General features: G+C 44.9%; 2 protein-coding genes across 2 annotated transcripts; one reads left to right on the top strand and one right to left on the bottom strand.

The window, feature by feature from the left end:
* Positions 1-15,960: 15,960 nt before the first annotated feature.
* Positions 15,961-27,741, bottom strand: slc3a2b (solute carrier family 3 member 2b). The gene is made up of 8 exons (XM_080871339.1): positions 27,345-27,741; positions 23,271-23,461; positions 22,843-23,016; positions 22,538-22,635; positions 22,201-22,343; positions 21,253-21,568; positions 21,019-21,078; positions 15,961-16,960 (listed from the first exon to the last, which is right to left on the bottom strand). Exons 1-8 carry the CDS (start codon positions 27,653-27,655, stop codon positions 16,610-16,612), a joined length of 1,644 nt encoding a protein of 547 aa, XP_080727465.1. The 5' UTR covers positions 27,656-27,741; the 3' UTR covers positions 15,961-16,609.
* Positions 27,742-29,321: 1,580 nt separating this feature from the next.
* On the top strand, positions 29,322-53,480 carry LOC308389808 (uncharacterized protein). Its single transcript, XM_080871340.1, has 8 exons — positions 29,322-29,703; positions 30,004-30,128; positions 32,818-32,956; positions 40,004-40,125; positions 40,435-40,545; positions 40,615-40,721; positions 49,916-50,006; positions 50,173-53,480. Exons 1-8 carry the CDS (start codon positions 29,607-29,609, stop codon positions 50,284-50,286), a joined length of 906 nt encoding a protein of 301 aa, XP_080727466.1. The 5' UTR covers positions 29,322-29,606; the 3' UTR covers positions 50,287-53,480.
* The last annotated feature ends 18,609 nt before the right edge of the window (positions 53,481-72,089 follow it).

Consider the following 72,089-nt stretch of genomic DNA (forward strand, 5'->3'; position numbering starts at 1 on the left):
GAAAGGTGACTAACGGACTGGCGTGGAGCAGCTGGCTGAGCTGGGTTAAATAGTCCACCTGATGATCGCCTGGGATGGGATGCAGGTGTGGAGTCGACAGCCACACCCGTGGGCGTGGGCATCCCATCAGCTCCTTGGACACCGGGCTGCGGACCATGACAGTTTCTGTTCACAGTGTTGGGGAGTAATGGAATACATGTACCGGTGTTGTGTATTTAAAATACAAAATATGAGTAACCATATTCTGTTACAGTTACCATTTAAAAAGGTGGTATTTAGAATACAGTTACTTTGTTGAAATACATGGATTACACGGCGGTATTTTCCTGTTTCATATGTTCAGCTATGCCCTCTCTGTTTTTGGTGATTCCAAAACATTTGGTGGAAACCCAAACAGAAAACGCATTAAGAGGCTCTAATGTCTGTGTCTCAGTCTCGCGGCCCATGTCACCTCTACTTGCAGCCCACATAATGACATGAAGAAATATTTTTAAAAATTAATATTCAAAAAATTATTTAATATGAAGGCAATAGCAGAGTGTTACAGGCATAGCCCTAAAGCATGTAGCCTGATGGGCAGTGTAGTCCGTGCTGCAGGGAGGATGGACTGCTGTACCCGTGATGTGTCTGTGAGCGAGGGAGGAAAAGGAAAAGTACGAGCTGTCACCGAGCAGAAACGGGAGCTGGAAGCATGTAAATAGAATCAAATAGAATCAAAATTTATTTATATAGCACATATTAAAAACAGTGTTGACCATGGTGCTTCACAGTCAGTAAAAGCATGAGACAATTAAGACAAAACAATAAAACAGGACAACAAACAATAGGTAACAACACAACAAGCTAGAACAGCCAACTAGTTAGAAACAAAGGCCAAAGTAAAAAGAGGTTTTAAGACGTGATTTGAAAGACTGGTTAGACTCGGCAGTACGAATATAAACAGGGAGGTTATTCCAGAGTCTGGGTGCCACGGATGCAAAGGCCCAGTCACCTCTCGACTTCAGTCGAGACCTAGGTTGTGCAAGGAGCCTGTGATTGGACGATCTGCTCTGTTGGGATTGTATAAGTGGAGGAGTTCAGAAAGATAGCTGGGCGCTAAATTATTCAGAATTTTAAAACAAAAGAATTTTAAAATCTATGCAATATTTAACAGGGAGCCAATGTAGTTTGGCTAAAATTGGAGTTATGCGTTCATAGATTCTCGTACCTGTTAAAAGACGCGCAGCTGCATTTTGAATTAACTGAAGCCGGTAAAGAGAGGAGTGTTGGAGGCCCGAGTAGAGGGAGTTACAGTAGTCCAGTCTGGATGTAATAAATGCGTGGATAAGCTTTTCAAGGTCCTTTAAAGGAAGAAATGGCTTTGCTTTAGATATCTGACGCAACTGGCAAAAGCTGTTTTTTACCACAGTGGAGACGTGTTTCTGAAGTTTAAAAGAGCCATCCAGGAACACTCCGAGGTTTCTTACAGTGAGCGAGAGATGGCTAGCAAGAGGGCCTAGGACATCAGCTAACTGGTCTAGCGGAGTGTGACTACCAAAGACTATCAATGTAAGAAAATTATGTGATAACCAAATTTTAACTTCATGCAAACAGTTGACAGTTGAACAGAGGTTGCAAAGAAGCAGACACATCGGATTTCAGAGGTGAATAAATCTGGATATCGTCGGCATAACAGTGAAAGGAGATGTTGTATTTTTTAAAAATTAATCCCAACGTCAACATGTACAAAGAGAAGAGAGCAGGACCGAGCGCGGACCCTTGAGGCACACCACAGTAAATAGGGGCAGAAGCCGAGGAGTGTTGCCCCATAGCAACAGAGAACGACCTCTCTGAGAGGTAGGATTTAAACCAGGATAAAACCGTACCTTTGAGACCAACAACATGTTCCAGTCTTGATAGAAGAATGTTGTGGTTAACCAAAGCAGCAGTCAAGTCAAGTAAAACTAAAACCACGGAATAGCCAGAGTCAACAGTTAAAAGAAGATCATTAAAAACTCTAAGTAAGGCTGTCTCTGTGCTGTGGCGAGGTTTCAAACCAGACTGAAACTTGTCATTAATACCATTTGCATCTAAAAAGGCCTGAAGTTGTTTTAGAACTACCTTTTCCAATATTTTGGAAATAAAAGGGAGTTTGGAGATCGGCCTGTAGTTAGTGAGACCATTAGGGTCAAGATTTTTCTTTTTCATAATAGGTTGCACAACTGGGTCTAAAACTAACGATGAATGAGATGGATGAGAAGCCCTTAGAGCTGAGATTTTTTCAGAGAAATACTTTAAGAACTTATCACAAAGAGCAGAGGAGGCGTCCCTATAAGTGGTAGTGCGAGGGTTTATCATAATAACCACTGCAGCCAAGAAGAGAGCCTGACGAGCCCAGCTGTAAGTAAGCTATTAAGACTCGACTGTACGCTGTGTTCATGTTTTCCTCCCAAACAATAAGTTTTGTTGCAGCAGCCTTTCAACGCCTCGCTCTGTCTCTCGCTAGCAAAGTTGACCCAGACAACAAAGTAAAGCTATTTTTCGGCTACGAGCCGACACGAACCCGACGTATTAGCCAGAGGTCCCTTTACTACAGTTCGGAGCTGCGGACCTGTTTTATATACGCGAGGAATAGTTTTCTATACGAGATCACTGCAAAAAGTGCAGCCTTACCTAATGTCTGTGGTGTATTCATAATTGTCTCTGGTACATTTGGTGTATGGGCAGTATGTGTTCATTGTTTGATTGTGTAATTACGTGTTACGCACTGGCAATGCATGCCGGGAGATGGTAATACAGGAAGTAAAGAGATGGTCTTACCGCACACAGTGGTCCCGCGTACTTATTCAGATCAGAGTAAGAATCTCACATGGTGTCAGAAGTGCTGTGTGACTTGTAAGACTCCATACATCTGCCGAGTGTGAGGAGAAGGGGAAGGTGGAAACGAAATGCCGAATGACGACGTAGACGATCGTCCGAGGGCAGGAGTTAGCACCGCGGCTAGCACCCCCAGCGCTACGTTTAGAATCCAACCACCGGAGCCCTTTGATTTTTCCAAACCACACAAATGGACAAGATGGGTCCGTCGCTTCGAGAGATTCCGTCAGGCAAGTAATCTGTCTGCGAGCTCGGAGGAAAATCAAGTGAACACTCTCATATATTGTATGGGAGATGAAGCGGATGACGTCCTGAGAGGACTAAAGTTAAGTGATGTAGACCAACGGGACTATGCTAAAGTGAGAGATAGCTTCCACAACTTTTTCATTGTCAGGAGAAATGTTGTTTATGAGCGCGCACGTTTTAATATGTGCAAACAAGAGCCGAATGAGACTGTTGATGCATTCGTGACTGCCTTGCATGCATTAGCAGAGCACTGTAACTACGGGCCGCTCCACGATGAGCTGATAAGAGACAGAATAGTAGTGGGCTTGGCCGACACGAGGCTGTCTGAGCGCATGCAGATGGAAAAAGACTTGGACTTGGATAAAGCTATACATATGGCCAGGCAGTCAGAAGAAATCAAAAAGCAACAGTCAGCTTTGAGAAGTGAAACAAATGTAATGCAAGTAAATGCGAAAACAGTTGACAGAGTGATACAAAAGCACGACAAAACAAAGTTCAACATGTTCAAAAGTAAAACTGTCAAAACACAACAGCAATATAGCAAGAGACAAAGTAACAAATGCTACAAGTGCGGAGGCTCTCCACATCCGAAACCCGAGTGCCCAGCAAATGATGCAAAATGTCATTTATGTGGAAAAAAAGGTCACTACCAGCCAGTGTTGGTCAAGTTACTTGAAAAAAGTAATCAGTAACTAATTACTCATTACTTCCCCCAAAAAGTAATCCTGTTACTTTACTGATTACTTATTTTCAAAAGTAATTAATTACTTAGTTACTTAGTTACTTTTTAAAAACCCGATTTACAACCTGAAGAGGTGATAAAGCGATAGATCTTTCAGCCCAATTCTACTTTTTCTGCATAATCCATCATACAAAATGTAATCAAATGGAAAAGTCTCTTTTTAAAACTTGTTTTATTAGTTTTAATCTTTTAACTTTATGCATCAAGCAAACATTTTATTATATGCACCATTCTCTGACTGGAAGAAATTTGTTTAATATTTAAACCTATTTTCTGCACATTCCAGCACATAAAATAATTTTTTTGTGTGTGTTTACACTCAGTCTTTCAAATAGATGCAAGTAAAACACAGCAGAAAATAAATAAAGTCAAAGACTCAGCGGTCCTGTTGCTCTATTTTCACCTGTAAAGCAGGAGTGGGGTAGGCGGAGGGTTACCCTGGTGCAGGTGTGCCGCGGTCAGTGGAAGAATCCGTGAGTTTCTCTGTGAGTTTCCCATTACGTCGTAGCTACTCGGTGCTTGTTGGAAGTTTAGGGGTTTTTTCGGTGTAAAAAGAAGTTTTCTTCCCACGCACAGCGGACACTAATGTTTTTGTCACTTTTTATGGAATCAAACTCAAAGTAAGGTCAGTACTTCCACGCTTTAAACGCTGCACGCTCATACTCTCTCTGCACTCGATATATTATCCATTGTTGATCTGCACACAGCTGTTGTCACGAACGTCGCACTTGCTTACGTCACTGTCGTGAGACATTCTCGCAAAAAATCACGGTTTTAGTAACACAGTAACGCAGCGTTCCTACGGGAAAGTAACGGTAATCTAATTACCGTTTTTGCAATAGTAATCCCTTACTTTACTCGTTACTTGAAAAAGGTAATCGGATTACAGTAATGCGTTACTGCCCATCTCTGCTACCAGCGCGTCTGCAGACAAAGCAAGACAGTACAAAGTATTGAGGAGGAAGAGGAGCACGGTTTCTTCCTAGGCTCAGTTTCCAGTGACGGCCAGGCGTGGACAGCCATCATACAAGTGAAAGATGCAAAAATCAGAATCAGAATCAGAATCAGAATACTTTATTGATCCCTGGGGGAAATTATTTCAAACTGGATACTGGAGCAGATGTGACTGTAATAGCTGACTCGGACTTATCAAAGATTTTTGCCAACGAACACAGACCAGTTCTCCAGCAGCCAGAAAAACCTTTGTTAGGCCCTGGAGAAACACCACTGGACGTTGCAGGTTTTACAAAGCTACAGCTCAACTACGGAGCAAAACAGACAACAGAGAAGGTCTATGTTGTAAGAAACCTGAGCACTCCACTGCTAGGCCTGCCCGCCATTACAGCTCTTGGCCTGCTGGTGCGAGTTGACGCGGTTTCAATGGACACTCTGAAGACTACTTACCCTAAACTTTGCAATGGTCTAGGGAAAGTGCAGCGGGCCTATCACATAAACTCAAACCGAACGCTGTGCCGTACTCGCTCAAAACTCTGCGAAGGCTTCCTCTGCCTCTAATGGGAAGGGTAAAGGAGGAACTCCAACAAATGGAAGAGCTTGGTGTCATTACCCGAGTTGAGGAACCTACAGATTGGCATGGTTGTTGTTCCAAAGAAAAACAGCCCTAGGCTGAGACTTTGCGTAGACTTTACCGGACTAAATGAGTATGTGTGCAGGGAAAAATATGTGCTGCCATCGGTTGAACAAAGTCTCGGAATGCTCGCAGGAGCCAAAGTGTTTAGCAAACTGGATGCCAACATGGGCTTCTGGCAGATTCCCCTGTCCGATGAGTCTGCCAAACTCACCACCTTCATCACACCCTTTGGGCGGTTCCACTTTAACCGCCTACCGTTTGGGATCAACTCAGCACTCATCAACACTTTCAGCGCATGATGGCGGAGGTCATCGAGGATCTCGAAGGAGTGGTGTGTCACATTGATGATGTGTTGGTGTGGGGACGTAACCATCAGGAGCATGATTCAAAATGCGAGCTCTCCCAGAGCAAGGTTGCTTTCTTGGGTCACATCATAGCGGATACAGGAATCAGTCCCGACCCAAAGAAAGCGGAGGCGATTACAGAAATGACAGAGCCAACTAATGTGTCAGAGTTGCGCAGTTTTCTGGGCATGGTGAATCAAGTGGGCAAGTTCTCCCCCCATTTAGCCGAAAAAGACAAAGCCCTGCGAGATCTTCTTTCCAAAAACAACGCATGGTATTGGGGAACTGACCAAGCGAAGGCTTTCAAAACATTACGAGATGCCCTGACCTCACCCCCAGTGCTCGCAATGTATGACCCCAACAGAGACATTAAAGTATCAGCAGATGCTTCATCCTATGGTCTCGGAGGTGTTCTTTTGCAGCTGTGGGAAGAAGGATGGCGACCAGTGGCGTATTCGTCGAGGTTCCTTTCTCTTGCAGAACAACGATACGCACAAGTGGAAAAAGAGGCACTGGCGTCTACATGGGCGTGTGAGCGTTTTCATGATTTCCTGATTGGTAAACATTTTTGTCTTGAAACGGACCACAAACCTCTCGTTTCCTTACTGGGAGGACAAGCTCTGGATCTCTTGCCACCCAGGATCCAGCGATTCAGAATGAGACTCATGCGTTACTCGTAAACTGTGCAGTACGCCCCAGGGAAATCGCTCTGGACAGCAGATACTTTGTCCCGCTCACCTCTGAAAAAACCAATGAACCTGTCAGACAAAGAGCTGATGGAAAGCACAGACATATATGTCGACAGTATTGTAGCAAACATGCCTGTCAGTTCCTCATATATGCAAACACTGAAGGAACAACTGAAAAACGACAGTGTGTTTGCTCGCGTCATGGACATGTGCACCAAAGGCTGGCCGGAACATGCAAAACAAGAGCCTTTACTGCGAAATTACTGGCCTGACCGAGCCACGCTCACTGTTGAAGACGGCCTTTTGCTAAAAGACACACGGCTTGTCATTCCTTCAGCGATGAGAAACGAGGTGCTGGAAAAACTACACGAAGGACACCGAGGTGTTGTAAAATGTAAAGCTCATGCACGCCAAACAGTGTGGGGCCCGGGCTGAGTCAACAAATCTCTGAGATGGTGCTCAAGTGCAAAACGTGTATTCAAGAAAGACACAATAACAGTGAGCCACTCATGCCAACAGAATACCCTGCCCGCCCATGGCTGACAGTGGGCACAGATCTTTTCGAGCTGGGAGGGAAAACTTACCTTCTCGCTGTTGACTATCACTCTAGATTTGTTGAGATTGCTTTGTTAAACAGGACAAAATCAAACGATGTCATTACTCACCTGAAATCTTTCTTTGCCCGTCACGGCATCCCAGAGGTCCTCATGTCTGATAATGGGCCGCAGTATTCAGGTCAAATCTTTACAGACTTTGCAGCAGCATACGGCTTTAAACACATCACAAGCAGCCCCAAGTTTCCACAAAGTAATGGAGAAGCAGAACGTGCTGTGCAGACTGTAAAAAATCTTCTGAAAAAAGCAGCTGATCCTTATCTAGCTCTTCTTGCCTATAGAGCTACACCACTGCAGTCCGGATACAGCCCTGCAGAGCTTTTAATGGGCAGACGTCTGCGAACCACACTGCCGATACTTCCATCGCAGCTGGAGCCTACACTGCCGGACGACGCACTGCTCGCTCAAAAGGAAAGGGAGAAGAGGATGATGGACGTGGCAAACTTCAACAGGCGCCACCGCGCAAAACCTTTATGCAGCCTGTCCCCAGGAGAGCGAGTTTGGGTGACTGATGTCAAAACTACAGGCACTGTTATCCAAAATCACTCTACACCCTGATCATGCACAGTGGAGTTACCACAAGGGACTGTGAGGCGTAATCGCGTGCATTTGATTCCTTTAAGTTCACCAGTGCATGAACCTGCTAATGTGCCTGTGTTGCAGAAGCCTCAAACACCCAGTGTGATCGCTGCTACACCTGTTAACACTGATGTCAGAACCAAGTCAGGGAGGCCAATAGTTAAACCTAAAAAGTTAGATCTGTAAGAGAGAGCCCCCTGGCTTCTGCTCCGCGGCTGCTGAGTGAGCCCTCATCTGGGACTCTCCTCAGCTCTTTCTGGGACAGTGGCACGGCTGCCCCTCTGTTGGTCTTCCTTGGTCTCTTGTGTTCTGGGGGCCTCTGGATGTCTGGAGTTTTGATCTCCTCCACACCTGCTTCACGCCCTGGAGGACGGGGCTGTGGCCCCCCCACACCCTCTAGCAGATTATTACATGAAGGAACCTTTTAAAAAAACAAAAAACAAGCGCGTCCATGCTCACAGGTGTACACACGGGTGATCACACCCACAAACTACACCCTTTTTGGCTCCTACCTCAAAGCACACTGTGTTCTGTTGATCTTATGTGCTGCACAATAATGTTTAACATTTAGTATTTACTGTCATATTCCCATATATCATTGTGATGTTGTTTATTCTATTACTCTTGTTCTCTTCTGCTTGCTTTCTTTTTTCTTTCTCAGCAGGTGATCCAGGTGATTGATATATGCATTTTTTTTTCTCTGCCCGTTCTGTTGGTTTTTGTCTTTTGCCCTTCTCCCCCGTCCCTCTTCTCAGCTGTTTCTCTTTCCCTCTTTCTTTCTCCTCTTTCTTTCCCCCAGTCAAGTCTGTCCCGTATTCAGTAAGTGAAAATAAAATAAACAATAAAAGGTGAATCAAATGGACCATTACGGCAAGGCTGGGATGGTCAGTTTGGTAAAGTAAATCCGTTGGGCATCTTTCTTTGCCTTTAGACAACAATTCTGAGGGCAAAAGAGCCAAACGGGACAGGCCAAAAAAAAAAAAAAAAAAAAAAGAGAGAAAAAAAAAAGGTTGTTGTTATATAACTGTGTTATAATGGTTTTGTAGAGCACAGTAAAATAAATCTAAAAAGAGTTGTTAAGAAAAGAAAAGAACAAGAAAACAAAAACAAAAACAAAAGGTTAAAAATGTAATGCAGATTGTTTGCCAGATGTTCTTGTATGGCTTTGAAAAAGAGAAAAAAAAGAATCAAAAGGTAGGCTGGTAGAAAGTTCTGTCCTGAGAAAAGTAATATTCTGTTTTTGTTTAAAAGGGGAGATGTGGTGTATTCATATTTGTCTCTGGTACATTTGTTGTATGGGCTGTATGTGTTCATTGTTTGATTGTGTAATTACGTGTTACGCACTGGCAATGCATGCCGGGAGATGGTAATACAGTGAGTAAAGAGATGGTCTTACCGCACACAGTGGTCCCGCGTACTTATTCAGATCAGAGTAAGAATCACACAATGTCCACCTACTGTTGCTCATTTATATTAAGATTTAAACATCTAGTTGGTGTTGGTATGGAGAGTAAACTTCAGTAATAAATCACAGCAATAGTACATTCATGTAGTTGTAAAAAGCATGATAATATATTAAGTAATCCAAAGTATCCAGAATACGTGACTCTCATTGAGTAATGTAACAGAATACGTTACAAAATACATTTTGGGGCATGTAATCTGTAATCTGTAGTAGAATACATTTTAAAAGTAACCTTCCCAACACTGTCTGTTCAATACTTTGAGAAAGGTTCATGGGTCTGCTGCTAAAGTGCTTTTCTTTTATGAGCATCTTCTGCCCTCTGCAGGAGAAAGTGTGTGCTACAATAAATTCACATTTATATGTTTGCAGCACCACACCAGGCAGAGATGAGAATGCTGTAACTCCTCATGCATAACTCTCAGCTCACCCTAAGATTCAAATTGTTCCTTTTAAAAAGGTTAGTGAGGACACATCTCTGCTAATCATAATTCTTTTGTAGATTTTACATGATGACTGTCACACTTTAAAATAGAAAGGCCATTATTAGGTTAGTTTTGAGTGCACCTTTGAAAAGGTTTTGCTGTTTGGAGAGACAGCAGAAACGTTTACAGTGGCAAAACTGACCTAAACATAACATCTTTTTATCTTAAATTTGACGGCATGTAAGGAAAAAGCTTTACCTGGAAGTGAACTGGGGAGAATGATGGCAATGTTGTAAGAGGCAAAAAAAGAATACCAAAGGAGCCCTCCAACATCCCTGGGACAGTGGGCCAAGAAATTAGACTTTATGTGATGAGATCTGCATACCTGCTTATGATAGGAGTAATGTTTTAATGAAAGATAAGCTCATTTATTCATAGATAAGATAGTTAACCCTGGTTAAAGCCTACACCTTTCCTAGTAGTAGGTTGTTTTCTTTACATGCATTTAAAAATGTAATTCTAAGCATTTTGTGGTTTATGGTGATTTTGGAAAAGCTACCAAAAAAAACCTCAGTAGTAATATTTATTTTGAATAGTTGTGCTTTACATTCCCGAGATAGACAGGCCTTCATTTGTTTCTTTTGGTCAGAGGCACTTCTACTAGCAAACAGAGAAATTGGGGTATGTGAACAAGGAAAACAGGACAGTTGAAAGGAAATAGTAGAAAAGAAATCACCTTTCAAATGTTGTGAGAAGCACCGTTTAATTAGCAGCATGCACATAGATGAGCAAGTACTAAGTATTTAGCTTGACTCTGGAGAGGCACACGCAAGCAGTCTCACATTTTGGCTTCCCAGTGTCTGTTAGAATTGATTTGATGGTTTTTACATCACTGATAGGGTTTGCGGCACACTGACGTCAAATGACCAGATGCTTCGGTCTGCACCAAGAAGCCGAATAAAGCAGAGAGGAGATCAGGCATTCTTGTACAGCTGCACCTAAACTTTGGAACAGTCTCCTCCTTCAGTGTAGGACAGCCCCAACAGCCTGCATCTTCAAACTAGGCCCCCACCAAGAGTCTGCATCTTCAAACTAGGACCTCACCAACAGTCTCCTCCTTCAAACTAGGACCTCACCAACAGCCTGCATCTTCAAACTAGGACCTCACCAACAGTCTGCATCTTCAAACTAGGACCCCACCAAGAGTCTGCATCTTCAAACTAGGACCTCACCAACAGCCTGCATCTTCAAACTGGGACCTCACCAACAGCCTGCATCTTCAAACTAGGACCTCACCAACAATCTCCTCCTTTGAGCTACGACCTCACCAACAGTCTCCTCCTTCAAAATAGGACCTCACCAAAAGCCTGCATCTTCAAACTAGGACCTCACCAACAGTCTGCATCTTCAAACTAGGCCCTCACCAACAATCTCCTCCTTTGAGCTACGACCTCACCAACAGTCTCCTCCTTCAAACTAGGACCTCACCAACAGCCTGCATCTTCAAACTAGGACCCCACCAAGAGTCTGCATCTTCAAACTAGGACCTCACCAACAGCCTGCATCTTCAAACTAGGACCCCACCAAGAGTCTGCATCTTCAAACTAGGACCTCACCAACAGCCTGCATCTTCAAACTGGGACCCCACCAAGAGTCTGCATCTTCAAACTAGGACCTCACCAACAGCCTGCATCTTCAAACTAGGACCCCACCAAGAGTCTGCATCTTCAAACTAGGACCTCACCAACAGCCTGCATCTTCAAACTAGGACCCCACCAAGAGTCTGCATCTTCAAACTAGGACCTCACCAACAGCCTGCATCTTCAAACTAGGACCCCACCAAGAGTCTGCATCTTCAAACTAGGACCTCACCAAAAGCCTGCATCTTCAAACTAGGCCCTCACCAGCAGCCTGCATCTTCAAACTAGGACCTCACCAGCAGCCTGCATCTTCAAACTAGGACCTCACCAGCAGCCTGCATCTTCAAACTAGGACCTCACCAGCAGCCTGCATCTTCAAACTAGGACCTCACCAACAGCCTGCATCTTCAAACTAGGACCTCACCAGCAGCCTGCATTTTCAAACTAGGACCTCACCAGCAGCCTGCATCTTCAAACTAGGACCTCACCAGCAGCCTGCATCTTCAAACTAGGCCCTCACCAACAGTCTCCTCCTTTGAGCTAGGACCTCACCAACAGTCTCCTCCTTCAAACTAGGCCCTCACCAACAGTCTCCTTTGAGCTAGGACCTCACCAACAGTCTCCTCCTTCAAACTAGGCCCTCACCAACCGTCTCCTCCTTCAAACTAGGACCTCACCAACAGTCTCCTCCTTCAAACTAGGCCCTCACCAACAGTCTCCTCCTTCAAACTAGGACCTCACCAACAGCCTGCATCTTCAAACTAGGACCCCACCAAGAGTCTGCATCGTCAAACTAGGACCCCACCAACAGTCTCCTCCTTCAAACTAGGCCCTCACCAACAGTCTCCTCCTTCAAAATAGGACCTCACCAAAAGCCTGCATCTTCAAACTAGGACCCCACCAAGAGTCTGCATCGTCAAACTAGGACCCCACCAACAGTCTCCTCCTTCAAACTAGGCCCTCACCAACAGTCTCCTCCTTCAAACTAGGACCTCACCAACAGCCTGCATCTTCAAACTAGGACCCCACCAAGAGTCTGCATCTTCAAACTAGGCCCTCACCAACAGCCTGCATCTTCAAACTAGGACCCCACCAAGAGTCTGCATCTTCAAACTAGGACCTCACCAACAGCCTGCATCTTCAAACTGGGACCTCACCAAAAGCCTGCATCTTCAAACTAGGCCCTCACCAGCAGCCTGCATCTTCAAACTAGGACCTCACCAGCAGCCTGCATCTTCAAACTAGGACCTCACCAGCAGCCTGCATCTTCAAACTAGGACCTCACCAGCAGCCTGCATCTTCAAACTAGGACCTCACCAGCAGCCTGCATTTTCAAACTAGGACCTCACCAGCAGCCTGCATCTTCAAACTAGGACCTCACCAGCAGCCTGCATCTTCAAACTAGGCCCTCACCAACAGTCTCCTCCTTTGAGCTAGGACCTCACCAACAGTCTCCTCCTTCAAACTAGGCCCTCACCAACAGTCTCCTCCTTTGAGCTAGGACCTCACCAACAGTCTCCTCCTTCAAACTAGGCCCTCACCAACAGTCTCCTCCTTCAAACTAGGACCTCACCAACAGTCTCCTCCTTCAAACTAGGCCCTCACCAACAGTCTCCTCCTTTGAGCTAGGACCTCACCAACAGTCTCCTCCTTCAAACTAGGCCCTCACCAACCGTCTCCTCCTTCAAACTAGGACCTCACCAACAGTCTCCTCCTTCAAACTAGGCCCTCACCAACAGTCTCCTCCTTCAAACTAGGACCTCACCAACAGTCTCCTCCTTCAAACTAGGCCCTCACCAACAGTCTCCTCCTTCAAACTAGGACCCCACCAACAGTCTCCTCCTTCAAACTAGGACCTCACCAACAGTCTCCTCCTTCAAACTAGGACCTCACCAACAGCCTGCATCTTCAAACTAGGACCCCACCAAGAGTCTGCATCTTCAAACACGGACCTCACCAGCAGCCTGCATCTTCAAACTAGGACCTCACCAACAGCCTGCATCTTCAAACTGGGCCCTCACCAACAGCCTGCATCTTCAAACTAGGCCCTCACCAACAGTCTCCTCCTTTGAGCTACGACCTCACCAACAGTCTCCTCCTTCAAAATAGGACCTCACCAACAGCCTGCATCTTCAAACTAGGCCCTCACCAAAAGCCTGCATCTTCAAACTAGGCCCTCACCAACAGTCTCCTCCTTTGAGCTACGACCTCACCAACAGTCTCCTCCTTCAAAATAGGACCTCACCAAAAGCCTGCATCTTCAAACTGGGACTTCACCAAAAGCCTGCATCTTCAAACTAGGCCCTCACCAGCAGCCTGCATCTTCAAACTAGGCCCTCACCAGCAGCCTGCATCTTCAAACTAGGACCTCACCAGTAGCCTGCATCTTCAAACTAGGACCTCACTAACAGCCTGCATCTTCAAACTGGGACTTCACCAAAAGCCTGCATCTTCAAACTAGGCCCTCACCAGCAGCCTGCATCTTCAAACTAGGACCTCACCAGTAGCCTGCATCTTCAAACTAGGCCCTCACCAACAGTCTCCTCCTTTGAGCTAGGACCTCACCAACAGTCTCCTCCTTCAAACTAGGCCCTCACCAACAGTCTCCTCCTTCAAACTAGGCCCTCACCAACAGTCTCCTCCTTTGAGCTAGGACCTCACCAACAGTCTCCTCCTTCAAACTAGGCCCTCACCAACAGTCTCCTCCTTCAAACTAGGCCCTCACCAACAGTCTCCTCCTTCAAACTAGGACCTCACCAACCGTCTCCTCCTTCAAACTAGGACCTCACCAACAGTCTCCTCCTTCAAACTAGGCCCTCACCAGCAGCCTGCATCTTCAAACTAGGCCCTCACCAACAGTCTACATCTTTAAAGTTGGACTTCACAGGATACCCTTCCATCTCTCTGCACAGTGGCACATTCTCTTCTACATAGTAAAATGTTAGTGTTCTCAGTTGCGCCGCCCAGTAGTACCATAGTGGGCTTGGGTATTTAAGCCCTCCTCTGTCGTAAGGCAGATAGAAGAGAGATAGGCGCAGCATGGGGCATCTGTTCTTCCATAAAAATTTGATGAAGAGTGTCCTCAGTTGAGAAAACAAATCGCTTGGTGGTGGCAGAGGCAAGTTTTGAAATAAATACAACAGTTTAGGGAGTATATTTATTTTAAGAGTATTTATTTTCCCCATTAATGACATTGGTAGAGCAGTCCATCTATCCAGAGAGTTTGAGACATCTTGAATAACTGAATTATAGTTGATTTCTATGATATCATTACGCAAAGGAACAATTTGGATGCCGAAATAGGTGAAGCTATTAACAACCTTAAATTGAGTAACAACAGAGGTTGGGTTTTCCATATCTAATTGGTTTATTAACATAATTGATGTTTTAGACATATTGATCTTGTAACCAGAAATTTTACCAAACTCCTTAATCAATTCTAGCAGAGCCGGGATGGATTTGTTAATATTTTTAAGAAAAATAATTAAATCATCTGCATGAAAGGCTAAGCGATGTTCTGTCCTATTGTTACACCAGAAGTACTATCATGGGATCTCACTGTGATAGCCAAAGGCTCGATTGCCATAATGAACAACAGTGTGGACAAAACGCCCCCTTTCTAAATCATCAATTTATTTTTATGCTTTTTGAGATATTATTGTTAGTCAAGTTTTGTGCATATGATTCCTTATAAAGTAATCTTATCCAATTACAAAAATTCTCTCCCAGACCAAAGCACCCCAGAGTCTCAAAGAAATAAGGCCATTCCACTCTGTCGAATGCTTTTTCAGCATCTCGTGACAGTAAAGCAGTGTCCCGAGCCCCTTTTGGTCATAAAGAAGCTTCAGAATCCTTCGGACGTTGTGGAATCCTTGTCTGTCCTGAATGAATCCATTCTGAACTCTCCCAATTATCTTAGGTAGTATTTCTTTGTTTCTCTTGGCTAAGATTTTACAAAGTATTTTCAAATCCGCATTAAGCAGACTGATGGGTCTCCAGTTTTCACATTTATTGTGTGGTTCGGGAGCAGAGCGACTAATGCTCCTCTCAGGGACTGCGGTATGGTGCCTTTTTGAAAGGACTCTGTAAACATTTTTAAAATTGGAGTCAACACTTTAAACACCTTGGCATTTAACCCATACTGAGTCTTGACATTTATTTTTTTCTTATTATTTTACTTGTTTCTGGTATGTGGAGTCTCCATATTGTTTCCATGAAAACCATTAATGAAAAGTAAGGTCTGTGTAATACAGATCCAGTTTTCAGAATGAGCAGTTTAGACTTTGTCCCGAATTCGAAAATGTTGAGCAATGAAACCAACCACGCCCCTTCATGCGTTTACAATAATTGTGATATATGTCAGTTACAGTAAATATTCATTTAGAAAGCAGACAGAAGTTCCTCCTTCTATCACATTCTTCCATATATGCCAATCTGTTTCACCCTCCAGAGGGTCCCTGAGGATTGACACTTTTCTTCACTCTTCTTCTGTCACCTGTTACTAGGCAAACTCAAATGCAATTAGAAGCTAAATGTGTCCCAGGCCTTTGGCCTAGAATGAATACTATCATGTATGTTTGTAAGCGTGCATGCTTAAACCTTCTGTTGCTCTCGGTCACTTACACCATGGATCCCCTGGACATCGCGCCAAGCTTAAGACCTTTAAATAGACCAAGCATCACTCTATATAAGCCTGCATGTGACTTTAATGGTTTAACTGGAGACGAGGAACTTAAAACTACAAAAACTGACAGACTCTCATGGATGCTGTGCTTTTCTTTCATTTTTATTTTTCATGTTTTCTTAGAATTCACAATACAGAAAGGAAAAGTGACGTGTCATATAAGACATAACCCAATACATCCAAGAAGAAGAAATGACATCATACAGCAGAGCACTCTGAAGCATTTGCTACTAACCAGTAAGCTTGACCTTGTTGAGACATGATTTAGGGAGGTCACTAAACTGAACACAATACCACATCTTTGCCCATAATTGGCCACATTTATTCTAACTGTTGCTGGTTAAGTAACACAGTTCTGAATCCGTTTGCAGTATCACAGGTGATGAGCACAGATCACTGAAGTATATTTCTGCATGTTTATTCTGGATGAATGTAAGACACCAGATTCTGGGAAGTGTCAAATATATAAGCATGCTTCAATATTAGCGTATTTGTTAGCAAGACATGTTAAAAACAGGCAACTACCAGGACATTTTACAAAGCCTTTTTGTTCAGCTTCTGAGAGCATTTATATTATTTTCACATGAAATTATATCATTAGTCGTTATCACTAAGTCACTGAATCTGAAATGATGTGTCGTATGTAATTAGACAACAATATTTCCCCTCACCTCACCATGATGTCAGTCTCTCTGAATCAGACTTTCATCAACATCTAATCTCTGCTAGTATCTTTTCTATCCCGTGTAGGGAAACTTGAGTAGCGCAGCTTCCCCGGGGCCAAGCCGCAGGTTTGTAAGATCCACGCTGCTGTCGGCAGGCATTGTGCTGCTGTTGGTGCTGAGAACAACCACAGCCGTCGGGGGCAGCACTGTGTGGCTCAGCTGCAGCACCGCTGACTCCTCTGCAGCCCAGTTGAAGGCGGCGAGGTAACGCTCGTTCTGATCCCACACCCGCAGGTAAGCCAGGGAGGAGGAGGAGTTAAAAAGGAGGATGAAGTCTCCAAACAGCAGGGAACGCTCTTTACCCCGCAGCTCACTCACAGTGCTGAAAAACCTGCGACAGGTCAGGCGCTCAGCCCGCTCCTCCTGCACAGAGAGAGCACACAATCACTATGTGATATTAACTGTTATCGGTAGGATGCTAGGTTACAATACTCCTGCTCGAACAACTACAGCCAATAACAGCAAACCTGCAGAGAAGGTGTTCATAATCACATCTGTGGTCACCATGACTACCATCTGCCATTGGTTTTGGCTATGACTTGTGAAGCCACAGTCATTTGGATGCCATGTTGTTGGGTTGTTTGAGTCACAGGTTATGATATTTAGCCTACATGATGTAGTGCTAAGTTATCATCTGATGCACACATGCACACAGATACAATACATATAGCACATTTAAAAAACCACAGGTATGCCAAAGTGCTTCACAGAACGAGTTAGAGCAATAATAAATACAAACACAAAATACAAATAAAATATACTAACAGGCGGGTGACATAACTAACCAATAATACACCAGGTGTAGTAGGCACAACCCGAAAGGCTGAAGGTTAAAACATTATAAATATTAATAAAGCTAGAAAGATAACTTACAGTACACCAGAAATGCGGGGGAAGCAAGGCTAAACAAATAAGTTTTTAATCGAGATTTAAAAGATTGAATTGAATCAGACACCTTGAGGGAGGTTATTCCAGAGGTAGGATGCGACAGCGGCGAATGCGCGGTCACCTCTGGTCTTGAGCCGAGATCTAGGTCGCACCAGGAGTATTTGGCCTGATCTAAGCGCTCTCCCAGGGGTATAACAGCTGAGGAGATCCGTAAGATAGCTGGGCGCGGTGCTATTTATGATTTTAAAAGTGAGCAATAAGATTTTAAAATCAATACAAAATTTAACAGGGAGCCAGTGCAGGTCAGAAAGAGCTGGAGTAATAGACTCAAACCTGCCAGTTCCAGTTAAGAAACGCGCAGCCGCATATTGAACGAGCTGCAGTTTGTGAACGAGGGCAGAATGGAGACCAGTGTAAAGGGAATTACAGTAATCTAACCTTAATGTAACAAAGGCATGGATAAGTTTCTCCAGGTCCTTACGTGGTATGTAGGGCTTGGCCTTAGAGATTAGACGTAGTTGATTGAACTCGATTTAACTACGGAGGACACATGTTTGTCCAACTTGAAGGAACTGTCCCAGGGTCCTCACAGTGTCAGAAAGGGAGTCAGCAAAGGGCCCAAAAATACCAGTTAGTTCACCCCGAGAGGAGGGAGTATCAAAGACTACAATTTCAGTCTTCTTATCATTTAAAATGAGAGAATTGCTCAGTAGCCAGATTTTAACTTCATTCATACAATCAAAGAAGTGTTGCAATGACGATCCTCAGCTAGTTCAAAATAGATTTGAATGTCATCCACATAGAAGTGGAAAGAAATATTGTATTTATCAAAGATTTGGCCCAAGGGTAACAAGTATAAAGAGAACAGCATGGGACCCAGCACAGACCCCTGGGGGACACCAGAGGTAACAGGGGCAATGGAGGAGGCGTAGGTATCCATGGTGACAGAAAAGGGCCTTTCTGAGAGATTTAAACCAGCTAAGGGCACTGCCTGTGATGCCCACCAGATGCTCAAGCCTCATTAAAAGGACATTATGGTCCACCAAATCAAAAGCAGAGGACAAATCAAGCAAAATGAACACCACAGGGCGCCCTGAGTCAGCGATTGAGAGAAGATCATTAAAGACTCTCAGTAATGCAGTTTAAACCCCGACTGAAATTTTTGGTGGCCAGAGACTTAGAAGAGTAAGCCGGTCATAAGTTAGCAATGCAGAGCCACCTGAATAGCATATTAGCAGAAAGGTAAGAAGCAGCAGAGAGCAGTGGAGACGGCCTGCCGAACACACTGGCGCCATCTCAATGCCAAGACTCAATGACAAGATAGCATGAAACCAGAATTTCCCTTCTAGGATGGATGGATTCCCTGGATTCAATAAGACGTGACACTAAAGTCTAAAGACACCAGCGAAGTGGTTTCTGAGATCACAGGCGAGAGAGCTGAGCATCGTTTGTCCAGTTTTACTTCTGTCTGAAGCGAAGCCTCCTCTTTGAATGACTACTTATACAGTAACTAAATCAAACTTACCCCCAGTGATAAATGTTAATAAACTGTTTGTTTATGCAGGCTGAATGCACATTCAAACAGGGACCAAGCTTTAGTAGGTTATACTGATACTGTCACTACCACACCAGGTCGACTGTATTACCAGCATGTAATACTATACTATTATTCAAAGCACGCTCCACCCACACAATCAACTCAAATAACACACCTCTGCAGTCTGGTACTGAGAGTTTGTTTGTTTTATCCCTATTACAGTGGGGCAAAAAAGTATTTAGTCAGCCACCGATTGTGCAAGTTCCCCCACCTAAAATGATGACAGAGGTCAGTAATTTGCACCAGAGGTACACTTCAACTGTGAGAGACAGAATGTGAAAAAAAAAGCATGAATCCACATGGTAGGATTTGTAAAGAATTTATTGGTAAATCAGGGTGGAAAATAAGTATTTGGTCAATAACAAAAATACAACTCAATACTTTGTAACATAACCTTTGTTGGCAATAACAGAGGTCAAACGTTTACTATAGGTCTTTACCAGGTTTGCACACACAGTAGCTGGTATTTTGGCCCATTCCTCCATGCAGATCTTCTCGAGAGCAGTGATGTTTTGGGGCTGTCGCCGAGCAACACGGACTTTCAACTCCCGCCACAGATTTTCTATGGGGTTGAGGTCTGGAGACTGGCTAGGCCACTCCAGGACTTTCAAATGCTTCTTACGGAGCCACTCCTTTGTTGCCCGGGCGGTGTGTTTTGGATCATTGTCATGTTGGAAGACCCAGCCTCGTTTCATCTTCAAAGTTCTCACTGATGGAAGGAGGTTTTGGCTCAAAATCTCACGATACATGGCCCCATTCATTCTGTCCTTAACACGGATCAGTCGTCCTGTCCCCTTGGCAGAAAAACAGCCCCATAGCATGATGTTTCCACCCCCATGCTTCACAGTAGGTATGGTGTTCTTGGGATGCAACTCAGTATTCTTCTTCCTCCAAACGCGACGAGTTGAGTTTATACCAAAAAGTCCTACTTTGGTTTCATCTGACCACATGACATTCTCCCAATCCTCTGCTGTATCATCCATGTGCTCTCTGGCAAACTTCAGACGGGCCTGGACATGCACTGGCTTCAGCAGGAACACGTCTGGCACTGCGGGATTTGATTCCCTGCCATTGTAGTGTGTTACTGATGGTGACCTTTGTTACTTTGGTCCCAGCTCTCTGCAGGTCATTCACCAGCTCCCCCCGTGTGGTTCTGGGATCTTTGCTCACCGTTCTCATGATCATTTTGACCCCACGGGATGAGATCTTGCGTGGAGCCCCAGATGGAGGGAGATTATCAGTGGTCTTGTATGTCTTCCATTTTCTGATGATTGCTCCCACAGTTGATTTTTTCACACCAAGCTGCTTGCCTATTGTAGATTCACTCTTCCCAGTCTGGTGCAGGTCTACAATACTTTTCCTGGTGTCCTTCGAAAGCTCTTTGGTCTTGGCCATGGCGGAGTTTGGAGTCTGACTGTTTGAGGCTGTGGACAGGTGTCTTTTATACAGATGATGAGTTCAAACAGGTGCCATTCATACAGGTAACGAGTGGGGGACAGAAAAGCTTCTTACAGAAGACGTTACAGGTCTGTGAGAGCCAGAGATTTTCCTTGTTTGAGGTGACCAAATACTTATTTTCCACCCTGATTTACGAATAAATTCTTTACAAATCCTACCATGTGAATTCATGGATTTTTTTTTTTCACATTCTGTCTCTCACAGTTGAAGTGTACCTCTGGTGCAAATTACTGACCTCTGTCATCATTTTAGGTGGGGGAACTTGCACAATCGGTGGCTGACTAAATACTTTTTTGCCCCACTGTATATAACCTGTATTTATATATGTGTATGCATGGTATATTTATGCTCATGTCCTTACTCTCATTCCCCTTTATTTAGTATTTCAACTCTGTAACAACTTCTGTCGATGCTGTGCTACTGGAAACTGACTTTCCCACCCGAGGGATTAATGAGGTTTCATCTAATCTAATCTTACCTGCAGAGTCCCATTCAGCTCCTCATTGGAGTCCCAAAGCATCTTGGGAAACTTGGTGCCCTTTCGTGGAAATAATAAAATCTTAATATCACAACAAATACAAGTAATAGTACAATATGTATTCATATGTATTCATGCTTTGTGCTTCTCTGTAACTACAATGAGGCTAAAGCAAAGAACACGAGCTTATTAAAATACTGAAGTCCTGAGAGTTTACTGTACAGATGTCCTCACCTCGTCCATCAGACCTATCTCATCTCCGTAGCTGAAGATGGGCGTCCCGGGCAATGTCAGCAGCAGCAACTGATGCAGTTTAACTAGAGCTGGGCCCACCAGTGAAGCCATGTGACCCTCGAGCCGCCCCCCCAGATTCCAGGCGAGATTCATCTGACTCTGGGATGAATACAAGTGCTGGATAGAGCGAGCGAGCTCCGTGACATCCGTGTCACGTGAATGAAGGACCCGGGAGATCAGGAGGTCAACACCCGTGGAAGAGAGGAGGGTGGACACATCTTCAGCAGAGGAGCGGTCTGTGACGCCAATCAAGACTCTGAAAATCACATGCGCAGAAGGTTTACGTAATCCAGAGATTAACTGATGTTAATGCGGGACTTTCTCAGGTAGATCTAATAAACACAGACTAAAAATGATCTGGTCCTAAAGCAGAGCTATGTAGTTCTGGACACATGGCCTCAGTAGGGTCTCCCAGAGGAAGAGTGATTCAGAAAACCCCTGTGAAGGAGAAAGCAAGGTCCACCCTGGTGGGACAAGGTGACAGTCCCAGGCAGTAACAGCAGGGCAGAATACACAGCCTGTCAGCCACAGAAAAACTCTACTGTATGTAAATGTTCTGCAATATTTGAGTGAGAAAGTCCTCGAGCGTATTAACCAAAACAAAAGAGAACTTTTCTGGACCGTGGGGAACTTTCATGTGCAGGTGTTTGCCACATGAAGTGTTGGGCTGTTGCATCTGCTATGTTGGAATAACAACCCAGCGGCTTCGTAAAGTAAAGGGACACTTGCATAGTAAACACTTTTACAAACTTCAAATGTAATCTAAGTGACAAGACACAGACACACAGACGTGGGTAAAGCTGGAGGTTTCCTGCTGCTGCTGCCATCTCCTGCTTCATGAAATCTCTGCTAGTACTCGGTGACATCCAGGCGCACTGTTTTCCTCACCTGCTGTTGGGATGCTTGTCCGTCCTGTTCTGCACGATGGCTCGGATGTCGTTCCAAAGAGACGGCACCACTGTGGCCACGCGCTCCACCCCTGACAGCTGGATGCCATCCACGCCTTCGTCCAGCCAGAACACCAGAGCAGACTGAGGCACACGGACACACTCGTCACTTCTGTTACCCACCTGATGACTGCTTTTAATGAATAATAACTTAACTGGATTCAAATGATTTTAATGTTAATATTGGAAGCAACAATGACTTTACTGCCGTGCACTGAGATTTCTGGCACATTTAGCTGAACAGCAGTCAGCAGCATGTGTGTGACATCAGCACTCACCTTCAGTCTCTCTGCTACAATCGTCACACTGCTGTTGGAGAACCAGGGCCCGGACGAGCCCAGGTAGTTTGGAGTCAAATCCAGAACCACAAAAACACCTGCACAGGTGAGCAAATGTACTACAGTAAGTACATGTGTACTTTGGTGTCGTTCTTCATATACTTGAGTCGATCTCTTTGACTTTTTCAGAGCATTTTAGTGAAACATTCATTCTGGTCTGTAGTCAGCATGACTCCCACTGATATGGGACATAAAACGTGAAACATCATGAGACTGCTGCTTCTGTAGAAGGCTGTCTCCCTGACCCTTTTTATGAGCAGCCTGGACGAAACCCTTAAACTGGTCCAGGTTTCCAGCCTCGGGGGAAATCTCCTCAAAGCTCAGGTTCACAGCTTCATCCGGAGGCGCCACGTGGATCGGCCCGACCACCAGCCCTTTGACTTTCAGCTGAGCCAAACTGTTGACCTTTTGTTCCAGGCCTGAGGTGGAAACACACACAGTGAGGAGGAGCAGTAGTTTACTGTTGTGATGGTTCTTTGTGGTGACTCTTTTATACTTCAGCAGCTGCTGACGTTGTGTTTGCCTGATTTTACATCTGACTGTAGAAAACACAGCAAACGGTCAGATAACTGAGCAGGGAGTTGCAGACAGAGCATGTTGCATGTTACACATTTAGTGGAGAATGATGCAAAGATGATATTTATGTGTGATCTCTATCTACGTTTGGACTCACCTTTCAGGTTGTGGGTGTCGGTGAAAGCCTGGATGTTTCCAATCTGGTACAGAGGCCCATCGTTCCACCAGTTGGTGTTGGGCAGATCTTTGCAGCGAGGGGCCTGCAAGATGATGAGGACGGCCCCCACCAGCATCCCCAACCAGCCGAGCCAGAACACCACCAGCAGCGCCCAGCGGGTCCTCACCCAGCTGAGAAACAGGAAAAGGCTGGATTATCAATGAGCCGAGGCTCTGCGTCCTGCAGGTACCCAAACGTGACTCTCTGGACGACTGAAGTGAATCTGGAAACGCACCACGGCTATGAATGCTGAAATGTTTGTGTTTCCTTTGTGACGCCTTCGACGATTTTCACGTCTTGGCCAAAAGACCCAGAACATGTAAAGGTCAAAGTGTTCAAATATGTGAAACAAATCTGCTAAAGCCCACGTCAGTTGATATTGTTGCCATGCAAAATTATCAGACAGCTGTGGGCACTGTTTCATCTCAGGGATGGGGGTGGCTGTAGCTCAGGTGGCAGAGCAGATCAGCCACCAACCAGAAGGGCGGTGGTTCGATCCCGGTGCTCGTGTCTGCATGCCAAATATCCTTGGGCAAGATACTAACCCCATGTTGCTCTCCGATGCATCCATCGGAGTGTGAATGTGTGTGAATGTTAGATACTTAAACTTAGAAGAAGTGCTTGTGTAAACGGGTGTGAATGAATTAGTTGTGTAGAGCGCTTTGAGTGCTCAGACAGTAGGAAAGCGCTATATAAGAACCAGTTTAGCCCAACAAATGCCTCGAACTCATTTTTCTGAACTTTTAACATTTAACCCTTTTAACTTCTTCCTAAGATTTGATCAAATGTCAAGAATACTACATTTAAAATAAAGTACTGTATTAACTACTGTGTTACATGTTTCATATTTTCACATTCTTACACCTCTTCTTGATTTCTCTTAACTTTTCTCCAAACCTGAGCTTTCCCTCTGCTGTCAGCCGAAGACAGAAATCTTTACGTTCTTTACACTCCGGTACTGCATCCTGTCTTTTGGTCAACACCACTGTCTCCAAATATCATCTGACAGCTGGTCTCACTGCTGTCATCCCTGACACTATATGAATCAGAAAACAGAGGAGCATAGAGTGACACAGCACGAGTCAGACAGAAAAATCTCTGCAGTTTACTTTGCTTGTCACGGTTTGAGAGCCTGCACATTGTTGTTACAGAAAAACTAAAATGTTGTGCACTGAACTGAGAAATTAAACCAGGATTATAATAATGGTGTTGCTATGGCAATGACATTGTGATACAACATTTTTATATTGCATAAAAATGTATAGAGGTATCATCATGTACAACAGCATCGGAGCATACTAATTAACACAGAAGAACTAAAGAACTGTGAAAGGTGAAAAAACGAAGCATTTCTCTGATATTTCCACAAATCTCGCGTCCTTTTTAGTACAATTAACTCCCTTCAGTCCATCTCCGAGTCTTTTTTGTGGTTTAACAGAATGCAACAATTAAACATCTTTGCTTTTGTTGCTGTCCTTGGTAGATTTGAACCTGCGTCCCTCCCTCCTCTTATTAAAACTGTAAGACAAGACAGGGACTGATTTTAACCCTCAGGAAAAATGTGTAGTCTCCAGCTGGCTGTGTTTGCTTTGGTCGCTACCATATTGCTGCGGTCGCAGGGTCAATGGCAGTGATGGCCTACAGATGCTGGCAGCTACCTCTCTGCTCTGAATCATACCTGTTATTAATCTGTCTCTCTTCCACAGCATGTCTTTATCCTTCTCTCACCCCAACCAATCACAGCAGATGGCCCCGCCCCTCCCTGAGCCTGGTTCTGCTGGAAGTTTCTTCCTGTTCAAAGGGAGTTTTTCCTTCCCACTGTCGCCAAAGTGCTTGTTCATAGGGGGCTGCTGCACGGAGGTACAGTTTTTACTCTGTTTCTGGTTTAGTATCATGCCAACCCTAGCATGTACAAAGCTCTGACTTGAACCCCACTGAAAATGACTAAAGTCTTTTCTTTGAAAGTAAAATCTCAGCCCACACAAATATATCAACAGCAGTGATCACAAAACGGTGCATAACTGACGACAGTAGTGAGATCTTTAACCAGGTCTTCCCATTAACACCTGACCTGTCCAAAGGTTCAGTCAATGAGCTCGTCAATAGCTTCAATGCTAACATGTTAAATGTAATGGATACAATTGCTCCCATTAAGGTGAAGGTTATCTCTGGAAGGAAAAAGTCTCCATGGAGAAACTCCACACTGGTGAAAAATGAAAAAAGAGAGTGTAGGAAAGCTGAGCGCAGATGGAGAAAAACAAACCTCCAGGTTCATTATGACATTTATAAAGAGAAACTTCACAATTATAATTTACAACTGAGGAGTGCAAGGAGGTCCTACTTCTCTGACATCATCACTAAAAACAGCCATAATGCTCGGGTCTTATTTTCTACAGTTGACAGGCTAACAAACCCTCCTGTGCCAGTGGCAGCTGAACTTCATTCGACCATGGCCTGCAATGACTTTGCCAAATTCTTCACTGAAAAAATCCAAAAAATTAGACAAGCAATTGGTACATCAACAGCAGATTCAGAATATGTACTGTGTCCACCAAAAAACTGTTTAAACACCATGAAACAGTTTCAACCTATTAACAGCAAAGACCTGGAGGACATCTTAGGTCAACTGAACTCCTCCTGCTGTTTAGATGTCCTGCCAACAAGTTTTTTCAAAAAGGTCTCAAAGACTTTAGAGTCAGACCTGTTACAGATCGTCAACTTTTCCTTAATGTCAGGTGTGTTTCCAGAACCACTAAAAACTGCTGTAATCAAACCTATACTGAAAAAGGACAATCTTGACAAGACACAAATGAACAACTACAGGCCGATCTCAAATCTCCCGTTTTTAAGTAAGATAATTGAAAAAGCAGTTTCTCAACAGCTCAGTTACTTCTTAAAACAGAATAATTGCTACGATGCCTTCCAGTCAGGTTTTAGACAGAACCACAGCACTGAAACCGCTCTGACCAAAGTGTTTAAGCCTCAGATCAGCTGAAACACTCAGTTTATTTAAATCCAGGTTGAAGACTCACCTGTTCTCAGCTGCACTTGAATAAAGCACCAAATCCACACTTTTCAGCTTAGATTTCAAAACTAACATTTTAACTACTGATTTTATCTGTTTGTTTGTTAATTAGTTAGTTTGCTTGTTTTAATCAATTTTAAATCATGCTTTTTATTTGTTTTTGTTTCTAATGTCTCTGTAAAGCACTTTGAATCACCTTGTTGTTGAATTGTGCTATACAAATAAACTTGCCTTGGCTAAAGTCGATGCTAGAAGATCATCAAATATGGAGGAGTTGAGAGATTAACCAAGGAAGGGTGGGCAACGGTCTGTGACTGCTCAGGCGACATGTGCAAATGACAGCAAGATATTCAGCTGACTGTTAGCATCAGGGGAGCTAATCGTTTTAGTTTCTGTGTGCAAAGCAAAAATAATCTAACTAGGTTTGGAGAGTAACATACGCTCTACTGAAGATGGCATCTTATTCAGGCTTATTTCCAAGAGACACTGCTCAACTGCATCTATTACAGCAGAAAAGCCTGCAGACCAGACTAATTCAAACATCTCATACACCAGCTGATTAAAAATATGAAAAAGAAGCAGTCCAGCAGTCGGCCTCCTTAGTTCCCAGATGTTTCTGGAGATGGGAATGGTCCATTTTTGAGATGTGCAGCTATTTGTAAGTATTGTGTTTTTATTTGAATGTGAGGTGGACTTCAAACGTGTTTTGGAATCTGGATTAAAAATCACGGTGTGAAAAACCGACATTATAATAAAAGCTGTTATCATTGCCAAACAGTGTTGATCTGTAGGCGATCTCAGCCTTCTTCACTTCCATCAAACCACCAACGTTTACCTGCGTATCCAAACACAGAGACAGGCTCAGCAGTACTGTACGCGTCACAGGTTTACATGAGATGCATGCTGGTGTCCGCTCATGCAGAAATAAATAAATAAAAGGAACGACAGAGCCTCGCCCTGCAGGGGTGTGCACAGTGTGTCCTCCTCACCCCGGGGTGCCCGCCACCCTCATCAGCTCCTCCTTGTTCAGCCCAGTGAATTTCACCTCCTCCTCCTCGTCGGGGATCTTCAGCTTTACCAAGCCATTCTTCTCCGCCGTCGTCGGTGCCTCCTGCCCGCTGGCAGAGGGTGTGTCGGCGGCCTGGTCTCCTCCCGTCATCGGCTGCTTCTCCTGCTCCTCCTGGTCCAGATCTGCCTCGCTCACATCGGCCTCCGTGGCATCAGCATCCACCTGAGCGGGACCCGCCTCGTCCTTGTGCTCAGCATCCTTCATCTCTACGTTGGTCTCCTCCGTGTTCATGTCGGCCTAGTCCGGTTACTGATGGAAGAGCTGCAGACACGCTTCAGTCTGTGCGACGTTCACAGACAGTGGGACAGACGAACATCCAAAATGTCCCAATTATTTAAGTAAGTAAAAAGTAAGTAAAATTTATTTATATAGCACATTTCACAGATAAAAATCACAAAGTGCTTTACAGTAAGATCAGACATACAAGTTAAAATTAATTAAATTAGTTAAAAGCCCGTTTGTATAAAAATGTCTTCAGCTGCTTTTTAAAGGAGTCAGTAGAGTATTTGAACCAATACGTGTTTCATTGGCGTTCAGCTGTGCCAGCACACACTTTAAATGGTCTATTTAAAGTGACCCTCTGTAAGCCAACTGGGCCAGGTCACAGAAAGGTGAATATGGTGAATGGAGCGGCTATAATGTAGCGCATTTCTATTGTAGCCACTCAAAGCGCTGTAACACGACTCGTCCATGAAGCCCTTTTATTCTCTGCGTAGGTGCTTTCTGTCTAATGATAATGTGATGCCCAAAAGCTTTAGCATTCAGACTGGAGGTGAAACCACCTGCCAATCAGCAGACGACCTGCTCTGATGACAGCCACTCTGAAACTACAGCACGAACAAAATATGTTCAAAATACAAAGCAAACAAAAATATAAACATCAGTTTTGGTTTTTAGGATCATTTTCTTGTTTTCGTTTCCAGAAAATGATTTCTGTAGTCTGGTTTCTCCTACCAATGCTTGAAGAGAGATTTCCGAGCGCACCTGAATGTGACATCAAATAGGATTGGGCCAGTTTTACATACGTCAGTTGTAGAAATTGTTGAATAAATAAATAAATGAATAAATAAATAAATAAATAAATGAATAAATAAATAGGAGAGCTGCGTGAAGTTGCAGCTTGCAGTGCTGTGTTGCTTGAAAGCATCTCTCCGTCTGTCTGTCAGCGGGAGACTGTGGCCTGATGGTGACAGCTGGAAGGACTGACTGCATCACTTCGCTCTCCTCTTTTGTTTTATTAAATGTCTTTATTTTTTGGATTACTACTGCTACTCTTTTATTCCCCCTGTCACTGTAACAATCAGAATTATTGTCCGAAGGCCGAAAAAAGACCAGAACAGATTTATTTTCCCAAGCAGACTAATACAGCTTCCACTTGACTGTCATATTTTATTATTATTATTGTAAATGTACGAATTTATTCATTTTTTCATTTTGAGGTATTGCAATCAGAACCCGACAGGACCAGGGGACAGGAAAGAAAGAAAGGAGGGGGACGAACACCAGAGGAGGAGACTCTGATCAGCTGCTGAGAAAAAGCATCAGGAACACATCCGTCTCCACCTTTAAGTAAAGAAGTTGAATCAGTACTTTAGCTTTCAGCAGAGTATTTTTAAACAATGGTGTCTATACGTCTACTCAAGTACAGGATGCCAGTGTGTTTGCCTGGATATGTCCCCCAAAGTGTCCACTAAACAAATATGTTGGGATGATTTCTTGTGTTTGCAGAATATCTCTAGAATTAGAAACATGCTGTCGCTGAAAAACCAGTTCATTTCTCCTGGACTACTGTCATTCATCATCATCACCTTGTGTTTATGCCAAATGCTGCAGCAGGAGTGCTGGCAGGCACTGCTGGGCTGACATGTCCTCAGGCTGCTGCTCGGGACCTGTCCGGTCAGGGAAACACGGACCTCCAGCACAGACCTCCAGCACAGACCTCCAGCAGTGCCCAGCGGGACTAGAAGCTCGTTCATACGCACTGACGGGTTTTACGGCTTTATTTAAGTTTTATTTAAGCCAGTTTTACGCCTTTCAGACAATGACTGCATAGCGTGATAGGCGGCGGTAGTGCAGCGTGAACGCGTGCAGACCGCCATTAAACCCAGAGAAGAAGAAGCTTGGCGTTTCTCGGAGGCGTGCAGCGCCTGTGACAGCTTCCTGCGTGTTTTCCAGCGTGAACATGAACGTGGCTGAAGCGAAATCAGAGCTGAAGCGGCTGCTGAGCAGGCTGAGGCCGGCTGAACTCACGCAGCTGCTGGGCTGGATGAAGAACTCAGGTAAACACGCTGCACGTGTGGCGCGGGCTTCGTGGGTCACGGCTTCAGCGGGGGACTCCTCACTGTGTCGTCACCATGTCGCGCTGTTTCCACGGTCACGCACACTTCAGGAGTAATACAGAGTGGGACGCTTCGGGGTTTTACGAGTTTGTTACATCTTCCGTTGATGCTGACAGAGCAGCCCACAGACTGACAGCATGCTGTCACCGCCGAGCCGTCATTTCCCCTTTACTCAGGAGTGTGTGTGTGTGTGTGTGTGTGTGTGTGTGTGTGTGTGTGTGTGTGTGTGTCTTCTTGCAGATGAGCTGGAGGACGAGCTGCTGGGAGATAACGGGCGGGTGCTGCTGCAGAGTATTGCAGAGGACCTGCGGGCAAATGTGGCCCCCGATGCTATGCTGCCCTGTGAGACCGCTGCCTACAGTAAGGTACTGTGTCTGAACTGAGCAGGTACTACAGAGCACACTGCTGATCAGTGCGCCTGCATCACTTTGTGATCAGAAGCTCATTATGACCTTCACAAGTTAATAATTAAAGTGGTGTTACTACTTTATTTACTTTACAGTGATTGGAGGCAGCTACAGGTGTAGCCACAGCTGCCCTGGGACAGACTGTGGCTACACCTGTAGCTGCCTCCACCAGTGTGTGAGAGTGAATGAACAGTGGCATTGTAAAGCGCTATATAAATGCACTTTATTATTATTATTATTATTATTATTATTATTATTATTATTATTGTTGTTGTTTCTAATAATCACAGCTCTGTTTGGCCTTTTAAAATTCAGTTTTGGAGGCAAATAAGTGTTTTTAATGTGACACAACTTCCATCAATGTTTACATGACTGTACTACAGAGCCACGCCCACATTGTGTTTAATATGCAGCTTTCATTTTACTTCAAGCTTTTCCTCAATATTTATTTGACTTAAAATAAAAAAACTATTAGATATTTAGTCATATTATATTTTTATACAGTTTTTTTATGCCGTTATTTTTGTGCCACTATTCTGAGCGCACGTAAAAAAAGTTTGCAGGTGCAAGTGTTGTATTTCAAGGAGAAATTTATTTTGAGCAAAGAAAAGCTGAATTTGAGTGAACAAAACTCATTGCTGCGTGCAAAAAAAGTATTTCAGTGTTTGCTATTATCCACACACACACACACACACACACACACACACACACACACACACACACACACACACACACACACACACACCAGCAGCCCCTCTCGCTCAGTTTTTGCATTTTCAATCGCTCGCAATGTGTTTCTCGCGCTCTCAACAGACTTGGATGCAAAAAAACCTGATTGGCTGTTCTGGTCTCCAATCAGCTCGAAGTGACGAAATGCAATATCCCAGAAACCATTTCGTCCAAAACTCAAACGAGGCAGTGGCGGAGGAACACAGAGGGGCGGAGTTTGAAATATTACTCTGTCTGAGTCACAAAATAAACTTTAAAGATATTTTCATGTGAGAATGTTTCTGTGTAAACTTCAAATACCTGCTCGATTCATCAGGACATCACATATTTGCATAAGTGCTCTGACGTTTTCGGAGATGCCTGTTACCAGCTGACCGGGTCACTCGGGTTAAACATAATATAAAAGGCTGAACTGACAAAACCACCACCAGGTGTTACAGGAAAAACCATAAAGCCTTTGAACTAAAACGCTGTTGTGACAGTGATGCACACTGTTGTTGGTATATATGTATGATTTGTATCACCTTCATGTTTCCAAACCGACATCATGACCAGCAGCTTTACAGCTGTGGCTCCAGCAAACATCAGCTGATACTAGAAATTAATATTAAATAAATTCTAACAACAGCTGATCAGCTTAAACGTGCTGCTGTTGTTTAGCGCGACATCTGCTGGTTTCCTCTTTCTGGCCCAAAGTGGGAGATAAACAAGAGAGACGATCAGCTGATCATTGATCAGTTTCATGATTGAAGTAGCAACAGGAGAGGGAGGGGGAGAGAATGAGAGAAGAGGCAGCTGTGCAGCGTAAAGACAGAATAAATCCAGCTTTGTGTCTTTTTCATTGTAGCTGAAGTCCAGGACAAACTGTTCCTTTTCCCTTCAATACGGATGTCTTGTAATTGGTCCAGCCCAGAGTTGATCATGATTGGCTAATCCACCACCTTTCATTGTTTATACCGTTACAAAAACAAACAAACAAACATAAAAATGAAAAATCACCATCAGCCCACTGAGCAAATGTCCGGTATGCCCAATGGTCAGCTGGTGGGTAACAGGCATCTCCGAAAACGTCAGAGCACTTATGCAAATATGTGATGTCCTGATGAATCGAGCAGGTGTTTGAAGTTTACACAGAAACATTCTCACATGAAAATATCTTTAAAGTTTATTTTGTGACTCAGACAGAGTAATATTTCAAACTCCGCCCCTCTGTGTTCCTCCACCACTGCCTCGTTTTGGACGAAATGGTTTCTGGGATATTGCATTTCATCACTTTAAGCTGATTGGAGACCAGAACAGCCAATCATATTTTTTTGCATCCAAGTCTGTGATTGGCTGGTTTTGTGGCACAAATATAACGGTGTAGAGAAAGAGTTGAGCGCGCACGGGCAGAAATGTTGAGAGCGCGAGCAACACATTGAGAGCGAGCGCAAAACCTGAGCGAGAGGGGCTGCTGTTGTGTGTGTGTGTGTGTGTGTGTGTGTGTGTGTGTGTGGATAATAGCAAACACTGAAATACATTTTTTGCACGCAGGAATGAAGTTTGTTCACTCAAATTCAGCTTTTCTTCGCTCAAATTAAATTTCTCTTCAAAATACAACACTTGCACCTGCAGACTTTTTTACGTGCGCTCAGAATAGTGGCACAGAAATAACGGCATATCTTTTGGGGCTTACAAACATTTTCAAACCTTTCTGAAGTTTAAAAATATTGAGCCATTATATTTCAGTTTTTGATTTCGTGTTTGTGCGCCTGCTGCGTACGTCTGATCATAACGGCACTCGGACACTCACATAAGGAGGACACTGTGTTGGTAGAACGAGGCAGTGTTAGTGGAGACAGGTCTGAGCTTCATGATGTTAATGGAGAGAGGTGTGGTGATGATGAGGATGACGAGGAAGCTTTGGTACGTGTTCCAGATGCAGCGGCGGTCACGGCCGACGGTTCACGTGGATGGCTTCCTGTACGACGACGAGCAGGTGGACTCCCTGTGTGAACGGGGGCTGATGAGCCGCAACTACTGCCTCAGCTGTGGATCCCACAGGACTGCACCTCTGGGTGGGAGCACATCACCACTGCTCACCTTTGTTCAGGTCTACATGTTTAGCAGCTGTAGCTAGCTGGCAGACTCGCATGTGTGTGAAGAAGTGTTACATTAAGGAAAAAGATGACAGCTGTTTAAAGACAAACCGGCACAGTCGCTGTTCCCTCTGACATAGTCAAGTCTTACTTCAGGATCGGTTTGAATAACAAGAAAGCAAACGGTTTGTCTTTTAGCTCACAAACACAGTGTGGTGCTCAGTGTAAGAGTGTGAACACATGCAGCAGAAAGCTGCTAACCCTGACAGGCAGATGCAGGGTTATGTTACAGCCTCGTGCAGTAGAGACGATGTTTGTTAGAACGCACTAGACTTGTAGTCAAGAGCACCTAAACCCAGACCGAGACCAGAGTGTATCGAGACCGAGAAGTCTTTAAACTGCAGCCAGATGCTGCTTTGTTTACGGGTGTCAGGCATATTTATGTATTTCTGCGACGCACAGCCCTCCTCACCGCTGTCCACTGTCTCACCCACTGAGAGGACCGACGCACGCTCCACTTGACTGTCGCGTCCATCCCCCTCTCTGTGTTTCACATAATGATATTATCCTATATCCTCGCATGTGATTGGCCACAATATGGAGGGATTGGAGCGTAGCTGAGCCCCTGTGTGAGAGCTGAGCAGCCAAAGGAAATGTAGCCGGCTCTCGCTCAGTGGGAGTCGACTCTTCTGATTCACTACAAAGCGCTCTGTAAGCACGGCTCTTAGAGCTGACGCTTTTGAAATGACACATTATCGAACGCTACGTTGTGTGTCATGGATACTGTTGACTCCAGAGGCGGAGCCAGACATTTTATACACCCGGGGCTTAGCCCCAAAGGGTAGTATGCAGGGGGAGGGTGACTGAAAGATTTATTAGGCTGAGTTATGAGTTTTGTTCAAAAAAGAATGACTTCATATAGGAAAAAATATATATCACATATGCAGGACACCTTAAACTAGTTTTTTAATTAAGCAGCAAGTCAGAACAAAGTCAGGGCTAGGGATGGGTACTGGTATCCGGTGCCATGATGGCTAAAATGACCAAAGAAAAAGACGGAAATAGCTAAACATGAGAGGTTTTTGGACAAAGTTTGTGTTTTTTCCATTGTTTAAGCACTGCTTCCAGCCAAGAGTGATGCCATATATGCCCCATAGCTGCAGAAAAGGCTAACATTGTTATCTTTTTACAAAAAAACAGCTAAACATGAGAGGTTTTTGGACAAAGTTTGTGTTCTCCATTATTTAAGCACCGTTTAAGCACCGGCACCGTTTCAAAAGTACCGGTTTGGTACTGGTATCAGATAAAACCTAAACGATACCCATCCCTAGTCAGGGCTGTATCAAGACACAGGGACTAAACCCCAATTCAACCAGACCCAGAACTGATCCGGAATTAAAACAGGATTGCAACAGTTCAAAATCAGGACTACTGAGGATTTAACCAAGACAGAACCAGAATCAGAACTAGATGATAGTAGACTATTTAGATTGAGAAACGTTTATATAATTATTTAGCCTTGTTGTGCAAACAATCCTGCAAAACTTAATAAATACAGAATATGAAAAGTAACAAATTGTATCTAGTAGAGCAGGGCGATATGGCCAAAAACTGGAATTGCACAACCCACCCTTTGGTTGACAGCAACACAGGAGAGCCTCACCCACCTTCGGGCTCACTTTTGTCTACAATCGTTCTTCAGAATGATTTGACTGATGTGTGGAGAAAGCTCCATCCTAAAACCAGACAGTATACATATGTAAAGGTTTCTGAGAGCAATGTGAAGGCAGCTGGGCTTGATAGATTATATGTCAACCAGATGTATGATAATAGACTGGTTAAAGCAGAGATCTCACCTGTTGGTTTTTCTGATCATCACTTAGTGACTGCAGATATTTCCTTATTGATGCATTCTAACATCGGTTCGCACTGGCGCTTTAATGTGCTGCTGATTCATGACAAAGAGTTCTGTCGAGCTTTTTCTGACTTCTGGTGCCACTGGAAACTAAGGAAGATGGACTTTTGCAATTTGGCTCAATGGTGGGAGGTGGGGAAACACAGATTAAGCTTTTTTGTCACCAGTACACATCACATGCAACGGCCACTGTTAAAGACTGCTTTGAGGACTTAGAACGAGAGCTCAAGAGGCTAGAGACTGAGATTATAAGTGGGACAGATTAAAGCATGTTCAGTCCCTTCGGAGGCAAGTGTTCATGTTTTTAGACACAGACACTGGATGTCTCCTTCCGTGTCAAACATGAATGGTAAATGGACTGGTTCTTATATAGAGCTTTTCTACTCTGTCCGAGCACTCAAAGTGCTTTATATAGCTAATTCATTCCCAATCACACCCATTCACACAAGCACTTCTAAGCTTAAGTGCTAAGTATCTAACATTCACACTCCGATGGATGCATCGGAGAGCAACATGGGTTAGTATCTTGCCCAAGGATATTTGGCATGCAGACTGGAGCAGCCTGGGATCAAACCACCGACCTTCTGGTTAGTGGCTGATCCGCTCTGCCACCTGAGCTACAGCCACCCCGTGAAGAAGGGCTCTACACGGTGTATGCTAGTTCTGGGAACATGAAATGTTTTGAGTGTGGAGATGTGGGTCATAAGAAAATAATGTGTCCTCACAGACAGCTTGCAGCGGGACCTGCTGTGGATGATAGTGGGGAGGGGGTTAGCGGGCAGCAGGCGCTAAACGTGGCTGCCCCTCCGGTGCGGGGCGAGGCTGTCGTTGCCCTGGCTGAGGCAGTGTCTATGGTGCGGGGCGAGGCCGCCGTTGCCCTGGCTGAGGCTGTGTCTATGGTGCGGGGCGAGGCCGCCGTTGCCCTGGCTGAGGCTGTGTCTATGGTGCGGGGCGAAGCAGTCGTTGCCCTGGCTGAGGCAGTGTCTATGGTGCGGGGCGAAGCAGTCGTTGCCCTGGCTGAGGCAGTGTCTATAGTGCGGGGCGAGGCCGCCGTTGCCCTGGCTGAGGCTGTGTCTATGGTGCGGGGCGAAGCAGTCGTTGCCCTGGCTGAGGCAGTGTCTATGGTGCGGGGCGAAGCAGTCGTTGCCCTGGCTGTGCCTCCGGCACGTGGTGAAACTGCCCTATCTAAAGAGGACGCTGCGCCCTCGGTGTGAGGTGAGGTCGGCGTTTCTCCCGCGGACGCTACGGCATTGGTGTGGAGTGAGGTGAGTGATTGCATGACTACAACCAAGCCGACAGAGAGGGTGGAGGCTGGACCTGCGGTCAGTACGGCGCAGACTGGGGATGAAATGGGGAGCTCTGAGTTGGGTGTAGAGTGTGTTGTTGCCTCGGGGGACGGAGAGGTGGAGGAGCAGCAGCGCAGGACGCCTGCTGGTGGTTATGGTTACGACACGAATGACATGGAGTGTGATTCTGACTCTGATAATGTTTCTGTGGCAGACAGTGTCTCTCAAAATGCAGATTTGTATTCTTTGGAGGTAATCGTTGCTTTTCTGGACGACACCTTTGGTAGGAAGGTGAATGTTAGGGAATATTTCCCTGATGTTGAGAAATTCGTTTCGTCAGCTATGACTCTTCAGAAGGTTGTAGGTAAATGGTCTGTATTTATATAGCGCTTTTCTAGTCCCTAAGGACCCCAAAGCGCTTTACACAACCAGTCATCCACCCATTCACGCACACATTGGTGATGGCAGCTACATTGTAGCCACAGCCACCCTGGGGCGCACTGACAGAGGCGAGGCTGCCGAACACTGGCGCCACCGGGCCCTCTGACCACCACCAGTAGGCAACGGGTGAAGTGTCTTGCCCAAGGACACAACGACCGAGACTGTCCGAGCCGGGGCTCGAACCGGCAACCTTCCGATTACAAGGCGAACTCCCAACTCTTGAGCCACGATCGCCTAGATTTCACCAGAAGGCCAAAAGACAAAAACAAAAAACGAATCCAAAACCAAAAGAAACGAAGCACACCAGAACACAGGAAAAAACAGAGTCCAAAACAGAAGAGTTCAGGGGGCCGACCGTGCGGATGGCAACAGCGGCGACGTGGACACAGTTCGGGAGGCCGGCCGTGCGGAAGGCAACGGCGGCCACTCAGGCGACGGTGATCCGGGGGCCGGCCGTGCGGAAGGCAACGGCGGCCACTCAGGCGAAGAGGGTCCGGAGGCCGGCCGCGTGGAAGGCAGCGGCGGCGACGAGGGAGACGACGGAGCAGTTCCGAGGGCCGACCGTGCGGACGGCAACAGCGGCGACTCAGGCGATGGCGATCCGGACCAGGCGAAGCACAGGCTGAAGCTGGACCAGGCGAAGCACAGGCGGAGGCTGGGCCAGGCGAGGCTGAAGACACGGAGGCTGGGCCAGGCGAGGCTGAAGGCTCTGAGGCTGGGCCAGGCGAGGCTGAAGACACGGAGGCTGGGCCAGGCGAGGATTGGACTTACTGGATGGTAAAGAGCGTTATCATCTGGAGAAACATGTTACTGGTCTGAGGGAACAGTTGAAGCGTCTGAATCGGTAGAGACACTGGAGTTTTTTACGCTGAAACGTTATGATCATTTCATCTCTGCTGGGTTTTTCTGTTTGCTTTCTTGATGGCTTCCTCTTATGTGCCGGGATTGAGGGTGGCCTCCTTGAATGTGAATGGGTGCAGGGATGCCGATAAAAGAGCCTTATTAGCTGAGGTGATCAAACAGAAGAGATTAGATATAGTCTTTCTCCAAGAAACACATACTGACAGTTTGAATGAGATAGACTGGGATCTGTGGTGGGGAGGGCGGAAGTTTCTTAGCCATGGGACAAGTTTTAGCGCAGGAGTTGCTATTTTGTTTTCTCCTTCTCTAAATGCGAATGTTATTTTCAGCATAGAGATGGTGGCGGGCAGAGTCCTTTTGGTGACGGCTGACATTGGAGGTTTTATTTTTACTTTTGTTAATGTCTATGCACCAACCTCAGGGGCGGAGCGTGGGATTTTGTTTAAAACATTGGAAGAAAAATTAAGTGGTGCTGCTCAAGGGGACTGTGTTGTGTTGGGTGGGGACTGGAACTGTTGTCTTGACTTTACTTTGGATAGGACAGGGGCGGAGCCGCATCTTCAGTCATCTTCTGCTTTAACAGATGTCCTACGGACAATTAACTTGGTTGATGCGTGGCGGGTGAAGCATCCCTCATCCAGGCAGTATACCTGGGTGAAAGTGACTGATGGCAGGGTTAGTGCAGCGAGAGTAGACAGGTTTAATGTGTCTGTTTCATTTACTGCTCGAATTATTAACTGTCAGTGTTTTCCTGTTGTTTTTACTGATCATCACTTGGTTTTACTGGAGCTGTTTCTATCTCCCACCAGCAAATCCAAATCTTTTTGGTGGTTTAATATAAAATTATTACATGATCGGATATTCTGTGTATGAAAGGCCCAAATTCGTGTGTTCTGTCAGCAATATAGTTTTCTTTTGACGGCCAATATCATGAGAACTGTGCAGGACCTTGAAAAGGAGATAACACGTGTGGAGACTGTCTCTGGTTCACAGTTTGGTCAGCAGGATAATGCCTGTCTTCATTCTAAAAGGCAAGAGCTTAACCATTTTTTACATGAGGGCTAAAGGAGCTTTGGTTCGAGCACGTTTCACCAGGCTCCAGGACATGGACGCTCCAACCATGTTTTTCTTTAATTTGGGGAAGTCTGTGGTTCACAGGAAGCAGATGGTGTGTCTTCAGCTTTCGGATGGAAGAGTGACCACGGATCCGGCTGAGATGAGACGGCATGCAGTGGCCTTTTACACGGACTTGTTTAGTGCGGATGGCTGTGATGTGGACTCTGCTTCGGACCTTCTGCAGGGGCTTCCTCAGCTGAGCCCAGGGGATCGGGATGTTTTGAACAGGGATATGACCTTGGATGAGCTGTCTGCGGCGTTGTCTCAGAAGGCTTCAGGCAAAGCTCCAGGAATAGATGGTTTACCATCAGATATTTTTAAGCACTTCTGGAGTCTTCTGGGTTGGGACCTGCTGGACGTGTTTAAGGAGTGTTTTGTAGGAGGGATACTTCCAGCTTCCTGCAGGCGTGCAGTTATCTCTCTCATACCAAAGAAGGGAGATTTAACCCTTCTTAAAAACTGGAGACCAGTGGCCCTTTTATGTGCAGACTACAAGATTCTCTCCAAGGTTTTATCGAACAGACTGAAAATGGTCATTGACCTGCTGATTGGTGTGGATCAATCTTACTGTATTCCGGATCAGTCTGTGATTGATAACTTGTTTTTGATGAGAGATGTGTTTGATATTTGTAAAGTGTACAATGCTAAAGTCGGCATCGTTTCTCTTGATCAGGAGAAGGCTTTCGACCGTGTGGACCATGATTTTCTGTTTTCCACCTTGAAGACCTTTGGTGTTGGGCGGGGGTTTCTGACTTGGGTGAAGCTGTTGTATAGCGATGCTTGCTGTGTTGTGAAGGTGGGAGGGTTGAGTTGTCCTGTGCCGGTTCGGAGAGGGATTAGAGAAGGTTGCCCTATCTCTGGACAGCTTTATAGCATTGTTGTGTTCATCAGTACACAACTGAAACCGGTTTAGAGAGTTTGTTTAGCCGTGGAGGGAAACAACTGAAAATATGAAATAAACACACATGTGAGCTGAGACTCTCATTTCATCATTTGTTGATTCACTCCAAGAGCAAGTAACGTAATAATGGGTCAAGAGATCAGTTTGACATCAATCTTTCGTGATTCACCGCCATATTTACATTATTTGTACAGCAGCTCCTCCCCCCTCGCTCACATGCTGCGCTCAGTCGCCGAGTGCCTGAGCTCGGATCGTACCAAAATTAGGGGGAATTTACGACTGCGCGCTATGTGCTTCAAATATTGTGTGTAGTTTTTGTTTTATACAGTTGTCAGTCAGGCATCTAACTATGAAACAAATGACACTCCAAAAGACCCCGGGCTTCTGCAAAGATGACCCGGGCTTAAGCCAGTAAGCTGCTCCACTGTCAGCACGTCAGTGGATGCACGAGGTGATGGTGCAGGCAGCTGAATGAAACCGTTTGCTGTCATCGTCTCCTTTGGCAGACTTCATCTCTCACTCGTTCTCCGTGACCGAGCTTCGGTTCCTGTTCCAGCACGTTCTTCCAGATCTGAGTGGCCGGACATTGGTGGATGTAGGATCCAGACTGGGGGCCGTGCTGTATGGGGTCAGAGGTCAACACACACACACACACACACACACACACACACACACACACACACACACACACACACACACACACTTGCTGTCGTGTTTTTGTCACTGTAGAGGACATTAGAACGACTGTCCTTCTTCCTAATAAGTGGAGCTGTACAGACTTGCAGGAGGATTTTCCAGGAACACGAGCAGACGCTCAGGCGTTTGGTCTGAATGCACTTTTGTGACAAACTTTTAAAAAAGTAAATCATTCAGTTTAATTTAACAAATGTTGTTGCTTGGAAGTCTTTCTTTTTCACCTGTGTGTGTGTGTATTCAGGGGTACGTGTACAGCTCAGCGTCCCGGCTGCTCGGCCTGGAGATCAGCGAGGGTTTCGTCAGGCTGCAGGACTCCATGCTGCACAAATACAAGCTGACTGACAGAGTTCAGGTTTGTGTGTTCGGGTTGTGATGGTCGCCTAGAAGACGCTCAGCCACAGATGGTTTCTTCTCTCTACAGGTCCTCCAGGCTGACGTCTGCACGCAGGATGTTCTGCTGCAAAACGCAGATGTTGTTGTCATGAATAACGTCTTTGAGTACTTCATGGAGCCCGAGCAACAGGTCAGGTAAGGTTACACAGATATAAGCCCTGCAGGGCAGTTTTGTTGTGTTTGGTTGTCTGTGTGAAAGTTTGATCTGGGTTTTGGTTGAGAGGACATGCTGACATGCACTCAGGTCTGACTGAACTCGTTGAATCAGGGCAGGCGTCTCTGAAGGCACAGAAAGCTGTATGCACAGAATCATCGGTCGAATCCAGCAAAAAATGTGCTGACTTTGCCCTAAAATAAGGGTTTAGTCCTGTGACGTATGTGCACAGCAGGACAGCGCTGGCATATATCTCCTACTGTGACTGTTCACGTGAAGGCGCAGGCTGGACAGCCTCCATATGGACTATTTCAGACTCATCCCACTGGTTTGCTCCTGTAATGAAACGAATGATCAGCATTTTGTGTTCAAACATGAAAGTAGTGATCCTTTTCTCACAGCGTCTCTGCAGCCAGTCGTCTCCCCCTGCTGGCCATTAGAAAGAATGCAGGTTTAAGACATTCCTGGCTTCACGTTGTACGAAGAAGTGCCATAATTTAGTTAAAGAGGTTTGTTCAACTCAGTGTTCAGTGTCATGAAGGAGCTTTACACCACAGCCCAGCTCTTACAGTTACAGCAGCACAAACCTGTCACTGCAATTCACTGTATTACAAAAGTAATACAGTGAATTGCACAAGTTACAACAAACATCAGGTGTGCTTGCAGGCTGTTTGTCACCAAGCATACTGATTGACTCAGAGCAATGAATGTAATTGTGATCAGGTGAAACACTACAAGTCCTAAAGTAACCTTTAGTGTTTGAATGGATGCACTTTAACCTCCTGAGCTCTTCCACAGCAGCATTTTGAATTTCTCTTTGATATTTGGGCTGATTGGGACCTGATGAATGTAAAAACAAAGAATGACCAGATTTGTTTTTACCTTATTTTTGTTTTTAAGAAAAATCAGAGCCACATATGAGGATATTTATTTAAAATGTTGATAGAACCGGCGCACTATAATGCCCTCGTAAGTGGACATCAGGCCCTTGTAGAGCAAAATTGAGTATTTTGGTCTAAATAACCCAAAATGTGACGTCCACATATGTGGACACAGGTCCCAGGAGGTTAAAGAGCCTCTGCAGCCCGCACATTAGAAATGAACAGGATCAGTGCATTAGCTGGAGTTTTTCTTTCACCTCTCAGTTGAGTGATTTTTGCTGCATTGCTCTGTCATCCTGTTTCTATTCTTTATACATCTGTATCATCTGTTTCTATAGTAACGTCTGATCGGAGCAATCAGTACTCAGTTATTTATGTTTGTGTAGAGCAGGGTTGGCAACCTTTCTGATGACGAGTGCATCTAACATTTCCTCAGAGGTCAGTGTGCCATATGACTGCATTAGCAATAAATGTAATAACGCTCTATATTAAAAGTTACCCACTATATAGAACCACTTTATAGGATTATATTTGTTCGCAGATGTTGGCAGCTGTCAGCGAATAGTTTTCAGCTATTTGGAAACAAAAGACTTTTTATCCATAACAGCAAATGAACTGTACAAGAGATAATGCAAATGCTATTTATGGTCTCCTCACAACAATGATAAATACTGTCAATAAGGCCTCTGCAATGTTCTGAAGACAGTTAAACTGTCAGGTAGTGACGTCCAGCAGGTGAACATGCAGCTCCATGAACTCACACAGCTGTGGATTCCAGCTGCTTCGTAGTTCTGCAAACTTTGACCCCACAGAGTCGAGCTTTTCAGTTCAATCAGCTGCATTTCGATGTCCTCTGTGTCCAGCAGGTTAATGTGAGACAAATCCAGCTGCTCATTAAAGATTTCTGGTTTGATCAGAAAAGAAAACACTGGTCCAAACACCTGAAAGTCCTGAAACAGCATTGTGAATTCTGTCTCCAGTCTATGTATGTATCTGTGTATTTCCGCTGAGCCGACAGCTGCTGAAGCTTTTGAAGTGTCAGAATGTGGAAAGCTAACAACGTCCCTTTCACTGGTAGGCTAAGTTACTTTTAGCCAGTTACAAGCTGAATCTGGTAGTTGGGTTGTTAGCTAAGATACCGTCATTAAGAAGCAGCACAACCAATGTTTCTATGCAAGCTGATTTGCGATGTGCACCGCTGGTCATTTATTTTTGAATGCACCTTCTCAGATTAACTCACTGCGTGTCGTGCCCAGGGCTGGACTGGGACAAAAAGAACGGCCTTTTGACTGGAGACCGGCCCCCCAGGTATTAAAGCCATAAAGCCTTTGAATGAAAACAACCCTGTTGTGACAGTGATGTACACTGTCTTAGATTAGATTAGATGAAACTTTATTAATCCCTTGGGTGGATTCCTCTGGGAAATTCTGTAAATAAATAAATTTAAAAAGCTTGTTGGTATATGTATGATTTCTATACATGTTACATCAGATAAAAACTTTGGTTGCAAGACTCAGATAATTATTTATTAAAATCATTTTAAATGAGAATAAGAAAGAAAAGTATTTCTTTGTGCCCCCCTCTCCCTGTTAATGCCCTACCTGCCCCCCTGGCAACACTTTGCTAGACCCGCCCCTGCACAGTTACCAGCTGTCAGCTACATAAAAAAGGATCCTGGTGTTATTTGTCTCTCAGAAACAGTTCATAACTTCAACTCATCCATGTCACCTAAAAGGTAAACCTGTTTCTCCATCACAGCTCTGATGGTTCAGTAAGGACGTCTCCTGGTTTCATCTTCATGTTTCCCTCTCACCACATATCCAAACCGACATCATGACCAGCAGCTTTACAGCTGTGGCTCCAGCAAACATCAGCTGATACTAGAAATTAATATTAAATACATTCTAACAACAGCTGATCAAGCTTAAACGTGCTGCTGTTGTTTAGCGCGACATCTGCTGGTTTCCTCTTTCTAGTGCAAAGTGGGCGATAAACAAACAAGAGAGAAAAGCCGATCAGCTGATCATTGATCAGTTTCATGATTGAAGTAGCAACAGGAGAGGGAGGGGGGAGAATGAGAGAAGAAGAGGCAGCTGTGCAGCAAAGACACAGAATAACTCCAGCTTTGTGTCTTTTTCATTGTAGCTGAAGTCCGGGACAAAATGTTCCTTTTCACCTCAATAAGAAACGCGTAATATTTTCTCTGAATACGAGATGATTCTGTTTTTACAGGACGGTTGGAAGCTCTACTAACTAACCTTATGAACAAAATAAAGTTCAACATCAGTAACATAGCACCCACCCAGCTGTATAGAAACTCTGTCATGCTAGCTAGTAGCAGTACGAAAAAGTCAGCATAATGAAAATAAACTCCAGCTAAACTTTATATCTGACACAGATGGACTGCAGGTCATAACTTCTTACCTGAAGTTCAGTTCACCTGACACTCGGACCGGCGGCCACCTCGGGGCTCTCCTCCTCCGGGAGCTCCGCCGTAGCCACCACCAAACAACTGAGTTATTTTTACACATTGGCCAGCATCTGGCCAATCCACCACCTCTCACTGTTTATACCGTTACACACACAAAAAAAAAAATCATCGGCCTATAAAAACGAAAAACTCACACTTAGGACCGATGCCCAGTGGGTCGATGGCCAGTCCAGCCATGGTCATGCAGTCAGTTAACCTTTCGCGTGCCAGCTGTGGCACACATGCCCAGGGTTGCCGACCGGGAGCTATAACTATCTTTTATAGACAGGGTTCGTAAGGGTGCTTGAAATCCTTGAAAATGCTTGAATTTTAATATTGTCTTTTCACGGTTTGAAAAGTGCTTGAATTTCAGAGGAAGTGCTTGAAAGTGTGTTTCCTTCACCACAAATAACTATCTGATTGAATAGTTTTCTTATCAGAGAGAAATAAAATGAGTCGCAAAATTTAAAAGCAAGATTTCTCCTCCTGGGCTGCCTGATTATTATTTTGCTGTCAAACTCGCTGGAGAAATGATTGAAATGCACAGTGTGATGCAGTACGGCAGCGCTATATCGCAGTAGTTATGGCATGGAATATGAACTTAGCTAACATTACTTAGCAGTAGCAGTCATATGAGTTACTTTAGTCAAGTGAAAGCGTTAAACATTAGCCCGTTACATAACTAGCTAACTTAAGGCTTTCTGATGAACCCTCTGACCCAGAGAAGTCTCAGTTTCAACCTGGGTCGAAAGTGCGGACTTCAAATTATATAGAGATTGAAAATATGACATCATTTCTGGGGTAAAACCGCAAAGGATTCTGGGAACTCGTGGCAAGTGGTACTAGCGCACGCAGGCTTTCACAAGAAAACAGTCACACAGCAATAAAAAGAAACCCAAAAAATGGCAAGAAGCTGTTGTATTAACTGCAATAGCCGGTCGCATGACAGCCACGGGAAGCCGACGGGTAAAGAGATCGTTGTTATCGGATTACGTCGTTGAAGAGAAATTGTTCGAGCCATGTTTCCGAAGTAACAAAGAGCCACGGATGGCCTGGATTAATAAATAAAGACAATGAATTGAATGAATTACGAAACACTCTTTTTATTTCTATTAGATCTGAAAATGTTGTGTAACACTACAACCTGAAACGACACATAGATGCGTCGGCCTGTAACAGCAGCTGTGAGATGGAATCGTCCAAATCACCAAAGTAAACTGGAGCTGGGCTTGTTGCAGGATCTGAAGTTACTAAACGTGTTGTGAGTGTGTGCACTCTCACTTAGGACCATAAAATAATAAATATGTGCGTGATGACAGTTTGGCAGCACGCTAACGTCCTTACTCCACTCTGTATGCTCGTGTGGGTCTGTCTCGTGCTTTTTTTGCCTCTTCGTCACGTCTGTCTTCGTGCAGACCTGCCGAGTTCTCCGTCGTTTTGTACATGACTGTTTTTGGGGCAAATAAAATGCAAGTAGGGATTAAAACCGCAGAGTTAATGATTACAGGTGCTGGAAATGCTGGCGCTTGATGTTTAGATTTTGGTGCCACTCGTGCCCACATCTCTATACGCTGTTTATTTTTTCTGAATAAAACAGTGGTGTTTAAGAAACCGTAAAAACTGTGAGAATCAAAAAACGATACGGCAACATGTGGCATCTGGTTCTTTAGGAAGAGGGGGAAGTTTTAGGAGTGACGCCAGCGAGAGAGAGCGAGTTTTGATAGGTGAGAGATTTGTGACGTTTACTGTGTTTGCAGTCTCAAGTTAGTGTGTTGTCTTGTGCAGTCAGTGTGTAGTCGTTGTTTTGTTTTGTGTGTCAGTGAACGTCACAGCTGCAAAAAAGCCACCAAAGGCAGACTGCAGTGTAAACGCTGACACAGCTGCTGTCAGACCTGCAGGTTTATCCCTGTGCTGTTCTCATCTGTGTCAGAGTGACACAAATTATTTTTTGCAGTTGCATAAATAATTTGTGTGTCTTCTTCTTTGATGCAGAACAGCTGATTGTTCTGTAAATAGATTTAAATGGTTATATAAAAAACGTCTGAGCCTTGGCTGCATTTTTAGGTAAATAGAACCAAATAACTTTGTTGTTTGCAAAACTTGTGCATATTTTTTAACAATGTACAATTTCTATTTGCATTTCAAGTTATGACAATGATTCGTTAAACATGGTTTTTACAGTCAAAATGATCACTTTCTACTCGTATTTTATATTTTGTCTGAATTTAGATCAATGGTGCTGATACAGTTTGTCAAAATGAGAAAATAACAGATTGGCAAGTTAAACAGTTTCAAAGGTGAAATATAGAGAACAAATCCAGTAGTCAGAAACAGCCAGTTACACCCTGGACCCCAGAGGGTTAGAGGCTAAAAGCAAAGGTGTCACCAAGTACTGTTTATATTTGTGTGTACAGCTGCAGCTTCTTTGAGTATTGACTTGGTGCCTTTGGGTGAAATAATGGTAATATGATAATATGACTGATCCATATGGTCACAGAGAATAGTCACTTGTTTCTGTGCTACCAAAGTTTCATTCAAACTGTGTTTCTGGTCAGCACCGACACATCAAACTACTTACACATTATAAATGTCTTCAAGCTCACACTGAGGCCTGTGGGGCACAATCAGCCGCTCAGACAGTACACACATTTATGTGTGTTTGTACATGAATATTTCATACTTTAAGGCTGCCTATTTATTTATTTATTTATTTATTTATTTATTTATTTGTGTCCCGTTTGGATCTTTAGCATCAGAAATGTTGTCTTAAGGCCAAGAAAGATGCCAAGCGGATTTATTTTACCAAGTGGATCATCATGGCCTTGCCATATTGGTCCATTTGATTGACCTTGATTATAATTATGTATTTATTTTATTTTGCTACAAACGGGACAGACATGACTGGGGGATAGGACAGGGAGAAAGAATGAAAGAAAGAGAGGGAGAGAAAGAAAACCAGAGGGGAGAAGAGACGGTGAGAAGGGGGGGAAGAAAGAAAAAAAACAAACAAAACACCTGGGTCACCTGTATGGAGAAAAAAAACAGAAGAGAAAGCAAACAACAAAGAGCAACATAATAAAAAAAACGGCACCATCACAATAAACTAGCTAGCAGTAGATATCAGTAGATACTAAATAATAAACGATATTGTGCAGCACGCAAGATAGACAGCGCACAATGTGCTTTGAGGCAGCAGCCAAGAAAGCTGTAGTCCGCGTCTGTGAACACCCGTGTGTACACCTGTGTGGATCAGCATGCTTGCATTCCAAAGGTTCCTTCATGTAATAATCTGCTAGAGGGTGTGGGGGGGCCACAGCCCCGTCCTCCAGGGCATGAAGCAGGTATGGAGGAGATCAAAACTCCAGACATCCAGAGGCCCCCAGAACACAAGAGACCAAGGAAGACCAACAGAGGGGCAGCCGCGCCACTGTCCCAGAAAGAGCTGAGGAGAGTCCCAGATGGGGGCTCACTCAGCAGCCGCGGAGCAGAAGCCAGGGGGAGTTGCAGTGATGCGCCCGTGAGCTCCGCCGGCAGCCAGCCGTGCCTGAGTGACCGAGCCCCAGGCCGAGAGGCCAGGGGCACCCCACCTCCGAAGTGGCCCGAGCGAGCCCCAGGCTCCAGGCCCCGATAAGCGGCCGCCAAGGAGTGAGCCGGTATGTACCCGGACGCCCATCCCCGGACACAAAGAACCACCAACGCACCGATGTCTGAGGGCGTCTGCCACTGGCAGGGGAAGTGGTAGTAGGTGGAGATAGGCCTCCAAACCTTGGAGGGCCTGAGGTGTCCCCAGAGAGGTGGCGTCTGATACCCAACCTGACATATAGACACAGACATACAGGCACACACAGACACAAACATCCATTCCCACCCTCATGCTCTCATATGCACTTACTCCACACTCAACCAACGTGGAGACAGACATAAAGAGACGCTGTACACACGATCACACTCCCCAAGCGTACTCTACAAACCGGGTCTAGGTACCCTTGCCCCTGGAGGGGGGAACTGCACCCAGACCCAGGTGGTGTTACCCTTTTCCCTGCGGTGGGGAGAGGCAGACTGCCCCGACTCCGCAGTAGCAGGGAGGCCCCACACTCCAGACCGCAGTCGGACGGCCAACTCCTCCTCCTAGCCCCCCTGCTCCAGCAGGCCGCAGAGAACGGGGGTGAGAGAAGACTCCAAACCTCCCTCCACCCGCTCATTGTAGTGTTGATGCATGTGTGTTCTAAGGTGCAATTAAAACCCAGGAAGGCTGCCTATTTATTTAAGACAGATGAACAAAATACATTGGACTTGTACATAATAATATCACAGATGATAAATAAATAGATTTTAAATAGATGCTTGTGCATTCTTCAAGTCTTCTATGTTGAATTGAACTACATATGTGATGTGTTCAAAGCCTCCCAGTCAGTGCTGTTCTCCAGGCCTGTCTGACATGATGTTATTAGCACTTTAAAGGTGATCATGTAGGACTTCAGCAATAATGTAGTGTCGTTAAACATCTCACAGTTAGTTTTATTGGGAATTAACTTAAACACAAACAAACATCTGTCTCCTATTTTTGTGTCGTACAGGAAAGAAGCATCAGTATCTGATGAGAAGACTTTGTTTTTCAACAGGAGAAGTTGATTTGTTCACATTTTCACATCTTAATTTTTGAGTGAAATGTGCATTTTGAGTTTATGCATAGAATGCGACCGTTTCCTTTTGCAGTATTTTTGTGTGGTCTTAATAAAAGGGGAACAAAGGTGTTGAAGTTCACCTAGGATGATTTGTTTTAAGGGACCTTGAAAGTGTTTAAAAAGTGCTTGAATTTGACCCTGAAAAAGGCGTATGAACCCTGATAGAAATACATGTACAAAATGTGCAAGGATGCGTACATAAACACACAGAAATGTACATAACTACACTACAATGCACACAGAAATACACTCAAAGTATATACAAGATAAAGCAGCAACAGAAACAGTGATACAGTGATGGTAATAGGAAAGTACAGTTTCATCAGCACATAATAAGAAGCCTCAGCTCATTAGCAGGTCTTATAATGAACAGAATACAACCTAACTTTCTGCTTCCAGAGGAACCAAGAGTGCGAAAGCAGCTCGGTGCTGCTAGTGAACGCACCGTATCAGGTGATGAGCAGGTGTGAGCGCCTCTATACAAGCGGGTCGGGCAGTTTGCATGACTGTGACTTTCAGGTGTGTGTTAACTCGCTGCCAAGGATGAAAGCTGTCAGCAGTAGAGAAACAATAGTTAACCCTTCCCAGACTAACAGGGAGTATCTGAGGATTATCTCAGACACCAGAGGACTCCATTAAGCATGCTGAAAAGTTCATGTGCAGGTGGAAAAAGACTGAATGTGCAGGGTAGGCAAGCGTGTTTCCTTTAAGAAAACATGGTGACATGGCTTAGGTTTGCAAATTTCATTTGAACAATGTACTCTGGACAGGTGAGACCAAAGTGGAGATGTGTGTCTGTAATCCACAGCAGTACAATTAGTTAAACACAGCACACGTGATGATTTGGGTTCGTCGTGCAGCCAGAGCAGACCTGGGACCTCTGTTCTAGAGTCGGATGTGAGCTCCCTGGTCTGACAGTCCAGCTTGTTCTCAATCTACTGAGAATTCATGAAAAGAATCCATGTGCCAGTCAAAGGTGACTGAAAACTCAGGTGGGACCTTAAGACACTTCAACTACATGGAGACCTGCCAAAGACCGTATGTGTTTCATTATGTCCTGATGTAGAAAACCTTGGTTTTGGCTTCCCTTCTGTACGCTCTGTCAGATGCACACAGCTATGATGACTTTCTGTTTTCAGGGCATGGAAGTTCATCGTGCAGAATTTCCGGAAGAAGGGATCTCTGCTGGTCACTGTTCCCAGCCTGCACGAGAGTCTGAATCCCCTGCAGGTGATGCTCGGCGGATGTTAGCAGTTCTTACATGTGGACAGTAAAAAGTGTTTCTCATGTTGTGACAGATGAAGTTTGTTCCTCTCATGGATAAAGTGACTGCTAACATCATGAGCCAAGCCGTTCTTGGTCTGTTCTTCAATGTGTTTGTGTCTGTGTCAAACAGGAGGTGTTGCAGCCTGACTGGGTGGAGGAGCTTCCTATCAACTACGACGTCTACCTGGGCAGAGACACAGACCCCGACGCTCTCAGACAGATCCACCTGTACAGGGTCATCTGATCTGGACTGGACCCGTTTGTCCCTGATCTCAGTTGAAATCGTCTTGGCTAATTGATACTCTGAACTGGTCAGAAGTGAGCTCGTTAAATCCAAACCCAGTTAATGAAACCCATGATCTGGTTTAAACTGGTTAGGAGGGGTTGAAATTATCTGGGTTGGTTAGAGCTGGACTCTTCCTTCCCTGGTCTGCATATCAAAGAAACTCAGGCTTTGTCTCGTTAATTGAGTTGCACTTGCAAAATACTGTTAATATTAATGTTAATATTATATGTCAGTTAATTCAGCGTTGACTAAACGTGTCCTTTACTATAAAGGCAACAAGTAACCAATCACAAACATGGACAGATGAGCGTGGCAACATGATGGAAGTGTCAAAATGAGGCTTTCTCTAGTAAATCCTCATATTGAGTCACAATGAGACTACCTGACTATCCCAGCAGAAAACTCAATAAATACAACTTTCCACACACCAAGGCCGACACGATGCTTCAGAAAAACTGTCTGACTGGTCGTAAGGTGGGGCATCGTGTAATGTTAGTATATCCTGCTCAGGTCAGAGATACAGAATAATCAGTGTGAACATACCACGAGTAACATGATCACAAAGGTGCACCGTGCTGCCACTCTGGTCATGTGTAATGTTTTCTTGGATGTGCCTGTTCACACCAATCTTTAAATGAGAAGGTTTGTCATTTCTAAATGTGGCATTCAAAGGAGGAGGCCAAACATCCCTGCAGAGGTTGGAGTCTTTCAGAAACAACAATGTATGGAAAGTGCGACCATCAGAAAACTGATGGTGCAAGTGGTGGGTTGAAGTCAGAATGTAGAAATGCACTGCAAGGAGTCAAACTCCAGTGTCCTGACACTTCTTCATGTGTCCCTGCTGCAACACACGTTCCTCTGGCATTTCTTTATATACAAATGATATCGAATTTAAAAAACCTTCAGATATTAAATAAAGCAGGTGTGGCGCATGCCCCTATTTTAAGTCTCTAGATTGGGGGTGATGGCTAGTGATGTGCGATACCACTGACTTCCTTTCCGATCTGATACCAGGTAAAATTCAGGGTCGACGATACTGATCCGATACTTTTTACAGAAACTTATTTTATTTATTGTATCTCAAATTAAAGCGTCATAATGATTACAGGACATCAGATTACTGTACTTGATCTTATCACTTAATAATGCAGGGTTCATCATATAGAAATAAAATAAGTTGTGCACTATTTGAACACGTTGCCTGTCTGCACTAAAGGACTCTGTGAGAGACGTCTGTCTCGCCCTGGCAGCACCTGTCCCTCTCCTCCTCTTCAGTTCATCTCAACATAAGCTCGTCATATTCTGTGATATGATTTACTCTGAGGTGTTTGACCAGGTTAGTGGTGTTGCCACAACACCTCACTGTCTTGCCACATGTATCGCAAACCACGTGTTGGCTGTTTGTGGATGTAAAATGCATCCACACGTGACTGTTTACACTCAGCCATTGTTGTGAGTGCGCACGCCAGAGGCTGCCACACAGTTATACAGCCGTGTTTCACACATGACTATGAAAGGTGGAGGAAGTAGACAATCCGAATGTTATAGTTTCTTTCCACTGTGTTCCTGTTAATGATAAACTACAAATTTACCCTAAATTACTAACATATCGATATTTTAATGTGAGAATCTATTCTAGAACATAAATGGCTGGTATCAGAGGAATCGATATTTCAGGATCGATCCGCACATCACTACTGATGGCACGGCCATAGCTGGACTGGCCATCCCGGTGGGTCGATGGTGATTTTTCGTTTTTATGGGCCGAGAATTTTTTTTTCTTTCTCTTTTTTTTTTTTCTGTCCCGTTTGGCTGTTTTGCATCAGAATTATTGTCTAAAGGTGAAGAAAGATGCCCAACGGATTTACTTTACCAAATGGACCATCCCAGCCTTTCCGTAATGGTCTATTTGATGCACCTTTTATTGTTTATTTTATTTTATTTTCACTTGCTAGATACGGGACAGACTTGAATGAGGAAAAGAAAGGGGAGAAAGAAAGAGGGAAAGAAAAACAGCGGAGAAGAGGGACGGGGATAAAGAGCAAAAAACAACAAAATAAGCAGACAAAAATACATCTATCAATCACCTGGATCACCTGTTGAGAAAGAAAAAAGAAAACAAGCATTTAACAAGGGATAACTCAGCAGCCGCGGAGCAGAAGCCAGGGGGAGTTGCAGTGACGCGCCCGTGAGCTCCGCCGGCAGCCAGCTGTGCCTGAGTGACCGAGCCCCAGGCCGAGAGGCCGGGGGCACCCCACCTCCGAAGTGGCCCGAGCGAGCCCCAGGCTCCAGGCCCCGATAAGCGGCCGCCAAGGAGTGAGCCGGTGTGTACCTGGACGCCCATCCCCGGACACAAAGAACCACCAACGCACCGATGTCTGAGGGAGTCCGCCACTGGCAGGGGAAGTGGTGGTAGGGGGAGATAGGCCTCCAAACCTTGGAGGGCCTGAGATGTCCCCAGAGAGGTGGCGCCTGACACCCAACCTGACATATAGACACAGACATCCATTCCCACCCTCATGCTCTCATATGCACTTACTCAACACTCACCCAACGTTTTCTTTTTTTTGTAACGGTATAAACAGTCAAAGGTGGTGGATTGGCCAGATGCTGGCAGATGTGTAAAAATAACTCAGTTGTTTGGTGGAGGCTATGCCGGAGCTTCCACAGAGGCCAGCGGGTGGATGAGGGAAGGGGAGGCAGAAGGAGGAGAGACCCGAGGCGGCCGCCGTTGTTCTGGGAATCCATCCTACCTGGAAAAACATCCTACAAAATTTTTCTGCGCAGACGCGGCGCATGCACACAAAACCAACGCTGAATTAACTTCTTTTTCTCTCACCCATCCGGAATACTTCTTAAGGTTATGGTTAGGGGAAGGGTTAGGTTTAGTCGCAACTCACCCTCAAATTATATGTAACCCAGGTCCCACGTAGCTATGGTAAAGCTAGAGTATATAGTACAATGAGACTGGGCCTGGGTTCGTAGTGCTACTAATAATGATACCTGATACCCTCTAATTTAACTAATAAGGACCACCACAACTGTATTTTATACAAATTTATCCCTCACTGGGTATTTATTTAGACAAAAAAGAAATGAATAAACAGTTACTTTTATAAAATGAATTGGATTGAAATAAACAAAAATGCTGTAAATGTGACTACATGAATTATAAATAAAAGATTATCCACACAAAATACCTCTTTCTTAGGTGCCAACTGTTATTTCAGTTACGACAGCTCACACCTTTAAAATGGATGAATTTAAACCTTTGATTATAACTTTGATTAAAACTACACACTTACTCAAATTAAACTAAATTTGTAACAGTGGGCACACACACACACACACACACACACACACACTTTAACCTGTCCACACTACACCTGTAGCACGGTGCTTGTTGCAGGCCTGATTCGAAGTTCGGGTGCGGTGAGGCCTAAAACTGATGGCCGCTTCACTCAAACTGAGCCATAAACAAAATACGTGCACTTTAGTTCCAGTTAGTACTCACGAGTCCAATGAGTTTGTTAGTGGGGCAATCAGAAACGGGCAGTTAGCAGTTAGTTCACCAGTAGTGAAGACATTCAGGGGTAAGAAAACAGTCAGGGGTGAGAAAACAGCAGGGTCCATCCGGGCAGAAACCTCTCTCTCCTTTCAGAGCGTCCCTCGGCTTCTAAACATATTAAAACACTTAAGCTACAATACCAAATGCTATCACATAACGATTTAGCATTAGCATGCTTTGACTGAAAATCACAGAGCTAAACATACAGCATGGCATCACAGCACATAACGCGGTAAGCTGCGCTAATTAGCAAGCCGCTAGTTAGCATCACATATCACGCTATTTTATCACTATAACGAATAGTTACTGTAGCACTCTCGTGTGATGCGACGAGCTAATAATCACTCTCGATGTTAGTCTGCTGTAAAACTTTTAATGCGTACTCCAGCACATGACAAAACACACAGACCGCACCGGAAGAACAAAACTCCCCCCACCATACTATTCCGGTTGGACTAGTCCCCCACAGTTATGGCAGGTCCGCACAAACAAATATTGCTTGGTGATCATTTAACCAATGATCTACATCCTCCCCATTTAGCTGGTAGCACCTAACAAAACTAATTCACTCACAAGTCTCTAAACAGTGCTTCTTAACACAACTTTAACTTACCGGTAACAATGTTTTTTTGCTCGGAGTAACCCCACACCTTAACATAACAGCAATTATGAAAAATGCAAATAGCAAGCATCATATTTCAACATACTGACAACAAACTGATTACACCTAAGGCATCCTAGTGTTTTCCATTTACGTGTATCTTGGGTTGGGTCTGCAGATGCGACCTGCACGTGTAGTGTATGGTGTCTGGTTCACAATGTTCTGGCCGGGCACCTGCACAGCAGGTTGGGGCTGAGGAGAGGATGTGTTTTGTGAATCCTCGTTTGAGCGTGTGTGTGATTGCGGTGTGAGTGTGGAACTGTCCATTGTAGAATGGTTAGTGTCCTGGCACTCAGGGTCATAGTCATGGAGTGGTGGCGGAGGCGGTTCTGCCACTGGGAGGATGTGGCGGCGATTCCTCCTGTAGGATCTTCCATCGACCTGAATGATGTAGGATCGTGGCTCCTTGCTCTTCCTTTCCACAATTCCCAGCTTGTCGTAGCCTTTCTCTGTCTGCACGCGGACCACTTGTCCTTCTTGCAACGGCTGTAGCGTGCGACTGGACTTATCATAGTGACGCTTCAGTCCGAGTCTTTTGTCGCGAAGTCGGTCACGGATCTGTCCTGTGTCTTTTGCAATGGGTGCCAACAGCTTGCTGCACACAGGAATGCCCGCGCGTGTCTGACGAGACATGAGGCGTTCAGCAGGGGAGCCTAGTTGTGTGTCACGGGGAATGTTTCTAAGGTTTAGGAGGTCAAGAAACACATCGGTTCCATCTCGGTGAGATTTTTCCATGAGCTGTTTTGCACTGTGCACCGCTCTCTCAGCAAGACCGTTTGACTGTGGAAACTCTGGGCTGCTGGTTGAATGGGTGAAGTCCCACTGTTTTGCGAAATCAACAAACTGTTGACTAGTGTATTGTCTGCCATTGTCAGTGAGGAGCGTGTGCGGTGTGCCATGAACTGAAAAGTGTCTCTTTAGCTTGGAGATGACCGCTGCTGTGGTCAAGTCACGGAGAAGGTCAATCTCAATCCATCCTGAATAGGAATCTACAAGGACCTGGTATTGTTTTCCATGCCAGGTAAAAATGTCAGCAGCCACCGTTGACCATGGGAGGTCTGGAACAGGGTGCAGTTGTAGCGGTTCTCTCTGCTGATGTGTCTTAGTGCTGTTACACACAGTGCAAGAGAGCAGCTCTTCTGCGATGTCTTTTGACATTGCTGGCCAAAAAATGACACTCCTAGCTCTGCGCTTGGTTGCTTCGGTACCTGGGTGGCCTTTGTGTACGATGTTGATGTACTCTTTGTGCAGGGACTGGGGAATGACAGTTTTGTGGCTTTTCATGATGATCCCATCCTCCATGCTGAGCTCATCTCTATATGGAAAAAACGGAGCCAGAGCGGGCTGTACTTGGCTCTCTCTGCTGGGCCACCCTCGCTGAATGACTGTGCTGAGCGCTTGTAGCACATCATCTTGTGCTGTGTGCTGTCTTAGCTCCTCCAGGCGAGCAGTGGAGATGTAGCTCACTGTCATCACTTCATAATCAGTGTGTTCGACCGGGCAGCGTGACAGCGGGGCGAGCGGGGCTCTTGAAAGGGTGTCGGCTATATACATGTATTTCCCCTTTTTGTAGACCAGACTGATGTCGTAACTCTGTAGTCGCAGTAACATCCTCTGGAGCCGGGCAGGGGCGGCATGGATTGGCTTTTTCATTATGGTCACCAGGGGCTGGTGGTCGGTTTCAATGATTGTTGCTTTGCCATAGACATAATCTTTGAACTTCGTGCAGGCAAACACCACGGCGAGGAGCTCCTTCTCTATTTGAGCATATCGCGTCTCTGTGTCAGTGAGAGCACGCGAGGCGAAGGCCACCGGTCTGCCATTTTGCAAACACGCGGCACCCAGCCCATAGCATGATGCATCACATGTCAGTGTGACTGGCTCCTTGACGTTGTAATACGCCAATACTGGCGGGCTGGAGAGGCATGATTTGAGGTGGTCGAAAGCCTCTTGGTGCTGTGGGAACCAGCACCACGCAGTCTCCTTGTGGGTTAGTTTCCTTAGGGGTGCGGCAATCTCACTAAGGTTCGGTATGTATTTCCCAAGGTAATTAACCATACCGAGGAAGCGCTGTAGAGACGTGACATCCGTGGGCACTGGCATTGCTCCTATTGCTGTGGTTTTGGAGGGGTCTGCTTTTAGACCGTCCCTTGTGAAGATGTGGCCCACATATGACACTTGATCTAGGCGAAATTTGCACTTGTCAGGGTTTAGCCTGAGTTTGATCTCTCGAGCACGTGTCAGCACTTTTTTCAGGTTGGCATCATGCTCGGCCACTCCGTGTCCTCCGATGATGATGTCATCCACAATGACCGAGCACGGGTAACCGGCAAACAGCTGTTCCATGGAGCGCTGGAACACCTCACTGGCTGAGTTGATACCAAAGGGCATCCGCAGAAACCTGTATCGCCCAAATGGGGTGCTGAATGTGGTCAGCATTGAGGATTTCTCGTCGAGCCGTATTTGCCAGAAGGAGTTTTTTGCATCTAGCACTGAGAACACTGTCGCTCCTGACATCTGTGCTGCCACTTCCTCAACGCTGCGCATTGGGTGATGGGGTCTTTTCAGTGCTGTGTTGAGGTCTTTTGGATTTATGCACAGTCTGATCTCATGCTTGTCTTTCTTGTGTGCTGCCACCATTGAGGACACCCAGTCAGTAGGCTCGGTGACTGGTGTTACAACGCCGATGCGTTGCATGCGTTCAAGTTCAGCTTTGACTCTTTCTTGCATCGCGACGGGGATGCGGTGGGCTGGACGGACCACAGGCTGTACATCAGGGTCTAGTATCATTGAGTATGTGACTGGAAGTTCCCCCAGTTCATCACTGAACAGGTCATGGTATTGTGTGAATATGTGGGAGCTGAAATCTGTGCAGCTTTCTGTGCTGATCTGGTGGACCTCAGGGCTCATTTTCACAATGCCCATTTCCATGCATGCTCGAAATCCTAGCAGCGGTTGCACTTCTCTATCCACCAAAAAGAAAGGCAACGTGTGACACTGCTTCTTTAAGCAACAAGGGAGTGTAACAGTTCCAGTGGTCTGAATTCTCGTGCCTCCATAGGCAACAAGGCTCACAGGATTCTCTTGTTTAACAGTCTGTCTTCCGCCATTCACTGTTTCGAAAGTCTTGAGTGACATGACGTTGCATTTCGCTCCCGTATCTACTTTAATCTCTGTGGGCACGCCATTTATGTGTATTGTGACAAATCCCTCATCTTTTTTATTAGCTTTAGCGTGGATGCAGTCAATCTGTCTGTCAAGCTCTACACCATCCACGTAAAACGTTTCATCTTGAAGTGGTGGCTCACTCACTGTTAATTCGTTCACAAGCCGCCTTGCAGTCTGTCTGTTAGGGGCTCTGTGATGGCTGCGTGGTTTAGACTTGCAGCAACTTTTGTAGTGATTCAGTTTTTTACAGTTGTGACACTGTTGTCCAAATGCTGGACACTTGTCTCGCTTGGCCGCGTGGCTGCCTCCACAATTGGAGCAATTGGTGACAGTCTGTGGGAATGAAAGGGGCTTAGGCTTGTGCTTGCTGTTCAGAATGGGCTTTACTGCGTCGACACTGGTAGCTTGTGTTGCTAGTGTCTTGCTGTTTTTTTCAGTCATTTCGTGTATTCGACACACCGAGATAGCTTTAGCAAGTGTTAGCTCGCTGTCTCTTAGCAGAGCCTTTCTCAACGTGTCGCTAATGACACCACAGACGATACGATCACTGAGCATCTCGTCAGTGAGGTCCCCAAAGTGACAACATTTAGCCTTGATCTTTAAATCACTGATGAATGATTCAAGTGTCTCACCTGGCTTCTGATTTCTGGTGTGGAATCTATATCTTTCCATCGTCCTGTTGTGTTGAGGATTGCAGATTTCTCGAAATTTTGCCTTCAAACACTCTGGATCCTCTCTGGACTCAGCAGCAGTGAGTATCTCTCCATCTGCACCAGCTGCGCGAATGGCAGGAGCATAAACGAACGAGCGTTCTCGTTCAATGGCGTCTGGTCCAGCAATATTCAGGAGAATGTAAGCCCTTGTCTTCACCGGCTTGTCAGAGTGAGCAGCGGCGATGAAAATATCATACTCCCTTTCAAAAACACGCCAATTCTCGGCAATGTTCTCATCAAAAACCAGAGGGTCAGGTCTGCGAAATCCGTCCGCCATGATGGGGCGACTTCTTTTCTCTTTTTTTTTGTTTTTTTCTTTAGCGGCTAATCCGATACAGCGCACAATAAGCAGTGCGGTACCCCGACAGGGATATAAACATACGCGCTGGCGTGACGTCCGTACCGTCTTCTGACACCATGTAGCACTCTCGTGTGATGCGACGAGCTAATAATCACTCTCGATGTTAGTCTGCTGTAAAACTTTTAATGCGTACTCCAGCACATGACAAAACACACAGACCGCACCGGAAGAACAAAACTCCCCCCACCATACTATTCCGGTTGGACTAGTCCCCCACAGTTATGGCAGGTCCGCACAAACAAATATTGCTTGGTGATCATTTAACCAATGATCTACAGTTACAGTCCAAATGTCAAGGCACACAGTCTCATTTACCTCTTGCAGATCACAAATAAGTAATATCAGGACCACGGGTAGTCGACCTCAATGATACACTTAGATGCAAAATCCACACCACGTTTGCCTTACGACATCTCTCTCTTCGGACTTAGCTTCTGATTCACAAACTTTACCACTCGTCCCGCCCCCATAGCAGAGAAGAGTGACATTGACTGGCTCGTCAGCACAACAACCAATGACAATACAACATTAATATAACTGACATTAGATGGGTAAATAAACTTAGGTTACACCCCAACATATTTATTGTGCACAGAAAATAACTCTAAATCATGAAACCCTTTTAATTATTGGACTCTTAACTGTAATTGAAATACATTTGTACCAAAACATATGATTTTTAAACCTTTTATCAACTATTTATATTTTAACCAGTTTTTATAACAGTAGACTTTTTTTTCTTTATACTGCAAGCCCGAATAATTGCAGACAGGGCTACATATAATACGGGTAGGACGTTTTGTCAGAGTAGGATGATTTCTCAGAACACCGGTCCAAGTGTCAGGTGAACTTCAGGTAAGAAGTTATGACCTGCAGTCTATCAGGTTCAGATATAAACCAAGTTTAGGTGGAGTTTATTTTCATTATGCTGACTTTTTCGTACTGCTACTAGCTAGCATGACAGAGTTTCTATACAGCTGGGTGGGTGCTATGATGTTACTGATGTTGAACATTATTTTGTTCATAAGGTTAGTTAGTAGAGCTTCCAACCGTCCTGTAAAAACAGAATCGTCTGGTATTCAGAGAAAATATTACGCGTTTCGTATTGAGGTGAGTAGGGATGCAGTTTGTCCCGGACTTTCGCTATAATGAAAAAAAGACACAAAGCTGGAATTATTCTGTGTCTTTGCTGCACAGCTGCCTCTTCTCCTCTCATTCTCCCCCCTCCCTCTCCTGTTTCTACTTCAATCATGAAACTGATCAATGATCAGCTGATCGGCTTTTCTCTCTTGTTTATTTATCGCCCACTTTGCGCCAGAAAGAGGAAACCAGCGGATGTCGCGCTAAACAACAGCAGCACGTTTAAGCTTGATCAGCTGTTGTTAGAATGTATTTAATATTAATTTCTAGTATCAGCTGATGTTTGCTGGAGCCACAGCTGTAAACCTGCTGGTCATGATATCGGTTTGGATATGTGGTGAGAGGGAAACATGAAGATGAAACCAGGAGATGTCCTTACTGAATCATCAGAGCTGTGATGGAGAAACAGGTTTACCTTTTAGGTGACATGGATGAGTTGAAGTTATGAACTGTTTCTGAGAGACAAATAACACCAGGATCCTTTTCTAAGTAGCTGACAGCTGGTAACTGTGCAGGGGCGGGTCTAGCAAAGTGTTGCCAGGGGGGCAGGTAGGGCATTAACAGGGAGAGGGGGGCACAAAGACATACTTTCTTATTCTCATTTAAAATGCTTTTAACAAATAATTATCTGAATCTTACAACCAAAGTTTTTATCTGATGTGAAATGTATAGAAATCATACATATACCAACAAGACTGTACATCACTGACACAGCAGCGTTTGTTTTCATTCAAAGGCTTTATGGCTTTAATACCTCATGGGCCGGTCTCTAGTCAAAATGCCCGGGCCGATTTTTTAGTCCCAGTCCAGCCCTGGGCACGACACACAGTGAGTTAATCTGTGACGGTGCATTAAAAAATAAATTTAGCAGCTGTCTCATCAGTGCAGCATCAGCACCGCAGAAATACACGGATACATACATAGACTGGAGACAGAATTCACAATGCTTTTTCGGAACTTTCAGGTGTTTGGACCAATGTTTTATTTTCTGATCAAACCAGAAATCTTTAATGAGCAGCTGGATTTGTCTCACATTAACCTGCTGGACACAGAGGACATCGAAATGCAGCTGATTGAACTGAAAAGCTCGACTCTGTGGGGTCAAAGTTTGCAGAACTACGAAGCAGCTGGAATCCACAGCTGTGCGTGTTCATGGAGCTGCATGTTCACCTGCTGGACGTCACTACCTGACAGTTTAACTGTCTTCAGAACATTGCAGAGGCCTTATTGACAGTATTTTTCATTGTTCATCTCTCTTTACCGGCTTCAGTTAATTCAAAATGCAGCTGCGCGTCTTTTAACAGGTACGAGAATCCATGAACGCATAACTCCAATTTTAGCCAAACTACATTGGCTCCCTGTTAAATATCGTATAGATTTTAATATTCTGTTGTTCACTTTTAATATTCTGAATAATTTAGCGCCCAGCTATCTTTCTGAACTACTCCATTCATACAATCCCAACAGAGCACTTAGATCGTCCAATCACAGGCTCCTAGCACAACCTAGGACTCAAATGAAGTTGAGAGGTGACCGGGCCTTTGCATCCGTGGCACCCAGACTCTGGAATAACCTCCCTGTTCATATTCGTACTGCCGAGTCGATCCAGTCTTTTAAATCACGTCTTAAAACTTATTTTTTTACTTTGGCTTTTGATTCTAACTAGTTGGCTGGTCTAGCTTGTTGTGTTGTTACCTATTGTTTGTTGTCCTCTTTTATTGTTTGTTTTAACTGTCTCATGCTTTTACTGACTGTGAAGCACTATGGTCAACACTGTTGTTTTAATATGTGCTATATAAATAAATTTTGATTTTGAATTTTGATTTTGATTGTCGTGAGGAGACCATAAATAGCATTTGCATTATCTCTTGTTCAGTTCATTTGCTGTTATGGATAAAAAGTATTTTTTGTTTCCAAATAGCTGATAACTATTCGCTGATAGCTGCCAACATCTGTGAACAAATATAATCCTATAAAGTGGTTCTATATAGTGGGTAACTTTTAATATAGAGCGTTATTAAATTTATTGCTAATGCAGTCATATGGCACACTGACTTCTGAGGAAAGTTTAGATGCACTCATCATCAGAAAGGTTGCCGACACCTGAACTAGACTATTCAAGTCATTCAGGATGTGTTATGCTTAAGGTAGTACTCATCCAACTACATCATGGCGGCAAATCTCTGGACACATTTGCCGTACTCGATGACGGCTCAGAGAAGACTGCGGCAGTTAACTCTCTAAGTTTGGAACAGGAGGAAGCAACACTCTCACTGAGAACTATCCGTCGAGATGTAATCCAGATGAAGGGAGGCTTTGTCTCATTCCAGGTGTCACCGAGGGCTAAGCCCAAAGCGAGGTACAAAGTAGCACATGCCTTCACAGCCCAACAGTTGAGCCTAGCTACTCAGTCATGTCCAGCTGAACAGTTAAAGAAGAAGTATCTTCACCTACAGAAAGTCCAGGTTGAGGGATTTAACCAGGTCCAACCTTTAGTGCTGATTTGCTCAGATAACGCTCATCTCATCACCCCTGTCCGTCCCGTCCTTTGGGACTCAGCTGGCACTGCCCGACAGACGTTCTGGGATATAAGCACTGCCCTATAACCTATTCCACAGTCACACTGCACAATGTGTACAAGGTACTAGCTACCCAGGATAACCAACTAGGTTATATTTGTCCGTACACTACAAGGGCAAAGCTGATTGTACAGGCCAGGCTACTTGGCCAAACTACTCCAGACAGAGCTCACCATACTCCTGCGCTCGATCTACCTGTGGAAAGACTCTGCAACGGTGCTGCAGTGGATCCAGTCTAGTTCCTGTCGCTATAAGGTATTTGTGGGGACTAGAATCTGTGAAATACAGGAGCATCACCTGAAGAGTGGCAGTATGAGGGCTCTGACCTTAATCCCGCTGATGACATCACCAGAGGGAAACATCTCGCCGACCTAACTGTCCCCAATCGTTGGTCACATGGTCCACCCTTCCTGTCACAAACAGCTGACAATAGGCATAACTTGCCAACAGAGTCCCCAGCATGCAGCATGGAGGAGCTCAGGAAGACTGCATTCTGTGGGCATGCTTCTCCGACCTTACCGGATGCATCACAGTATGCCACGCTAGATGAGCTGATCGCTGCTACATACCAGACCTTACACGGGGTGGCCGACACTCCTATTACAGCAGCGGAGCACCTAGAAACCAAGACCATGCTGCTTCGCTCGGCTCAGACTGACAGAGGAGGCCAGAGCCTTCTGGATTGGTCACCCAGTTCAATTCAATTCAATTTTATTTATATAGCGCACAGAGAAAAACCCAACAATCATATGACCCCTATGAGCAGCACTTTGGCGACAGTGGGAAGGAAAAACTCCCTTTTAACAGGAAGAAACTTCCGGCAGAACCAGGCTCAGGGAGGGGCGGGGCCATCTGCTGTGATTGGTTGGGGTGAGAGAAGGAAGACAGGATAAAGACATGCTGTGGAAGAGAGACAGAGGTTAATAACAGATATGATTCAATGCAGAGAGGTCTGTTAACACATAGTGAGTGAGAAAGGTGACTGGAAAGGAAAAACTCAATGCATCATGGGAATCCCCGGCAGCCTACGTCTATTGCAGCATAACTAAGGGAGGATTCAGGGTCACCTGGTCCAGCCCTAACTATATGCTTTAGCAAAAAGGAAAGTTTGAAGCCTAATCTTGAAAGTAGAGATAGTGTCTGTCTCCTGAATCCAAACTGGAAGCTGGTTCCACAGAAGAGGGGCCTGAAAACTGAAGGCTCTGCCTCCCATTCTACTTTTAAATACTCTAGGAACAACAAATAGGCCTGCAGAGCGAGAACGAAGTGCTCTAATAGGGTGATATGGTACTACAAGGTCATTAAGATAAGATGGGGCCTGATTATTTAAGACCTTGTATGTGAGGAGCAGGATTTTGAATTCTGGATTTAACAGGAAGCCAAAACAGGAGAAATATGCTCTCTCTTTCTAGTCCCTGTCAGGACTCTTGCTGCAGCATTTTGGATTAACTGAAGGCTTTTCAGGGAGTTTTTAGGACTTCCTGATAATAATGAATTACAGTCGTCCAGCCTGGAAGTAATAAATGCATGAACTAGTTTTTCAGCGTCACTCTGAGACAGGATATTTCTAACTTTAGAGATGTTGCGCAAATGGAAGAAAGCAGTCTTACATATTTGTTTAATATGTGCATTGAAGGACATGTCCTGGTCAAAAATGACTCCAAGGTTTCTCACAGCGTTACTGGAGGCCAAGGTAATGCCATCCAGAGTAAGAATCTGGTTAGATACCATATTTCTAAGCTTTTCAGGGCCGAGTACAATAACCTCAGTTTGATCTGAATTAAGAAGCAGAAAGTTAGCGGCCATCCAGGTCTTTATGTCTTTAAGACATTCCTGCAGTTTAACTCATTGGTGTGTGTTATCTGGCTTCATGGACAGATAGAGCTGGGTGTCATCTGCATAGCAGTGTAAATGTATGCTATGTCTTCTAATGATGCTGCCTAAGGGAAGCATGTATAATGTAAACAGAATTGGTCCTAGCACTGAACCCTGTGGAACTCCATAATTAACCTCAGTGTGCTCAGACAGCTGTCTTAGCGTGCTGTCCCCTGAATATGAGAGTCTTACTAGTCTCATCAGAGTCGGACGTTGCCTCCGTCGAGCTGCAGACTTGGATCCAGACAGTATTCATCCCATCGTACTAGCGGCTGAACATCCCCTGACCAAGCTCATCATAAAAACTTATGATGACCAGCTCCTTCGCCCAGGTGCAGAGAGGCTGTTTGTGGAAATACGGCGCACCAATTGGATTTTCAGAGGATGTCAAGACATTAAGAAGCATCAGCATTAGTGAGTGGACTGTAGGAGATGGCGCGCCTCACCTTCTACACCCAAAATGGCTGACTTACCTTCATCACAGCTGAGACTCTATAAGCCCCCGTTCTGGTCAATGGGCGTAGACTGTTTTGGGCCATACATGATAAAGTTGGCCGTAGAAGAGAGAAACGCTGGGGAATTATCTACAGGTGTCTTACAACCAGATGCGTGCACCTTGATCTCCTCCCTAGTCTTGACACAGATTCCTTCCTTATGTCATTACGCAGATTTATCGCACGCTGGGGAAAGCCATACGAGATGTGGTCTGATCAAGGGACTAATTTCAAAGGTGGTCACAGAGAACTCCGAACTGCATTTGAAAACATGGAGCCTGAACTCAAGCAGCAACTAGCCAAGCAGGCTATCAACTTCCACTTCAACTTCCCACACTCTCCTCATTTCGGGGGAGCCTGGGAGCAGTGAAGTCGGCAGTGATGTTAGCTTCTGAAGTGGTCCTTAAAGACCAAGTTGTGGCCGAAGAAATCCTACTCACAGCCCTCATAGAGGTTGAGGGCATTTTGAAGTCTAAACCGCTCGGCTATGCATCGGCTGACATAGCTGACCCAGATCCCATCACACCAAATCTTTTCTTGATGGGGCGGCATGATTCTGCAGTACCCCAGGCAGCTTACGGCCCCTCAGGCACAGATGGAGGCACAGTCAGGTCATCAGCGACCACTTTTGGAAGCGGTTCACACAGAACTACCTCCCAGGACTGTAACTTTCACAGAAATGGAGGAAGTCCACTGACAACATGGGTTAGGGTGGTGGAACTTCCGAAAGTTCCTGAGGACTCAAATGATACTGTCTCAAAATAGGATGAGTGTATTTGCATCCAAATTCAGGGGCTGCTGTTAAACTTGTTTAAGAGGCTGTTTCAGGGGCTGTTTAACTGTACCTTGTTTAGACTACGTTACCCATGATGCACCTCGGTATTGTACTTCTGGTTGGGAATGTGCTCAGTGTGGTTCTGCACAGCTGAGAGGTGTGTTGGAGGAGTAACGTATTTACTTGCATTCCTGTGTGAGTTAATGCTGTGTGCATGCTCACCAGGTGAGTATTGTAAGATACAAGTGATACTTGTTTAACTTTACCTGTGTTATTTGCTAAGTAAGAAGCTAGTCCTGTTGCTATTGATAAGATGCGTTTTTTTGGCCTACTACAGGCAGCCTTGGTTTCAGCCCATATTTCATTTCATATATGACTTACTGTCAAGCATTGTAGTTGTAGGTGGATGTAACTATTTACTATGGTTATTATCTGAATAGTTGTAATCTGTGGAGGTCCTGTTTGCTAATGTATATACAGGCCGGAAATTAATTTATGGTCTTAGGGCGCCACCTAGTGGCCATGTTGTTATAGCAGATTGTATATCATTAAGCTGGAAACCCACAGTATTGTCTGAGCAGTATAGTGCTATCCCTGGTGAATTTGATCCAGGGAGGATATGAAAAGTGGCAGGTTAGCCTTCTTAGACTGTGAGTTTTCCATGTGTAATGATGGCGGGCATCTAAAACTGACGTATACAGTAAACCTACACATACAGGTCAGTATTTAAGGTTTGACTCTCATCATCCACTGGAGCACAAACTGGGTGTCATCAGGACGCTACCACACAGAGCGAACACCATCCCCACTGACACAGCAGCCAGGGAGGCAGAAGAACATCAAGAAGGCCCTGAGTAAATGTGGTTATCCCAGCTGGACTTTTGTCAAAGCTGGGAAGGCTCCTAAAGAAAGCTGCAGATGATCCAGGAGAGACAGACAACCGCTGCCCAAGTGAAAACCTGCAGTGATCCCGTACATGTCAGGAGTATCGGAGCAGCTGAGACGCATTTTTTCTAAACACCTGGTCTCTGTGGCTTTTAAACCCCAAAACACGCTGCACCAAACACCGGTCCACCCCAAGGATCGGGTCCCCTGACACAAACAGAGTAACATAGTGTACGCTGTTGAGTGCAGGAGGATTGCCAGGATTTATACATCGGGGAAACCAAACAACCTCTGGCTAAGAGGATGGCACAACACAGAAGAGTGACTCAGGGTGGGAATGGATGTTTGTATCTGTGTGTGCCTGTATGTCTGTGTCTATATGTCAGGTTGGGTATCAGACGCCACCTCTCTGGGGACATCTCAGGCCCTCCAAGGTTTGGAGGCCTATCTCCACCTACCACCACTTCCCCTGCCAGTGGCGGACTCCCTCAGATGTCGGTGCGTTGGTGGTTCTTTGTGTGTGGGGGTGGGCGTCCAGGTACACACCGGCTCACTCCTTGGTGGCTGCTTATCGGGGCCTGGAGCCTGGGGCTCGCTCGGGCCACTTCGGGGGTGGGGTGCCCTCGGCCTCTCGGCCTGGGGCTCGGTCACTCAGGCACGGCTGGCTGCCGGCGGAGCTCACGGGCACGTCACTGCAACTCCCCCTGGCTTCTGCTCCACGGCTGCTGAGTGAGCCCTCATCTGGGGCTCTCCTCAGCTCTTACTGGGACAGTGGCGCGGCTGCCCCTCTATTGGTCTTCCTTGGTCTCTTGTGTTCTGGGGCCTCTGGATGTCTGGAGTTTTGATCTCCTCCATACCTGCTTCATGCCCTGGAGGACGGGGCTGTGGCCCCCCCACACCCTCTAGCAGATCATTACATGAAGGAACCTTTTAAAAAACAAAAAACAAGCACGTCCATGCTCACAGGTGTACACACGGGTGATCACACCCACAAACTACACCCTTTTTGGCTCCTACCTCAAAGCCCACTGTGTTCTGTTGATCTTATGTGCTGCACAATAATGTTTAATATTTAATATTTACTGTCATGTTCCCATATATCATTGTGATGTTGTTTATTCTATTACTCTTTTTTCTTCTGCTTGTTTTCTCTTTTTTCTTTCTCAACAGGTGATCCAGGTGATTGTGATGTATTTTTTGTCTTCTTATTTTGTTGGTTTTTGTTTTTTGCTCTTTATCCTCGTCCCTCTTCTCCGCTGTTTTTTCCCCCTCTTTCTTTCTCCCCTTCTTTTCCTCATTCAAGTCTGTCCCGTATCTAGCAAGTGAAAATAAAAAAAAAACAATAAAAGGTGAATCAAATAGACCATTATGGCAAGGCTGGGATGGTCCATTTGGTGAAGTAAATCCGTTGGGCATCTTTCTTTGCCTTTAGACAATAATTCTGATGCAAAAGAGCCAAACGGGACAGGCAAAAAAAAAAAAAATCACCTTCAGTGTTATGTTAAGAGGCTCAAAGGCAACTTAACATCCATCTCAGTTGTATAAGATGTGATGTATAAGATTTAACAATATTTATTTAACAGGGATGATTTATTTATTTCTTCAACTAAGTTTCAGTTTCATAAGTGATAGATATACATACTGACTATAACTTATAAAAACGTTTGTCTTGTGGTCCATAGGCATGTTAAACTCTGCAAGTGACTCTATAAACTTTTCATTTCCTAGCATAATAGATTAATGCTGTTTCACTCTGCCATGCAAAGTACTTTGACACTGTGGAGAAGGCCTGTCCTCTGTGTCATTGTTGTTGCCATTTGCACGTGAGAGCTTAGATTGTGGGGAAGATTAAAGATGAACAAAGGGTGGTGAGAGAACAGTGAAGTGAGGATACACAGTGTGAAACTCCTTTAAGTGAACAATAATGTTGATGTGATGAACAGAATGTCAGGAAAGAAATTCTGGTATTAATGTGATTCTTTGATTTAAGAATCAAAGGGTGGGATTGTATAGGAATTTATTTCACTTATTTATTAATCACATTATTTTATTGTATGATACCTTGGTGCCACTAGATTTTAACATGTCTCACACTCATACAGTAAGACAAATGGTGGGGGTGTAGTAAAGAAAAAGATTCAGAGTAGAAGTTTTTGCACTGCATTTTAAAATGAAAAAATATTGCATTTATTTACAATTAAAGACACAGAGCAGGAGGTGTGTTACTGTTTTACATCCACAGACACACAAGAAAAGAAGCAGGCAACATGAGGTCAAGTTATGGCAATTTTATTTGTGTGTTTCAGTACATGTATTTAGATTAGAGTTTTTAAAAAACAAACAAACGTCCCAAGAAGAAGGATGGGGAGAAAGAAAGGTGGAGAGAGGAGGAAGAAACTTGATGTCCTCAAACCGGATGCTGCTGGGTCAGTTCTTCCTCAGCAGGCTGCTCCAGAATCCCCTCCTGTCCTCGGCTTTCTTTTCTTTTTCTTTTGCCTTCAGCTCTTTTAAGGTTTTGTTGAGCTGCTCCTCGGCATCTTTAAATGTTTCTTTCAGCTGCTGTTTGGCCAGTTTCCCTTTGTGTTTGAGGAGCTCTTTAGCTTCCTTTTTGTGCTTTCGTAGTTCTTTAAGTGCGTCTTTGCAGTCTTTCTTGGTCACCGCAGAGCCGCTCATTTCTTTCTTGAATGCCTTCACCTCAATTTTCTCTTCTGCAAGTTCCTCTTGCACTTTCATCAGTTCCTTCTTCATGTTTTGAGTGTGACTCTTTGTATCTTCCATTTCTTTCTTTGCTTCCTGTGTTTTAATTTTCTCTTCCTCCAACACTTTTTGAGCTTCCAACAATTCTTTCTTCATATTTTCAATCTCATTTTCTGCCTCGTGTTTACGTTTTTTCTCCTCTTCAAGTTGTTGCTTCACATGCAGTAATTCCTTCCTTAGTGTTTCAGCTTCAGCCGTTACATTTGCAGCTTCTTGTGTTGCCAACTGCATTTTCCTTCTTTCCTCTTCAAAAGCTTCCTGCACCTCCTGTAATTCCTGCAGCACATTTCCTGCCTCCTTCTTTGCAGTTTGATATTTATTTTTGGCTTCTTGTGCTGTGCTTTTCTCTTCCTCCAATGCTTTTTGAGCTTCCAACAGTTCTTTCTTCATGTTTTCATTCTGGTTTTCTGCCTGTTGTTTTCCCATTTTCTCTCCTTTAAGTCTGAGACCCACATGCAGTAATTCCTGCAATACTACTTCAGTTTCAAACTTTGAATTTTTAGCTTCTCCTCTTGATTTTTCTGCCTCTTCGTTTAATTTGATATTTTCAGCCTGTATCATTTGAAGTTCTTCTTGCAGGTTAATCAGCTGTACTGAATTGTGAGGTGAAGCACTCGCCGATCCTCTTCTCGTTCTCCCTCGATTCATTTTGGCCTTTTAAACAAAGGAGCCAACGTTTTGTAGAGGAGTGAAGTGAAGTTTTCGATGTTTCTTCGTCAGCTGTCGTTTGTCCTGCACAGAGATGCTGCTGTAGATGTGTCTCTAGCTGTGTCTGGATACAATGAAACATGCTGGAACTAAGTGCTTGTGTTGCACAGTTCTACTGAACATTCCATTTCATGCATGCTCCGCCCACATGGTCAGGAATGTCAGGTGCTGCATCGCCAAATGCTGCTCCCGTTGCCTAGCAATAACAGCTGTTTACTTTTTGGGGTCTGGTTCATTGTTTAATATAGAAAAGATGTCCAAGTACTGGGTGCTGAGGCTCAGCGCATATTCTAGCCTGCTGTGTGGGTGGGCAGCTAGAAATCACTGGTGGGCAACATGAGTGAGGAGAAAACTGGAGCAGCCAAGCAGGGAGCTGCAGGTTGCTGGTTTGAGTCTCTGTTCAGATGCTGGTGTCTCCTCTCTCTGAGATGTCTGCAAACAGTCCCAGATAAAACAATAAGGATAATAAACAAACACGTGACTAAAATAACAATTATGACTCTGATGTGTTTCATGTGTAGCAGGATGGCCTCTATACAGCAGTCGCTGCAAGCATCCACATCGCCACACTCACTTTTCTTTAATGGCCAGATAAAGCCAGTAACCAAAACACTGTGCGTATGGGTACATGCACAGGATGTGCGTACACATATGCACATATGTATGAGCGCTGTGTGTCAGTCTCAATGCACATAATAATAATGGATTGGATTTATATAGCGCTTTTCAAGGCACCCAAAGCGCTTTACAATACCACTATTCATTCACTCTCACATTCACACACTGGTGGAGGCAGCTACAGTTGTAGCCACAGCTGCCCTGGGGCAGACTGACAGAAGCGAGGCTGCCATATCGCGCCATTGGCCCCTCTGGCCAACACCAGTAGGGTAAAATGTCTTGCCCAAGGACACAACGACCAGGACAGAGAGCCCGGGGATCGAACTGGCGACCTTCCGGTTACAGAGCCGCTTCCCAACCCCCTGAGCCATGGTCGCCCTGACATGGTGCAGATACGAGCGTACAAACATGTATGAAACCGTGGATGACTAAAGAGTTGCAGGTCCTGCTGAAGCAACGCGACGCCGCTTTCAGATCCGGTGATGGTATGCAGTACAGTGCAGACAGATCTGCGCTGAAGAGAGGTATCAGAGAGGCCAAGCCAGTGCACAAGAGGAAGATTGAAAACCACTTCAGCAATAACAACTCACGACAGGTATGGCAGGGAGTTCAGCACGTAACCAACTACAGCCCATGTTGACTGAGGGCAACGGAGGAACTGAACCACTTCTTTGCACGCTTTGAGGTGATGTGACGAGAGGCAGCCGCAGCTCAAACATTTGACGGCAGCAGCAGCCCAAGCTTCATGGTGCAGGAATATGAGGTGAGGTGCACACTGAGGGCAGTGAACCCCAGGAAGGCCACTGGTCCAGATGGGGTGATGTAACACACCCAAAGAAAGACTCTAGGTCTGACCAACCGTCTCAGTCGTGGGCAAAAAGATGACAGTCAATAAAATTCTAAAAGATAATTTATTGACAAAAAAATATTAAGAGATAAAAGATAAAACAGTCCAGTGTCCCATTTATGAATCGTATAAAAACAGTCCCAAGGCCAGAGCCAGCTATGCCACACGACCAGTTGCACTCCACGTGTTGCCTTTAACAGGGTTAGAAGTTGTCCTTGGAGACCCACCACCCTGCAAGCAAATAGCCAGTGGTCACTCCAGCCTCTGCAACTCTGCTGCCTTTAGGCTGTGGCATATAATAGGCCCTGGCCTGCACAGAGAGACAAAACGACACCTTCAGTATAAAATTCATAGCGCAAAAGCCATCCATCCCAAACATATCTAATTTCATCACATTACATACCTGCACAGAGAGACAAAACGACACAGCAGTGTTTGTAGTGTGGGCTATAAGTAGACCAGTGTATCAGTGCAATAAAGTACACCTGCCTCTAATTAGTCCAACCCCATTCCAGCCATTGGCTCACCAAAAATGTGACACACACAAAACCACTCCCAACCCAGTGCAACTTCACACAATAATATGGAGCTGAATTAACACAGGCACGTTAG

The sequence above is a fragment of the Rhamphochromis sp. 'chilingali' genome, assembly GCF_963969265.1.
Source record: "Rhamphochromis sp. 'chilingali' genome assembly, chromosome: 21".
NCBI lineage: Eukaryota > Metazoa > Chordata > Actinopteri > Cichliformes > Cichlidae > Rhamphochromis > Rhamphochromis sp. 'chilingali'.

Excerpts from the sequence above, each read along its gene's own strand:
- slc3a2b (XM_080871339.1), bottom strand. The coding sequence starts at position 27,655 with ATGAACACGGAGGAGACCAACGTAGAGATGAAGGATGCTGAGCACAAG. Across the intron at positions 21,569-22,200 it reads GACAAGCATCCCAACAGCAG|AGTCTTGATTGGCGTCACAG; the intron begins GTGAGGAAAACA and ends TGTGATTTTCAG. Across the intron at positions 21,079-21,252 it reads AGATAGGTCTGATGGACGAG|GGCACCAAGTTTCCCAAGAT; the intron begins GTGAGGACATCT and ends TTTCCACGAAAG.
- LOC308389808 (XM_080871340.1), top strand. The coding sequence starts at position 29,607 with ATGAACGTGGCTGAAGCGAAATCAGAGCTGAAGCGGCTGCTGAGCAGG. Across the intron at positions 32,957-40,003 it reads CCACAGGACTGCACCTCTGG|ACTTCATCTCTCACTCGTTC; the intron begins GTGGGAGCACAT and ends CTCCTTTGGCAG. Across the intron at positions 40,722-49,915 it reads GAGCCCGAGCAACAGGTCAG|GGCATGGAAGTTCATCGTGC; the intron begins GTAAGGTTACAC and ends TTCTGTTTTCAG.